Below are 70,435 nucleotides of genomic sequence, written 5' to 3'. Positions count from 1 at the left end.
AATCAATTAATCATTTTATACAAAAATCCACTGAAAATTTAAGGCTTTAATAATAAACTTATAATAATTAAGTGAGTATTTATAAAGTAAGACATTTGTTGGTAATAATAAATAATAATTATAATAATAATAATAATAATAATAATAATAATAATAATAATAATAATCTTCGGGGATAAAATTAATAGAAATTCTCAGTCCCATTGATCAAAATATAATAAAAAAACATTTGCTTCTTTCTCAATACAAATGATTAAAGAATTATCAATGACCCGTGTCAGAGATGCATTATCAATTTATGATGATACAGTATTATTTCTTGACCAGAGATAATTTTACAAATCGTATTTCCATGAATTACAATCGGCTTAAGTGCGCTTATTGTATATGAATTCTTACATGTGAACACGTGTTGTGTATAAGCGGGGTCGGCTCAAAAATGCAGACTTGGTTCTCGTATGCGGCAGCTATTTTGCCAGTATCGGTACTGCAGTCCAGGCAGCTAATCCTTATATAATTATGCACTGCTCCAGGAATTATTTGGACCCGCTCGAAATTGCTGGCGAGAATTACTATATTACATCCAGCCGCATAAGCCTTGGGAGCAAAGACACATTGTTACTAAACTGTCCTCGCTATGAAAATCTTTCAAATAAATATAAGAGCCATAATAATCGACAAGATTGTCTTGGAACGTACTATATAAAATCATTAAAACTATACTTAAGCTAACAACTACAATGTTGTAAAGTTGTGATAGGGCTCTTTATTAAGAGTGTCAATTGATACTTTGAAACGTTCTCGCCTCATTCAGACAATAATTCGCTATTGCCACATCCAGAGCTTATAATGTTTATATATTACTTCGGGCTAAAGGGAAAAACGAAAGAATGTAACGCGAAATTGCAAGGTGAAAGTTCGTTAAAACACGGTGGCGAGGAGGCGGTAAATAGGTATCCCCGAGGCATCATAACACGTCAACGAGTTCCACTCGTGAATTGATTGACAGCACGTCGACAAATAGGCGCGATGAAAAAAGTTCTTTTAATCAGCTGACTCGAACGAAGAGCTAGGCGAGCCAAGTCTCTTCGTCCTCGTCCATCAAAGCGACCCACGCTAATCTCCGTCTCGCTTCTCCTCTTGCGCGCGTTCTCCACCTCGACGCACAATATCGACTATTCGTTCTCCGCAGGAAAAGCTCTCCACCCTCTCTCGCTCACTCCCTATCTCTCTCTCTCTCTCTCTCTCTCACTCTCTCTCTCTCTCTCTCTCTCTCTCCCGTAATCGCGCTTGCGAGATATTTCCTGGTGCCGCGTCAGCTCCATCGATTATCAGCGAGCGGCAGCATACGCGGGTACAGGAGGCCCAGGGTGGGACTCCGCTGGGACTGATAACTCACGGTAAAGGATATCCCCTCGACAGAGCCGACGGCGTAGCAGCGGTCGCCTGCGTTGCAAGCTCCGCTCAGTATTTGATGGCAGTTCATGATAATCCTCCAGCCACGGCCGATTAAAGCATCTTAGGCTCCGAACGTCGGGGCTGCTGGGCCTCGAGAGGCTTGCTACTCTTCTCAAAGGGCGCCCGGGCTCGGTTCGCGATCAACGCCCGAACGACGAGTATCCACCTCAAGATCGCCAAAAGGTTGACGTGACACGGTAATCTAGCAGTAGAGCGGCGGCCATCTTGGAAAATATGGAACGGCTACGGGCTCTGTGCGCCTGCGCCGATTACGCACCGCCTTGCGCCGCAGCCGTGGCCTCGTGCCCGCGACTTTACAAATCTTCCTCCTTTGCCTCCTTTGCACGATTTTACGACGACCCACCTTATCGGCCCGTATCCCTCCCGCCCTGTCGCTCCACCGCTGTCGACGCCGCCGCCGCCGCCACAACAACAACAACAACTAACACTACCGCTACCACCACCACCACCACCACCACCACCACCACCACCACCACCACCACCACCACCGCCGCCACTACCACCCGCTAATGCACCGAACGTTGCGAGCATACGCGCTTCCACGCATTAATAATAATAACCACGACAAAAATAAAAAAAAAACAATAATAAATAATAATAATAATAATAATAATAATAATAACAATAACAATAATAATAGACGAGCGTAGGAGGTAAGATTAGCCCAGGCCAGATCTTTGTGATTCGATTGAGCGCAACCAGTCGCTTTACTGACGCTCGTTTATTCTCGCCAGCTCTTACCATCTGCTCCTTTCACAATTTCCATCCTTTCTTCTTATCTCTAGAGCATCATCGCAAATTAAATGGTTTAGCTTTTCGCTGCTGTTTCGTGGCTGACTTTCGTTAGCCGTGGCAGCCCGTCCCAAGCAGTAAAATCGAGACTATCGAGGCATTAATAATCTTTTAATGCCGTTCTTTTAACATACGAGTTTCCTTTCGCGCGAAAATCTAATTACGGATAAGCTTCCAATCAATTATTGTTTATGGCACTTGTGGTCTCTGTTTGCAATAATATTCGACTCGAATATTTGCCATTTTTATTTTAATGCTGGAAATTTTATTCGCCTATTGTAGGATCACTACAATTAAGTATTTACACGAGACTTAAATAAGTATAGCCGAGTGATACATATTTCCCATCGACATTGTGTACAAAAGCGTAAATGAGCCTAAGATCGTATCAATTGTATTAACATACATACACACATACGTACATAAGTACATACGCGCATATATATATATATATATATATATATATATATATATGTTATTTGAATTATACCAGGAAATAGGAATTGTACATTGAGGACATCAAAATTGAAAATCGACTATTAATTGACTAATGATATCATACATTTTTGTGAGTCAGATACAAAATTAAATATCAGCGGTAAACATGCCACAATATTAATTAATGAAAAGTATGACATATTAATTATTTATATACGATATTAGTATTTTTTGCTTTCTTTCTTTCTTTCTTTCTTTCTTTCTTCTTTTTCCAATGCATTTCGTTTATTAATCGAAAAACATTACGTACAAGCTTTGTGTTAGATAACGATAACACAATTACTCCGATAATTGACAGAGCATTGCAACACCTCGCACTATCCAATGTGTCGAAGGCTTTTCAGTCGGCAATTTCACAGAAATAACAAAATTCGTCGAATGTCCCGTGGTAGAAAGAGTACCTCGTCTTTCGCTTGTCTTATATAGCGGACAGATGTAGCAAAGGCGTTCTACAACATTATCTTTCTTTTTTGGAATTAACCAGATCTAGAATAAAAACATTTGATTTTCAATGATTCGATAATATTGTAATGTATGCATTTTTCCAATGTAATTTTTAAATTTCATGTATTTCAAGTATTTTTCTTTCTCTCTCCTTCATTTTTACTCATTATATTATATTTGCGTACAAGGATTTTATCAGAAAATTTACATTGCGCTTATCAGTGAGCAGTTTGATCTGAACCAACATTGTAAACGTGAAAATATAGTTGAGTAAATATAGTTGGACCTCAAACGGTAGCTGAATAAATCTAGATTTTATTATCTAGTATTTTTTTTTTTTTTTTTTTTTTTTTTTTTTTTTTTTTAATATGACTGGAAGTTCAAGATCATAGGAAAATTTACACTTTTTATCTCGAAAATATAAAAATATTTCTTTATTCAAGGAGAACATTTTCTTATTAAACTTATGCCCATAAATTCATATAAATTTCTTATTTGATTAGTGCGACACAATGTGATTTAAATACAAAAGGAGTAGATTTTTAAATTATTATGATATCATAATTTAGACTGATAAATTCTCTATATTATCCCTTCTCTCTATTATCTATATTAAAATAGTTGAGAAATATTGTTTCTCCTATTGGCTATGAAGAATATTTTATTGTTGTTATTATTATTATTAATTATTTTTCTTTAAAAAAAAAAAAAAAAAAAAAAAAAAAATTCTTTTTTAACATAATTCTGCATAAATATCGTAGTAACTAATTTTACATCACAAAGTGTAATCGTTAAAAGTGTAATCTATTGCTGGATTACTGAAAAGAATATTACATAAGTCGAGAACAAGTAAGCTACTTGATAATACATTGAAATTTATTTCATTGCCAAATTAATGGTTAGAGATTATTATAAATATTCTTTTATGCATTAATGGCCAAATCATAATTAAAGGCTAAACGTCTTAAAATCTCAATACATTGTGTAATTATTGTTAATTAAAACATCGTAATAAATATGTAAATGTGTTAAGAGATAAACAAGCGTTTTTTTTTTTTTTTTTGAAAAGTATTTTAGCCAATTGTGAGTATTATTTGATATATTCAATAATGTATATGGTCAAATTATAAAATGGTTTAAGTTGGTAGAAGGACATTTTCTTTCTACTATAAAGACTTACGTAGGGCATTTCGTTAAACAAAATTTTCGGATAACTTTCTTCAATGATCATTTTCTTTTTATCAAATCGAGCTCCGTCTAAAAAGAGTCCGTAAACATAAACACCATCCTCCGGTGGTTGAGTAAAATTACTTTCCTTCATCACTTTAAAATCATAAACTAATAGGTCAATGGGTATCTGATACTTTCTTGCGTAATTTTGTTGAATACCCGTTAGAAAAGCCTGAGTGAAATAAAATCCTGATAGCCAAAATGTAGGAGGAGGGCCATTATCATACCATAACTAAAATTGAAAGATTTCATAATTCGTGATTTTACCTTTGTTAGAGTACAATATTTTCGATAAACGGCACTTGCTCCAAATGGACTTACTTGTAAAAATTTTAGGCGATTCAAGAAATCATTGACATAGCTATCAAGTGGCTTAAGAGATGGATATGAATTTTGCTTCCAAAGATCAGGAATTTTCCCTATCAGTAGTGCATAAAATACTTGCTCAAGTTCAAAAGACATTACAATGATACCTAAAAATTATTAATTACAGAGTTATTAAAAATAAAAAAAAAAAATAAAAAAAAAAACAAACAAAAAAAAATAAGCAAAAAATGTATGAAATTGTTTACTAATGATTAGCATTATTTACAACGACGATTATTTTATGGCGCAATAAAGATAATTCAGGGGAACGAATACGAATTATACAGATATATCTATATATATATATATATATATATATATTTAGAATCATTTATTACATGATTTATTTATATATAAAATTTCAAGTTCTCGACACATACCCTTTATAGCTCTTCGAACGTTTACGAGACTATTACGAATGCAATTAAGAAGTTTATTGTATCTACCCATTTCTTGAACCAATACTGTATTCATACTTTGATTGTACGACGTAGGATATTTTTCTATTGCATTTTGTAAATTATAATTTTCAGGCAATTTGGATAAAATACCGGAGGCTATTTTGTATGCGATTTCATCATCCGAATCGCCGCCTGCGTCGGTGCGAGATTTTTCCTACACATACAATGGTTATATGAGCATTCGCGCGTAATAAAAATATCTTCTATTATTAAGAAAATAGGCAAATGCGTAGTCTATCGAGTGGGAAAGCAAAAAAAAAAAAAAAAAATAAATAAATAAATGAATAAATAAATAAATAAAATAAATAAATGAATAAATAAATGAAAAAGAGAACAAAGAACGCGAAACAAGATAGTTGCAGTGCATTAAGGAAATCTTACAGTAATTGATAAATTAACATTAAGCAGAAGACGATTGGTATATTAATAGAGCGGTTAAAAAATAAATCAAACTTTATTTTTAAAATCTGTCGGCTTTATTACCCATATGTCCTGATGAACGTCGTGGAGGCAGAAAATGAAATATCAATTGTACAAAATTAATTATAAATAAATTGCTTAATTTTCGTATGCGTTTAATTATCGATTAAAGTAAAGTGTGTATTAATCTACAATGCTTACCAGACGGTCCTGCTTTCAATCATTAGCAATTAAAAGATAAATAGTATGATAATAATTAGTATGATAAATTATTTTAAGGTATTTATTTGTAAATTTCAAAGGATAAATGTTATGTATCGTACTTGAGTTAGTAATAGCGATGAAAAGAGTTGATCGGTTTCTTGATTATCTTTAACGATGTTCGCATTATCATGAAGTCCGAAAACACTAGGTTCCGTAATTATGGGGAATTTCTTCGTGTACGTTACGTATGCGTCGTACTCCTTGAAGCTAGGACTATAATAAATATCGCTGGTCAAGTCAAAATAATACTTGTCTTGTGACAGAAGCTCCCTGCAAAATAACTTCTCAAATTAGAATTTGTTTATTATTATAATCGTATGAAATTAATTGTCGCAAATGATATAAGGCATTACATATTGAGTCGAATTGCATTATTATCTTTAAATTATTATACTTGGGATATATCATTAAATAAATTATATAATCAATGAAATCGGTAAAATTGTACACGCACCTGCAGTAGAATATTTGAAGAATGGCGATGAGTGTTCGACGATCCCAGTCATCGGTAACCCTACCACCATAATTACACTCCCCTGTCAAATAAATCAAAGCATCGTATTGAACGTCATTGTACTGATCCAAAAACGTGTGAAGTTGTAGTACGCTTATTCGCAAATCCGTCTCGTTAAATTCGTATGGGGTATTCCATCCAATGGGCCCGAATTTACGTCTTTCTTGAATCGAAGCATGGAAGAAGCAGAGGGCGTACAAAAATTTCTTGAAGATATCGGTCTGATTGCACGATTCGAAGAATTCCAAATCATTTATTGGATCGCTCATGTAGGACTTGATAATGTTGGCGCGCAAACCTTTTGGCGGCTCGTTCGTTATCTTTATCGCGTTCTGAAGGACCGCAACGGGGAAGTGATCGACCGGATAGCTGGTCAACCAAAGACGAAAGTCCGGATGAATGGTATCGGGCATTAAGCCCTCGCAGACTTTCTCCAGGGTGCCCATCCAGCTTTTAGCCAGATGGCAATTTTGAAGAATGATCCAATAACCATCTTTCACGCCGTCGCTTATCATTTGCATGGCGATCGGTCCCTGACCTAAATAACGAGTAAAATCAACGAGGCCGTACATTATACGACTGTCGAGTAACAGACAGAGAGAGATAGATAGAGATATATATATAGAGAGAGAGAATTTTAAATAGACACATGTCACCTTGACCAAGAGACAGGGAGAATAATTTATTTGATCCGAAACCCTGGTCTTCGGCAAATTTCAGCAAAAGTTGCATTGGATCAGCACCGGGAGTCAATATGAATATAAGCGGTATCGAGCAATTTGAATCTGCGTATGACGATACTAAATCAAAGGGAGGCGCTTCCACGTACTCTGCTCCGAGTTCAGCTGTTAAATAAGCGAACAATTATTCATTTATGTAATTTTTCGCACAATGCTCACGATGCCCACGATGCTACCTATTACAACGTACATTCGACAAAAATGTGCACTGCCGGTATCACTCGATCGGGCCGAAGACACCTTAAGACTAAAATTCTTTCGAATGGCGTTAAGGCTTGGAATGGCTCTGGGAATTGTTCATGTTGCGGCTCCTTGGAATCATAAACAATTTTCCAGTCGTGGCCATCGTTCACGAATGAACTTTTTATACCCTAAAATCATAAACTGTGCATTATCATTCGCATGGGCTTTGTCTCAACGCTCGTAAAAAGTCCAATTTAACACCGATGCATGCAATAAAAAAGCAAATAATGTCACTTTTATAACGGATTATGAGTATTACGATAGAAACCTTAAACTCCAGAATATCATCGAGCCTACAGACTTCTTTCCAAGCTTGCAGGGGTAACCAGATATGTGGATTTGGATACGGATCGTTGAGACTAATGCCACCCGTCAAAATAAACATCCATTGTCTGTTGGACAATTTGCCTTCGCTTTTTAATAGATTGATCGTTAGTAATAACGAGAAGAGGAACTTATCCTTCTCAAAAAGAGATCTGCATATATTTTTATATAGAGAGCGAGTGAAATATTTCTTGAGATCGTTTATACGAATGTCCACTTCCTCCACTTGTTCCGTATTATCGATGGCCAATTTGAAAAGATTGACAAACCAATTTAACGAATACTGATACATTGGATCGATATTTGCTAAGTCGGCTATAATTGAAATAAATAAGTAAATAAATTTTAAGGTAATTATTGATATTTGTTTTTTTTTTGTTTTTTTGTTTTTTTGTTTTCTTTTTTTTTAATTTTTAATTTTTAATCGCAAATTCGTACTCGTGGTGAAGAAGAGAACGGTGCTATACACAGCAATTGGCGAATATTTCAATCTCGTCGAATCGATGGTTTTTTCAGTTACTTCGGCTACCGTTTGTTTCAATTGAATTTCATTACTTAAGGTCTTTGAGGAGCTTAAAACTCTAATGGCTTCCTCATCCTCGAGTAAATCTCCCTCGGATGCCGAAAGAAGTGCTAAAATTTTATCCTCTGTATCTTTCAGAAGTCTGTAAGCAATTTACAATGGAAAAGCGTCATTGATTTGTCGTTACATTAATTCGGCTAATACGCATCTAAAAATATCCTACAAGCGATTACTTTTTATTTGCAGCCCCCTGAATAATCAAAGAATTTTTTTCAGCCTCTAAGTCTGGCCTTTCCTTAGCCACGACGATACCTAACAATTGATCCTCCAACCCATTCGATGTAATCATAAAATTGATCAAAGTTATTTTTACGACAATTTCTGGCAAATAATGTGGATTTCTTAATTTTGTCGTTATGTATAATCTAGAACAGTAATTATCACATATTATAATAAAAAAATATCGACAATTAATATTAATACACACCAAGGACAACGCATTATATAGATTCGTTATTTAAAAAATGTGCATAAATAACAATGGGAATATTAATATGTAAGCATTGATTGTATCATAAAATAAGTAATATTTTAATAAGAACAAACTATTAAAGCCGAAATATCAAGATACATTTGGAGAGAGAGAGAGAGAGAGAGAGAGAGAGAGAGATTGAAAATAATTTTCAAGTGCATGAATTAGTTTTAGCGATTGTAAAAACTTGATATTCCGGATCAAAGACTTGATATTTCTTAGAATCAGCCAACGAGGCAGCAAGTTCATATACCTGAATTCGTCACTATACTCGATCACCGCATCGCCGAGTTTTATACATAAAGTACCGCCTTGTTTGAAAATTTGCTTCATTAATATAGGCTCTAGCATAGCGTCGAGCTCTTCTTCGATATTTTCGAGTAGAACAGGTTGGCCAAATTGTATTGCATTTTCCAAGATTCGCGAATAGTCATTCTGACTTAATCTAATAATACTTAAATTATTCTCTTTTTCCATATTTTTAATCCATTTATTTGCCTGACTTTGTGGATCAATCATTAATGGCCAACGTCTTGTATTTCTGCGATGAATTTCAAACGCGAATTCATAAGATTAAGATAAACAACAGCAGCAATAGCGACGAATATAAATAACATTAGCACATACTTAACAATTATACCATTATCCACTGAAAACGAGTCAGTGGGTAAGCCAAAGATATGCCAAGATCTTATTAAAACAGGTATGCCTAAAATGTCTCTAAGTAGAAAATCTTTTGTGCAAATAATGTTGAGGCTCGTACAAAATTCTACCCAATCCTCGATTTGTTTATTTCTAAACAAAGTCGTAAATGGACCCAAATAGGCAATTACTCCAGATGCTATCATTATATCTCCCGTTAATCGATCGTATCTAGAAAAAAAAAAAAACCATACATTTCACAAAGTTGGTTATAGTTAGAATTATTATTTAATCAAAGTTCAGTTCGTCAAACCAGCTTATCAGCTCATAATTTATGTAAAATTTTGTGGCTCATAAGAACGAGCGTTGCGATGGATCGGGATCGGGATCTTATATAATTATTAATCTCCAATGAGATAATAATCGAGTGCATTGCTTACCTCTCGCCTAGTTCTTTGGCATTTAAAGACCAACGCGCATATTCGCCCCCCAAGCCACCGATCAATTCTTCCGCGCGTTTTAATTTTTCCTCACAGTCCGATACATTAACCATCATCTTCTGATAGTCTGTTTTTTTCGATTGCAAATTGTCTTTTAGTGTGGCTAGTTTCATCTACGATTCGATATTCCAAGGATTACGTTAAATTTCAAATTAATCAAAATTCATCATTCGAGGAAGATTTTTTGTAATTGTCTGTACAACTGATCATGGCTTACCTGAACTTCGCGTAGCTGTTCGCGCTTAATGTTTAATTTAGCCAGAGCCTTATCGTACACAGTTTGGGCCTCGGCCAGTGCTTTCTTTTTTGGTGCGACGACTTTCGTTACTTTATCGTAATCCGATATGGCATAAACCCACTTGCATAAACCCTCGCAAGCGGTCGAGGCACTTTTTATTTTATTCGGATCGAAGTTTACGTTTGTCAAGTAATCCTTGCGAATTTTTTCAATCACTTGTTCCGGTATATTATCTTTATCGTAATTCACTAAGGTATCCAAAAATTTAACGTCACTCAAAACTTTCAACGAGACCTTCCAATAATCCTCCGCAATCCTACCGCTAGGCTGCATTATTCTTTCGGCTTTCAAGTCCTGCGAAATATTACAATAGCATCATCCTTTATATTTTCCTATGTACTTGGCTCTATATTATCAAGCTATTCATAATTCACGCCAATTAGCCGTCTATTAAATAATAATCATTGAACATCACAGCCAAGATATTATAATCACATCGCTAACATTTCAAATACCGTCAAATCATATTGAAATTAAATGAAACAACAAAACAACAACAACAAAAATATAACATTTGTTTTGCCAATATTTAATATAGTTTGGTTATATTACTTTTAAAATGCAAATGCTCTCCATCACGAGTTTTACACCAGCGGGAGGATTTTTCATTGCTTTCACCACAGCAATATCTGCCATTGTGAGGGTATTTAAAGCGCTTTGCGCCTCCAATAATATTGGCATGGCTTCAGCAAGATTAGCATCGCACTCCGCCTTTATTGCTGATGCTTTGGCCGCGACTTTCTATGAAAAAGAAAAACCAAATCTGTCTTCATATCGTATGTAAATTGTAGATATTAGTTGCTTAAATGTATGATAAAGGATTATTAATTATTGGTGATTATCTATGTGAACGATTGAAAAAAATATTTCACTAAACAAGAAAATCGTAATATGTATCTTACGTAGAACATATCGTATTATAGTAAATAGTATCGTAATTCATATGTATATAGTTTTTTTTTTCTTATATATATATATATATATATATATATATATATATATATATATATATTAGATATAATGAATATACTTGCCAACGCAGCTTCCTCGTCAATTTTGACGACTTTTTCGACTTCAGCAACGTCGTTACTTTCTTTTTCAATATGATCAACAATTTTCTGCACATCGTCAGCGGCGGTTACTAAAAGAGGTTGCAAACGTTTTAATGTCTCTTGCATGTCTACAACATCTTGTTGAGTTTCATCCAATCGACAGAGCCCACCTTCGTATCGTGTTTTGCTCAACAATATTTCACTTTAGAGGAACGACAACGAGATTAATATTAAAATTATTCGAAACACCATTGAATGCTAATTATTAATTTGCAAAGTAAATTGTTAGCCAATATTTACCTTCTTTTTATAGCCAAGAGATTTTTAAATGTACTGATTAATTCTAAGTATGATGTTGGTGTAACGTATGTGTGTCTTCCGAGACGATCGAAAAACTCTTTGCTGAGAGATTGCGTTGCAACGTGAAAATATTGGCACATGTCAACGCAAGCTGTAAACTCCAAACTTGTCAGCCGAATTTCACTAAGAAACTTCATTGCTACAGCCGATAGAGCATCTGCTGGCCAAGGCTAAGCAATTATTTTTATTCAATTTAGAAAGCCTATTTAGGACTCTATATATTTATGTATAAAGTATTACACATACAACTTATTGCGGTAAAACTAATAAATAATTACCTGCATCCAATCGATAGTGCAACAGTTAACGAGCGCCGGGAATTTTCTAATTCTATTTCTTAAAGAGTCGCCGATAGGTGACATTGATATTACAATATGTAGCTGATCGCGAGCTATCTGAATGAATAAATTAAAAAGTGCGACGGGACTACCATCGGTTTGTAACGATTTATCACGTTGACGATCGAATTGTCGCATTCTCTCGCAAATTTCCGCTTTCTCCTCGTTAGAAAAGAGATTTGGCACCTGTGAAAACAAATCTTTCATCGATAACGATAAAAAAAGCCTTCCGATGATCAAAGTAAAGCAAAGCAAAACAAAAGTAAAACAAAAAACAATAAAGAAAAATAGTTGCGTGCCTCTCCTGTATTTAGCATATTATTTATATCTTCAAGAAAGCTTTCTTCCTTGATTTGCGAGTCTGTGAATAAAAATGTCGAATGACACTCGGTCGCCGTGGTTTTTATCTGAATTTTCTTAATATCCTCGTGCCAGTCATATTGCCCATATGTTTTAGTAAGTTCGATCTGATAAATCTCATAATCGCAGATGTGCGAGGCCAATCGCGTAAGCGACTGACGTCCGGAGCCACCAACTCCGATTACAAGCGCGTGACTTCTCGGCTGATTAATAATGCGAGCGATTTTAGAGAGATGCTCAATGGCAAAGCCAAACAGCACGAGATTCATTGGCTTCTTCGTCATGGAGTTATACTCGTTCAGATAATTCTCAACTATGCTGCGCAATAATTCCAAGTCCTTAACTTCCTGATAGAGTGGCTGGTCAGCTTTGGGATTGCCAAAATGACAATAAAGCAGATTTCTTAATTCCATTTCACCAACCTACGTACGAATCACCATTATTATTTTCCCTCATATTATTATCGACCTATTATTATCGGCAAGTATCAAGTACAATAATTACGTACTGCTGTATCTTTATCGGCTTTCAGTTCAGAAAATAATGTATCTAAATTAGCGTCCATTTTCTCTGCCAATGTAAGTCGCAGTTGCTGAACAAGCCAATTGATATCATTTTGATCAACCAATCTGTCGCCAAAAACTCGAAGTACCTCATGAGTCCAGAGCTTTTTCATACTGTCGAGGGTGGGCATCGATTCCGGAACTGACAAGAGTACACCCTGAAACAATTTCAACGATTAATTAACATCTTTTCGTCATCGACAAATTATACACAATGTCCGACAAATTACCTGGATTAGTCTTGAAAAATCCCGGAGATTAAATAAGTAGTGCGATTTAGTTGGCGTCGGTAATAAATACATCAGACTCCTCTTATATATATCCAATGTTGCTAATACTATTTGATCGATACATGGATCAAATTCTTTACTAAAGCCTCTAAATAGCAAATTAAAAATAATGTCATTGATTTACTACAATGATTAAATGCAACTAAATGAAAGTATATTACCTTGTGTCAAGATGCCAGAGAACAATTTTGCTGAATATAGCGATCATAACCTCATCAGAAAAGTTGGAAATCGTCGTAACGAAGAAGTGACGTTTAAATCGCGGCGTGATGTCCTTACCACCATTTATAGGAGGACTCATTGCACACATTAACTGAAGCTCGATCAATTTAATTGCTGTGCCATCCTTTCTATCATACCTATTGGAAAATAATCAACAATATATTAAATCGACGATACAACAATTTTGATAAATTAAACTTGTCGGGGAAAATCTTTATTCGAACGGAAGAGTGTGATGATACCATTGGGATTGGTCGAGCAATTGCCTCAGCAGCTCAATGGATGGCTGAGCACCGTACTCCTCCTTCGTCGGCATCGACACATCGTCAACGAAAATTACCCAACGCTTACCCACGGGTGGCCCATACACACCTTTTCTTCTTTTATCCAATTTGCTCACTATAAGATCTTGAATTTGATTGGCCGACGTTTGTGCGGAAAAGTTGATGAATAGTGGCTTATAAATGGACAAGTCGTTTTTCTTTAAAAGAAAGTTTATCGCATAAAAGGATTTCCCAGTGCCCGTTGGCCCAACAAAAAGTACTGGTTTTTGATGTTGAACCAATAGCTGAAATAGCGCCGTATATCGTATAGTTTCCACCGTCGGCACGATTATTTGATTAACGGGAATATCTCTTGAAATCGGAGGCGCATTCATCAATTCGTCCGACCAAAGTTTCCACCTGCCTTTCCCCTATTACACATTTAAATATCCTTAAAGATAATTCGTATAAATATATATATATATATAATTTTTTTTTTTTTTTGCTTTTTTGTTTTGTTTTGTTTTTTTTTTTTTTTTAATTCTATTTCATATGGAGAAGATAAATGTGAAAACCTCTTTGATAAATCTATAGTCAAAAACCAAGCCGCCTTTTGGAATCACAAATATGTATGGTTTCTTGGGTGGTAAGACTGGCTCTGGCAATTGCAAGTCCCTTGCCAGTGACTTTGGAAATTCTTTTTCCAAAAGTCCACGGAAAAGAAGACTGAATTTCTCCCTATCCGACGATATTAATGTACCTCCCATTGCCCAGATACACGAGAAAAAAAAAGATCCCTATAAATAATAATAGGCTTGTATAATACAAGTAATAACATTAATATCGATATTACAGTGTTTTCATTGTTTTGTTTTTTTTAGAAAATTATTAATTGTATGCGACAATTTACTTCAACTTGTGCTCTTAGATCTAAATCACTTGGAGGTGTTATATTCTCGGCTCTATAGTCATCGAGGAAACAATCCATTAAATAAGTGATTGATTGTACGAGATTAGTGTCAGGCATTGGGCACATTTCCTAGATAAATACATCCTAGATAAATAAATGTGTGTGTGTGAAATTTTTTATTTGCAAATAAATTTTTTTTTATACCGTAACGCCCAATCTTCTCAATAGATAAAAGAGTGGCTTGCAAAATCTTAAAAATAGTGATTCGTAAATGAATTTCTTAAACCAATCGTTTAATAGCGAAGGAATCGTTCCAATCCACGACTTTAAATAAGGCGTCCAACCCAAACTGGACGGCTCCATATAAATCATACCTACAATAAGGTTAAACATTAGAGATTATTTATAATACTGATTATTCGTCCTAATAATACATAGCAAGTAACAAGACATAATTATCGAAGTGAGGAATTAATAATGTTAATATGTTAACAACAACCGCATCGTGACACAGTGGCTGGAGATGCCACTTCCAAATCCATTGGCTCGAAAATTAAATTTGTCGTTGGTGCTAGCTGAATGATTTCTCCACTCATTAAGCACAATTTTTTATTATCATCGAGTACAGTATTCATATTTTCAATCCATATCGCATCGATTGGCCCGTCAAATATAAGCCATTTTCGATTGTTATTCGTAGACGTAGCAAAAGCACGATAGCTAATGGCTAAAATACCATCTTGCCACTCGTGAGATACAGGATCAAATTGCCCATACAATTGTCCAATCGTTATCGATTTAGGATTGATTATCGTTATTTCTACCTTGCGCTCATCAATTAAATTCTATAACAGTAAAAGTGCAAGCATAATTTTTTATAATTTTTTTATTTATTTTTTTTTTTTTTACTTCAATCGCCGATTAATGCATAACATAAAATGGAAAACGAAACGAATGAAACGAACGAAACAAGACGATAATCTATCAAGTTAATTCGATAATCAGCCATTATAATTTGTATCGTTGATGAATTTCTTAATTAAATATGCAGTTTAAAAAAGTTACATACTCTCTCTTCGCACAATTCAAGAGCTGCCGCTAGAATTCTATAAGCCGTAGATTTTCCTCCAAAGGGAAGACCGACGATCATAAATCCATGTCGAACTATCATCATTTCGTAAATCTGTTGGATTTTAAATAGAAATTCGGGTACGCATTGAATATTTACACGCCTACATGCTTCGGCAATACATGCATTCAAATCCGTATAATCGGGCTCGGGTAAAACAACACTGGGAAATAGATCCGACATTATTCCCTGTAATATTGTTTGTAATATTAATTATTATATGTATGTGTGCGTGTGTGTGTGTGTGTGTGTGTGTGTGTGTGTGTGTGTGTGTGTGTGTGATCGGCGTATAATTACATTGAATAGTGGGATGTCTGGATTCAAGAATTTCGGTAAATTAACATCCCGAATACTACGTAGCATTAAAATATCCTCGTTTTCATCGGGATATTTTAATTTCAAATTACCAGCTGCTGTTAGAACAGACTTAACGGCTCTCATACCATAATCATAATGGCACTGAGTTGATAATTGTTCCGAACACAAGCGATATGTCGTAACAATTTTCACGGACAATGGTTGGGCATTATGGAAGCCAAAGGAGTACAAAGTGTTTTCAGCGATGAGACCATAATTTGGTACCTATTTATCGAATCGAGTAACATAATGGTTAAACGTGTCGTAAAATATATTATTATTATTATTATTATTATTATTATTATTATTATTATTATAATTATAAAAGTTATTTATTACCATCATGGCTACTGAGCGAAACAATGCCTTCAAGTTATCTGGCAGTTCCGATCTACCAGCGTATCCCGGATTCATAGTAATAAATATAGCGCATGCCGGATTTACATTTAACGTCGTTCCTTCGAAAATCAATGTATCTTGCTTCGCACTTATTGCCCTCTGAATTGTTAAAATTTGTTGAGCTACCACTGAAAGTACCTCTAAATCGATACGGTTAAACTCATCAAAACAGGCCCAGGCTCCAGATGCTGCGAGTCCCTATTATTATTATTTTTTTAATATATATATATATATATATATATATATATATATATATATATATATATTTTTTTTTTTTTTTATTAAAATCATAGTTCTAATGATATTTTTAAAAACTATATAATTAAAAAAATATCTGATGTAGATTAATTTAAATAAAACTTTTTTTTTTCTTCACTTCCTTAACTCTATACTCTACTAATTTACAAAAATAATATCAAATTTTATGTACAATTATTTACTTTGAAGAATTTTCCAAGAGCAATGTAATCCAATCCATCGGAGCAATTGAATACAACGCACTGTTTGGCAACTGCTTTCGCCAAATCTTTTGTGGTTTCAGTTTTTCCGGTTCCTGCCGGACCTTCCGGTGCACCACCAAGATTTAAACACAGTGCTCCAAAAAGTGTTCGATAACATCTATCCGTTAATGGCGTTATAACGAGCCGACCGGTATTTCCCAAATATTCGTAACCGTAATGAAGCGAAGCATTTATCATCATCGTAATTAAATTTTTATCCTACAATAATGTAGCCTAATAATTTCATCGGTAAAAAGGAATCTATTAAGAATTTTATTATTATTAAGAATATTTACCATCCAGTAGTATCTCAATTGGCTGATCCATTTAAAGTCAGAAGCGTTGTTAACATCACTATTGCACAATTCAATTAATACGTCTCTCGCGTGCACATCCAAAGTTACTAAAGCTTCTGCAAGATATTTTAATTATTACATGAGATGAGCATTTTCTTAAAAGCATATTTTTTATAGGTTTTTTATCTTTATTTTAGACGTAATATTTCGTTGACAATAAATTTACGATAAAGCATTTATAAAAAATTATGCAATTCATCAGCAAATTTCTTAACCGAGTCTTTAATAGAAGATAATATTTTATTATTATGCTTAAGCACGAAGAGATTGTAAAAAATCTTAATTTTGACGATATAATATGTAATATTATAAGTAAAATGTAATGGAATTAATGTAATAAAATTACGAAGAAAAAAAATTAATTAATAGGAAGAATTTCATTTACCAAGAGTCGTACGGTTTTGCTTCGATAATTTGCCTCGCACAAGTTTTACAATTTCTCCCAATTCGTCGATACAACGTTGAACATAGTTCTTCAGACTAACTGGTGCTTTAGGCATTGCATTTATCACATCGGAGGTCCAATAGAGTTGTGAAATACATAAAATAGTCTGACCCGGCCAATCCAAGACCCAATCTTTCCTCAGTTTTTTTACATACGCGTTCTTTGCATGAATAACCTAAAATGAAATACTTTAAGCCTACATATCTCCTTCAATCTAATATTTAATACTTATAGATTTAATGTATGTGCACGAGTCTATTAATTATTTTAATGTAATTTTCTATTTTTTAATAGTTTTATTTTCTATTTTTTAATTTTTTGATATGATTTGATTTGATAATATTTGAAGCTTCCGTACGCAAACAATGCTACATTTGTAAAATATATTTGTTAAAGATAAGGGAATTTCTACTGAAAAAGTTAATATATGTTTCAAATAATTTTGAAGCGCTTATATAAAATATCAATATACGAATAAATATAAAATTAATTAGAAATATACCTGAGCTCGAACACTTTTTTTCATGTATTTCTCTAATTCCACTAGCCATTTCTCTACTTGACCTTTGGCAGCTACAGTATCGATAAGATTTTCTAAAATAACTTCTTCACCCTCGGATGAGATCATGGTGGTAACTTTCAAATCTTCGGTAAAGATTAATCTTGCTATGCCTTCGAAACATTTTTTCAAATGTGGCTGCACCCTGTTTAATTGTTAGAATAAAATTGTTATACAATATCGATGCCTAATACGTTGACAATGAGGGTAATAAACTTACCGAGTTGGATCCTTAGTTTCCGAAAGAATTTCTAATAATTCATCATTAGACAGAAAGAAAAATCTTGGAAAATAAAGTCGTTTCTTTTCCAAATATTCATTGAGACCCTTTTGAATTAATTCCAACAGATTTGTTGATTTTTTCAGCCTTTCGAGCATCTTATCGATTTCAATAACAACCATCACATCGGGATTTTCTTCTACGTTTAACATTATATCTCTCCATATCTACATTAATAAAATATTATTTCAAAAAAAAAAATTTTTTAAAAAAAAAAAAAAAAAATACATATATATATATATATATATATATATATATATATATATAAATAAACTTTGTAAAACATTAAGGGTTGTCAAGTCACATATTACCTAAAATACCGTGAATGTGAGAATTAATAATCATGAAATTAAAAAAAAAAGGAATAATATGTTTAAAATATAATGAAGAAAGTAAGAGCCGAACAATTATTACAAACTTTATCGACTGCGCTGAATCTTCGCCCTTCCTCCGGCATTTGTTGTTGAATATCCGGGGACGAAAATATTGGTTCGAGATACATCCAAGTTGCTTGTACTTTCAACCAATAGTCGATGATATCTTGAAGTAAAAGCAATTTTACTTCCCATTCCCTAAAATGAATGAATTCCCAAAAGTTTTATAAAAATATTTTCAAATATTTATAATTACGACTGTCGGACTCACAATGTTTCCTTTTCAAATGCTTTAATATAAATTGAGTTCTTCATTGTTTGAGTTTTAGTGACGTGATCGTCCAATTGCAATTGAATGTCATCTATTCCGGAAAAAATAAATGTTCCCGTGTCTCGATAAATACTCACAATAAACTGAATGCCAATCCATTCTTCGCGCATCTTTATAAGTGCTTTCTCCAAATTGTTCTCCTTTGTTGCTGCTTCCGATATACTTTCAAATTTAGGGACATAATCGTCAAGCCCAAAATCTATAATCTATCGAAAAAAAAAAAGAAAAAAAAAATCATATGTTCACATTATCAATGCTCATATTGATATTCTTATTAATCCATAGCTTTTTGTTTTTTTTTTTGTTTTTTTTTTGTTTTTTTCTGTTTTTTTTTTTTTTGTTTACAGTTCAATCACAAATAAAATATATAAATTGCAAAGATTAGCGTCAGTAACAGGCACGTTCAGTTCAAGTAAAGTCTAAGATAATGGAGCTTTATATTTTTGAAATCGGTACCTTGGATAGCGTCGTATGAATATCGACTTTAATTGGAAAACCGACAATTTCAGAAATTAGTTCCCAATGTCGAGTCTTCATTCCTGGATTACCTAACGTCATAATAACGGGCATGTGTTCTCTGAATTCCTCAATGGTTGTACTCACAATCTCTGATAATTTTCGAAGCGCCGGCACATTGAAGCTTTTCGACAATTTATATATAGAACGAATTGCCGTGCCAGAGTCATTTTCTATGTCATCTGGATCGTAACTACCAACCATTGAATTCATCCATTTCGAATAGTTGGACAGAAATTCACAGGCAATGTCGTAAAATTTTTTATACGGCGTTAAATTATCGGCAATCTAAGATAGGAAGCATTTTAATATGATTTGAAATGACAATTGAATGTGCCGACATACGGCCGATTTAATTATTATGTCAAAATGTCGAATCCTTACAGTATCGAACCATTTTTTCATTTATTTTACTAATCGAATATTTATTTAGCATACGCATTCGCTTTATTGCTGGTAAAGATGAACTTTTCATAAAATTTATAATAAATACGAATACTATTATTTGTATAAATGCACAAGTATATTTGATTAAGATTGTTCAGCGATTATCGTCATATTATAACTTCATTAAATTTTAAATCAAATTATAATTACAGAGAGACTTAAAAATAAGTTAAAAACAATAATTGAAGGCCACTTTATGCTATTGAAATAACAATTATTTCATTACCTTCTTTCGTAAAGGATACTGTGACAATTCCCAGCCAAATATTTCTTCCTCTTTATTAAAATTATCTATAGCTTCCAGTGCATTAATCAAACGATTATTTAATCTGTCTGCTTTTTTCTTATAACGAAAGATTTCATCGATGTTATCCCACCACTGCATTTCATCGCCCTGTTTTTTATATAATTTTAGGTCCTCGTGAAATTCTTCTATCCGCAATTTAAGAGAATATTGGAATTCTCCGATTTTACCGGCGACAATTGCAAGATGCTCTTGAAAAATTGAGGACATTCGATGATACCTAAGAATATATTTTATTTCAACTTACTTATTAGAAAATAAAACGATAATGTTTTTGCAAAGAAACATCGGACGATGATGATTTTACCATTGAAAAGCTGAATTATTTGTTTTGATTTCGATCGATGACATGGGCATGTAACGAGATGCAAATAAAATGTACTTCAAAATTTTTCTCAATTTTTCTTCCAAATGTTTTACCATTTTAGTCTTGGCATTTTTAACAAAAATAAAAAGCTCCATTAATTCCATGGTATTAGAAGGAGTACTTATCGCCGTATTAGTTATATTCTGATACTCTTCTACAATTCTGTAAAAATCTCCAAATTATTATATAATTTACTTAATTATGAATATACCTGTACATATATATATATATATATATATATATATATATACAGATAAATAAAGAGAAAAATAGGCTATACAATATTATCATATTGTTTAAGCATAAATTTGATAATTGATATAAAATTCATTAGGAAATTTGAAAATTTTGATGTTGCTCAAAGTGAGTTTCAATTCTAGTCAATAATAATTTCAATTTTCTCAATTTGAATGACATTTTTCTTAACATAAAAGAAACTCAACAAATTACTAAAGCTTCCAATAATGTACTGATTACATTATATTAAAGCATAGCTTATTGCAGTTTTGATTCATTAATTTATAGACAGATAATTAATTTATACCTACGCTTTTACTTTCAGCTGATAATCCGAAATCACTTTATTCACTAGCATAGTTTTACAATTGTTGGCATATTGCGATATGAAGTCGATTAAATCTTTCTTGCTTATTTCAAATCGATCAAAAAACGTTGTCTGCTCGGAAACCAATAGAATCTCTCGAGAAAGATCATAGTATTTATCGATTAGATCTTCGTACTCTTCGAGTGTATGATCATCATTTAGAAACGCTTGAATGAAATTGAATTCCTCCATATTAATAAGATTCAAGTACTTGTTAAAATCTTGGATAAAAAATTCCGTTTCCTTCTTATATTGTTCAATAAATTCAATAATTTTTGAAGAATGGAGATTTATAAGATTCTCTGAAATGTATGGCTATTGCGAAGTTTGCGTTATATTATTTGACTTACTAAAACACTTATATAATGTAATTGATTACATTACCTTTAAATACGTATGATTATAATGTTTAGTTTTTGGTATTAATTCAACATCAACGCGTTTAAATGTATTTACAGACTCGTGAAGTAAATTTAAGAGATTTAGAAATATATTGCTAAACAAATTAAATGATGGCTCAAAGGATATAATGTTATTTTTTGGAACCATTTTTATATAAAAATTGCATGTATTTTCCTATTAAAGAGAATGTTATATACGATTAGCTGGAGAACATTTTCAGATAAAAAAAAAAAATCCAACATTATTTCGTCAATCTTTTCCTATAAATATTTATTACCCTATTATTCAATAAACAATCCATATAGGTGTCCATTGATTTTAAACAAAGGCAACGTAATTGATCTTCCATCATTATTGCCAGGCATTTGAATAATTTCTTAACATACAGTTTATTTTTTTCAATCGGTATAGTGCCTTTCTTTATAGCCTGAGAATATTGTTAAAAAATATACGTATTTAATAACTTTAATAACCATAACGACAAATCACAATGCGGCTAAACAACTTCTTACTTTTTGGAATATATTGGTAATTTTTGAAAGCCATTTTTTTTTTAGAAGGGCTTTTACATCGTTTATCATCTGTATAACTCGATTATTAAATATATTGAGTTCATATGATTGACTGTTGTTTAGCAAGATTTGCTTGTCAATTAGATTTATTGTACTGTAAATAATTGTTAATAATTTGCTGAAGAATTTGATGTTAAATTATTATAATCGTCAATTTAATTGATTATGTTTTACCTAAATTCACGAAACCAAACGTCCAGTGCCTTTCGAATACAAGGATGGTACAACTTTAGGATCTCTTTAAGTTTCCGTTGTATTTTTCGAAAATTCTTTAGTCTTTCACACTTTAGAGAACTTAAATTAACGTCGATTTTCTGCGAAATATGTGATTTATAAACAAATAGTTTACATTTTCAGTTTACCTGCATAAATAAAAGTAAAATTAAAATTTAACTAAATGTATAGCTAAAATTGAGTAACCTGTTTTTCACAATTATCGTCATTGTCATGGGATTCAAAAACAAAATGCACTATTGCAGTCTTAATACTCAAAATATAACATTCTTTAATTTCCTTAATAATTTCCTTTGTTGCTTTTGGATATTTTTCTTTCCATTTCTGTGGTACCAATGCCAATATACCATTTAAATCATGGTTTCCTATGGGCAAAATATGTTCGCTCCCTATAGATTGCGTAATGTATTCGAATTTCAAATATTCTATATCTTCTCCACTCATATTATCATTATATTTTTTCATCAAATTATCATGGTTCCTTGTGACAGCATCGATCAATTTTTTTCGAAACTCCCTTCTCTTTTGTTTTAGTGATGTATAACAATTAATTTTAAAAATCCTTTCTTTTTCCTTTTGTATTTTCATGCTTTTGCTCTTATTTGCTCTATTATATTTTAATCATCAAATACAAATAATTATTTTATAATAAACAAACGACAGTCGCATATTATAGTTACTAACACATGCTACGTTTAAATAATGCCGTATTCTTAATGCACAATCATTTGCTCAGAATAATTAAATATATATGTATATATGTATTATGTGCATATATACATATGTAATGTATATTTTTAGAAATTGTGCATGTAAAAATGTAAAAATGAGTCCTGTTTTTAATAAATGTTAGGTTAGAATATGAAGAAGAATGCGGCCAAGTGCGTTCGTTAACTACAATATATTAAGCTATAAAATATATGAACTTTAGTTTAGTATGTAATATAAATGATAAAACCTTGGTATTTTCTCCCTAGATAATAAATTAAAAACTTGTTCCGGTACATTGAACATTAAAAATTCAGCAATAATATTATTGATTTCTTCATTGAATTTACTTTTATGGCATTCAAATTTTTTTAATTTATGAATATTTGTTTCGTGCAATTTTCGAAATTCACTTATACTTGAATTCATGATTATCCACACGATTTTTTATTAAAATTCATAAACATGTGTTACTCGTAGTACCTTGAATATTATACGTATGCGTTCTTGAAGATAATGATTTGTTTCCATAGTAACATTATCCAAAAAACCGTTCAGTTATTCTATCAGAATTTTAATTTGATTTGATATCTTTACATTAAACTTAACTATTATGAATTAACGGATAATACTATTTCTATAAATAAAATATTCAATCATCATTTCCCTTGCGATGTTTTTCTTGCAGGTTTAGTAAGTATAATTGTCAATATTTAAAACAATATTCTATCCCTACAATCGCCTAACTTTTTTTAATTGTTTTAGATTTAATTTTTTTTTAGAAAGGATATTATTTAATTGCAATTTTATCCTTATCATTAGTGATGCTTTATTTAATTATTGTCGTACAAAATTTCGACAACTTTTTGAAACTTTTATTTTTATAACAGTACTGAAATTATAAAAAATAATTAAAAACGTATTTAAATCAAAACGTTTAAACGAAATTATCTTTAAACAATGTAAATTCTTACTACATTAAAGAAACGAGTAGAGATTAATGATAAAGAATCTAATCTAACATATCAGCGTTGAAATTGTTAGTTAAATAAAGTTTGAAAAATTTTTAATCACAACATTTTTTAAATATACATTCAATTTCTTATTGCAATATATTTTATTAATATTTTGCAATACTTTGCAATTCATCGAATAATCTATGTATACAATATAATAGTGACTTGATCGTATTAAAATATTTATTCAGATATACACAAATAATATAGATTTACTTGCATCAAGAAAATAATGTTTTCGCTAATGAATGCAAATCATTGACATTATTATATAATTCATATATAATCATTGAAATCTTAAAATTATCACTAGAATAATCTTTATATATATAAATTCGAATAAACGATATTCAAATGAAAATTTAGTAAGAAAAAGCAAGTAGAATTTAAAAGGTATGGAAAATTTAAACAACATATACAATAAAAGATTTTTTAAATTGTTTTTTAAATATATTTAGATTTACACTGTACAATTATTTATATGATTATTATGATATAATATACACATATTTTATGCGAAACGATACATCTATTTTAGGTTTATTAGTATTAAGTAACAAAATATTAATTTTTAATTAATACTTTATATGTATTATATCAGTGATTGTCGCTCAAATTATAGATTCTTTTTTCTCTTTTCATCTCTTTACACATACATATACATTATAGCCTAATAATATTGAACATAAAATTATAATTTAGTTTTTGATTATCATTGTTAAATCAAGGCCTTAAAAATGTGAATTATTGCAATAATTAATTATATTTTGTCAAATGAACGAGCGTAAAAACATATAGGAAATCTTTGGTTAAGTATTTACGAACATATTACTTTCAGTTAACATTCATGTATCTTCATAGCATAAAATGTAAATTCTCAGGTACACTGACTTGACGTAAAAATAATTTCTGTAAAAAGTCATAAAGAAGCGTAATAGGTTTAAATAATAGTCAAATGTCCTCAAAGTTTCATATAAATTCAATTCAATACTTAATCATAAATACGTTACAGCATTTGCAATGTGGACAAGAAGGGACAAGTTTATTCATTCATTTTCCGCCAACTTATCAATAGTATAGATTACAAACATCATCAAATTAAGTCGCATGTACATATTATATTTATAATGAATTATAGCACTGTCCCTCTGTGCATAAATGTATTTACATTTTACTCATACGAGAATAAGTCCTTAAATGTATATAATCCCGAAGTGAATTAAATTTCACAGAATTAATTTAAAGTATTTATATACACGTTTATGCGCGTGCTTATACGTATGCTTATGCGTGTACTTATGCGTGTGCGTGTGTATTCTTAACATCCATTTGATGCATTTTATTTAACTTTATAACAGAAGTTTTACGACATAATGGAAAACCTAATAATGAAATATTAAAAGATATAATTTACAGTAAAGAATAATTGATGATGTGTGTATGCACGTGTTAGGTTTGGTTTTTTACATTCTTGCGTGCACCCGCAGTAAACACGCCTGTCTGACTGTATATAAAGCAGATAGGTATACGGCCTTTATAACAGTTTCTTGCAAATAATCGATACTCGTACTTGGATGCTATTAAGTACTCTAATGACGTAATCAAATATACCTTAGGGATATATGAAATATAATAATATCACTATCTTTTTATCGTTAATTGCGTGCCTTCTATTAGCTATTCGTTTATGATTTTTTTTTTTTTTTTTTTTTTTTTTTTTTTTTTTTTTTTTTTTTATATTCCCTTTAAATAATTACATTAATTGCGTTTAGAATGAGCCATTTAATCAATTTTGTCAGGAATCGAGATATATTTTACAAGACGTATTGGTTTTTTATCCGTTTATTACTTTTATTAAAACAACAACAACAACAACAACAAACAAACAAACAAAAAAACAAAAAACAAAAAAACAAAAAACAAAAAAACAAAAAACAAAAAAACAAAAAACAAAAAAACAAAAAACAAAAAAAAACAAAAACAAAAAAGTGAAAAAACATAACATTTACCTGCCTTATATTGCTCTCGGAATCGTATAATCGCTGAATTATTATATTACGTTTCTTTATTAATTTATTAATTAGAATACATATACTAAAAAATCTTATTCATATAAGATGTTCGTAATGGACAAATTATATAAAGGGTCTCGGTAATATTACGATAAGATTTATGTTTAAAGGGAATTCTTTACCATTCATAAAGTCATTAGTTTAGTCCATTTTGTACAGTAACTTTCACGATACGTCACGTCAGTCGCAACGGCATCGACACTTTTTCCAATTGCCAATCCGAGAAATATGATGCTTTGTAGCATAAAAATGTTTTAAAATACTAGAGCGTGTAACATCAAGTCATCATAAAGAACGAGAAAGGGAACAGAAGAGTATCGAGGTAGTATAGCGTGGACATCATCCCTTCGTCGTCAAGCAAGACAGTCCAAGTAGGTAGTCGTTCGGCTAGAATATCTCGTCAACAGTCGGGGCTAAGTGCTGCGTAAGTGGGGCAGGGGGGATGATTAACCCTTGGTAGAAATTTTTCAGCTCCGGGGGTAGTTAAGGTCTTGTGAAGCGATACCGGAATGGTTGAGCCCAGGCGAGTAATTCTAAGGGAAGAAATGCATTTTTTTTTTCTATGAAACTATCGATTTATTTGGTAAGCCAGTGCCTATACTCAAATCTTCATAGATCTCTCGATATTATTCATTGTGGTACATCCGTTATTTCTTAAGTACATTTGTCATTCGATAAATTAAATAATTCACATATATTATAGAGATAATTAACCAATGTTCAGGTTTAAAATATTGTAATACTAAAACTTTCAGTGCAGTGCAATGCTTTTAATAAAAATATATTATATAAGAAAGATGACATGTTTGTATTTGAGTATAGGAACCCTTAATCATTAACCATCAATTCTCTACACAACTACATATTAATAAGATTATTAAAAGAAACCAATACATTTTACTAAAAATTCTGAATACAAGCAGAGTTATTCAAATAGCGTATTGTAAAGTTTATCAATTATTTCATTATCTATCCATCTATCTATCTTTTGTACAATACTCATTTATTCATTCATACGTTCTTCATTCAATTGTATCTAATTTATCAAGAGGGAATTAAATAATTTATGAAACATACACATACACGTCTTATAGCTAAAACAACACGATCTATCTATTATTTCAATTATCAATTAATTATTAAACAATTAATTCATAGTTTTATATCAATTAATTACTAAACAATTAATTTATAGTTTTATATCATTCTACTTGTATATCGTGCACAATTATTATGATTTACCATAAACGAAATTCATTCGTACTAGTTCATATTGAAATCTATTATGGTTAATGATATCAAGCGTGATAATTCAATTGTGAAGAAAAAATGGATCGAATGTGCTTCCATTTGTAACATGAAATTTGTGAGAACAGCAAGTACAACAATATGCGGTTATGCGTTGTTTTGGCCTACAAAAGATAATGCTTACTTCTCATTTTTATAACATGAATGCCGTTTTTTTTTTCTTCTTCTTTTTTTCTTTTTCTTTTTTTTTTTAATATGCTTATGCAGTGCATTAAAATATTTTTGATCGAAAGAGCGTTGATGTATCGGGAGAATTATTTCTTACGAAAAAATATAATAATAAATAAAGTAGGAAATGGACGCCGTTACGTATATTGTTTATGCATTTAAAGCTCTTTAAGCGCCACTAGTTCTAGTTAAAATTCTTCACACAATGATAAAGTATCTACATTTTCCAATACATCGTCTTGACTTTTAATTGGCAAATTTGTCGTGTTTTGTATTGTTTTGTTGTTATTATCTTGCTCTGAGTCTATAGTGAGATTGTGACGATGACTATGATGATTATGATGATGGATGTGGCGGATAGATCATTCCCACAAAGCTTAAAAATTCTGGCCTCGCATTCACTCTAAGATTTACCATTGTTGTTGAAACAGGGAAAAACGGCGTTCCATACGCGATTGCAGAAGCCGCGCGCTCGATTATTCCAACCGGCAATCGTTTCCGCACCTTTGAACTTGTTACCTGCATAGCGTTAAATTTATACATCATTTATTTATTTATTAATAATTTTGACTGGAAGTTTGAGGAGAAATAACGTCATTTATATTTATCTGCATTAATGAGATATTTCAAATGGCACAACAAGTTGATTGATGAGATTTTTCATTAATGTTGCTTTAATGGAGTATATATGAGATAATAATATATCTAACGCCAACGTACCTTCTCCATGAGCATTAGCATTCTGAAATGAAAGAAGAGGAGGCGAGTTAGATAAAGTGTAATGTAAGGAATAGACGCGGCAGTTAGTCAAAATTTGAAAGTGCATGGTAGGGAAAATGTCGAGATGCTGATTTGAAACTCACTTGCTCGGCCCTTTTAGTAGCCTCGAACGTAGCCGTTTCAATGACTTCGGTTACGAACTTATTGGTCTCCTTCATGAGCTCTTCGTCCTTCTTGAATGCAGCCACGCGCTCCTCCAGGCTTTCACCGCTGTTGGCAAACGTCTTATCGCAATCAGCCGCTGATGGCGAGGAGAACGTCAATTTCATTCGCACGCTCATCTTCGAGGATTGTTAGCCGTCGTCGGCTCCTATTCCATATCGAGTAACCTTCGATGTCCTGAACTTGTGTCGCACGAGGCCGAGGCTAAAAATAATTCGATAATGTCGAAATTACGTCCTCAATCGCAGCCCCGTTTCTTAAACATTAACAGGCTCGAGCAATTACGCACACGCTCGTCGTAGGCTCGCACAGTGTCGGACAGATCGACAGACAGACAGACAGACAGACAGACAGAGAGAGAGAGAGAGAGAGAGAGAGAGAGACAAAGATGAGCAGGTGCGTGTAGCTAATTGGCACGATTGTCGACGAGTGTCCTTCTCATCATCACTCTCAGCGATTCAAAGAAATCGTTCGAACGAACCGCGTGCTTGATCCTTTCCATTCGGCAAACGTCGCACTTTTCCGTGTCGCCGCCCGCGGCGTCGAGAAAGCCCGAGATGAGATATTTGGATTGGACTCGCGTGAATAGTAAGTAGGCCAATTGGCCGCGTCGCTTCCAATCGGCCGCGTGTCGACACTCTCGCGCACTCGACGAGAACTCGGGGCGTCAGTGCGCCGAGTAGCTCAGGTTCCGAGGTTGAGGTGAAGAAGAAGGAGGAGATAAAGAGGAGGAGAAATAGGAAGAGAAGGTCTCAAATCGTCGTCGTCGTCGTCGTCGTCGTCGTCGTCGTAGTCGTCGTTATCGATAACGCTATCACCACCTGTAGCTGTCGCACACCCCCGCTCCGAATATCAGCGTGTCGCGCTCCTCGGCTGCGCCACCCCGTTGCAACTCATCCTCGGGAACGAGAGGACGAGAGAACGCCTCCTCGTGTCGGGCTCTCGGTTAATGATCGCGTCTGGCCTGGCTCGTCCCTGACTACTAGCTCCGGGGTGGGGTTGGGGGGCTGGCTGGCTGGATCCCCGCTGCTTTTCTCCCTCCGGATAATTGCGCGCATGCGCGCAAGTATACGTACGCACCAGAGCCCTGCGAGATCCAAAGCGGCACCCTCCAAGCGCCCCACCACGAAACCTTCTCCTTCGCTGTGACCCGCGGATTCTTTCGGCCGTGGTCTCGAGGAAGAGCCTCCTCAAGCTCGAGCGGCGGTCGGCCCTTCCATTTCATCACGCCAACTTCATAAACGAATAGCTTTATCTCGCAATGGCACGTACGCGATCCTTTTATTTCACTCGCGAACCGACGAGTGCGCCATTAATTATCGAATCGATTATTTTACGCCTCGACGGTGCATCGAGCGGCAATGTCGTCTAGTATAATGAACGGCTTTGTGCGTGCACGTCGCCGCGGCTCATCGACACCTCAAATTATTGCATCCGGATATTTGCAAGGGACGCCTGTAATAAAAGCCAGTTGGCCGTTCAAGTACGGTTAATGGGGGGGGGGGAGGAGGAGAGACTGGGGACGGTAAACGCGGGGCAACGTATAAATGCCTTCGTCGACGATTAAGCAAGACATCGCGCGACATATATGCGAGGCTATTAAGAGAGCCATTACGACAGCGGGATAAGTCGAGAAGCAGCTCGTTAAAGTAAATTAAATATTTATCGGATCGGTGCATAAGGTAGGTAGGTACTTACTGGCTTGGGCGGAGACCGAGCTTTCTAAAATTAAACAAAACGTAATCTCGACTGGGGGGCGAAACCATGCTCCCCACCGTGGCGCGAGGCATCTTTTCTGGCAGCGTACCTCACCAAGGAAAACAAACACAAAGCACAAAGAGGCCGAAAGAGCCAGTCGCGATAAAACTTTGTCAAAGAGGATGGAGTACACGTGCTCTAAATGGCCTTTGACCCGAGCCTCTCTAATCCGGTCCTCCTGGCCCCTCTGCCTCGCGAACCCTTCGCACCTGACCCGAGCATCGACCCGAGCGACCGGCCGTTCCACGTAATGTGCGTCCTTAGCCCTCTGGCTGTTCTCGAATCGCGCGATCCCCTCCTACTTATCCGATGGATACGTCAATGATTGTCGATGGTTGGCACTCCATAGCGCCCGGCACTTTATCCGCTTTTTCATTCTGCTCCCGTTGATCAACGTATGCGCCATATCCCCGGTCCGCTAAATCCGCGCTCGGCAACTGCCAAGAGATGATTTGTTAGAAGCAACGGTGGGAAAAATCTGCTTCCCCGTGTAAATATGAATAATAAATCCGAACGGGACAGATTCATTATTTACTCCTATGGCTATTGTTAAAAGGGGTGTGGGTGCGCGATGTAATTTAGAATTGTGTTTATGAAAATTTCATTGCGACGCGATATTCAATTGAGCTCGTTCATTGTATGGAGATACGAAGGGATGAAATTTTACGAATATTTCAACATTCGTAATTGTATGCAATAAATAATGCTCGTAACGGTACGCTATAAAATTTTTAACGCATTACGTCTATGACAAATACTCGAGACATTTCCCAACACGAATAAGATATTTCATTCGTGGCAACAATAATTTCAAGGTGATAATACACCTTAAGCATAAAGATACACATAGCAATTGTTATTGATTTCTTGAACAAATAATAGTCAAATAGAAATATGTTTATTAATAATTTTACACAATGATCTTTAGAAGAATTCTTATGTATAATCATATTTGTAAGCTTAGAGATGAAGAGAAAATATCGAAATTGTCGTAGCGGGCAATAGTGTCAGATTTTTTATTTGTCAGTCGCAAAATTACAACGACACATATGTGAATTGTCAAATTTTAATTATAAATTATGAATGCATTGATTATAATGTTGTAAGCCATAAGAATGTGGTAAGGATAAACTTGTGGCTACAAAGCTACGAATCTAATATTAAAGCCAACTACAACAAATCATTAATGATATTATTTATAAATATCAATGTCACTCAACGATAGGTAATCCATTTAGGTTTGAAAATAATTTTATTTCAATTGAAAACATACATAATTAAGGAAATATCTTTATAAAAGATTCTTTTGTGTTTTTTTTTATTTATTTATTTATTTGTTTGTTTGTTTTTTTTTTTTTTGTTTTTTTGTTTTTTATTTTATATTTTTTTTATAGAAAATTAAAAAAATGTTTCATTAATTGAATCGAAACACACTGTTATGTAATATTGTAATGAAATTACGTATCAATAATTATTTGCTTAAAAATTGAAATAGCTTCATTGACTCACGACAGGCGGCATCAATGAAACAATTAATGCCAATGACGAAATTATTTCTTAATGTCATATACCATTGTATCATTATAATTTACCATAATTTTTTTAATTCAAAATCATTTTTCATAAAAATACGATTGAGTAAATATTAAGCATGGAACGTGATTTTAAATGCATTTGTACATAAATATGTAAGATTTGTATGAATTAATGTTTTTAATGTTAATGTGTATTTGCATTAACGTTTCTATGACTTAATTACATGAAGGTCATTCAGCATTTTTAAACATTAAATAACCCCATCGTTTGCAAATCTCACTTTCAAATTGCTCATTTAAAAACGGTATTTCTAACACAGAAACTAATCAACTATGAATGAGTGAATTATTTTATAATTAAAGTCTTTATACTTCCCACGCAAATAGCATTATGTACAAAATGAGCTTGGAGAATACACGAATACGAAAAGGCCACAAATTTATTATAAGAAAATTTCGTTTTATTGTAAAAGCATCTTTCTATCGCATATTCCATTTTTAAAAGATTATTATGAAAAATGTTTTCTTCTTATATTTTTTTTTTTTTTTTTTTTTTTTAATATTAAAAATTTTCTTATATCGAATCTGAAATATTAAATATCTTCTTTCTTAACTATTTGAAATATCTTTGCATCTGCTTTATTCAAGTTCAACAATTCAACAGTATAGGATAAGATAAGGAAAAAAAAAGTTTTTAATATTACTATTTATTTCAATTAACTGTGAAAATTATTTAAAGTTTATGCTTCATAAGTTAAATATTTTTGTAGAGTGAATTATTTTATTAATAAAATCAACCAAACAAACAAACAAACAAACAAACAAACAAAAAGTACAGAAAAAAAGAAATTTAATGTTCCTTTGTAACGAATGTTTAATAACAAAATTTTGTTATTTGTTAATTTGTTATTAGCTATAAGCTCTCTATACTTGTTAATTAATAAAGCAACAAAGCATATCAAACTTTTATCGGTGTCCGATAGATTTGCTATTACAAATAAAACTGACAAATTACAGGATACTCGAAAGGATGAAATTATAGAAAAAGCAGACTTCTACAGGCTAATAAACCCATTTGACAGATAACAATACGTGCAACGTTAAAGATAGTGTGGTTGGTTGAAAATGCTTGGCTTGTTTTTCGCAAGCAAGTTTCTAAACTTAGATTAGTTGAAAGAAGTGGCCTAACATCGTATAGGAGAAGTGCGAGGCCATCGATCGATATTTCGAACAAATTAGCAAGCGCTCGGCTGCTAATAAAGTCACATTGATTTTTCGCCGCATTGCAGTTTCTCATTCTCTCTCTCTCTCTCTCTCTCTCTCTCTCTCTCTCTCTACTCTTTTAATTTTTTTGTTTTGTTATTGTAGCTCGTTCTTACTTTCATTTCTTATTGGATATAAATATTTATTCACTACGAAATATGAATAGCGCAAATGAAATAAAATAATTACTTGGTACTTATCGATTACTCGCATCTCTTGGTTCATGCATTCGAACTGCAAACGTATTTTTTTTTTTTTTTTTTTTTTTTTTTTTTTTTTTTTTTTTTTTTTTTTTTTTTTTTTTTTTTTTTTTTTTTTATTTTGTTTCAAAATCTTTTACGTATATTATACATATACACGTATATCAATGGAAGAAATAGATTTTCTTGTATCGTATATTTTAGGAATACATTTTTATGCAATGATTAAACATAAATTTCAATCACTGTAATGCTGTAATTATGTAAAAAAACAAACAAACAAAAAACAAAAAAAAAACAAAAAAAAAACAAAAAACAATGCGTAAATTTATTGAAACATCATGCATTAAAATTAATTTTCACTTCTTTATAAAATTTCGAATGCGTGTATATATATATATATATATATATATATATATATATATATATATTAGTAATTTTATGCAAATCATGTTAATCTATAAATATTAACTGTTGTGCTGGCTTCTACTATAATCTCAATTAAATATAATCTAATATAATCTAAATAAATTCTACTATAACTTTGGGTATAAGTTATACGTTATGGTATTTTTATAATTTGGGGAAAAAAAAAATAGGATGCAATTCATTCATTTTGCGTACAACATTTATTTTTTGATAATACATTTTGTTATAAGTGCAGCATTACTGAAAATTCGAACATTAAATGACTAGAAGAAGTTCGTTAAGATATATTATTTTTCGAAATTTTAAAATAAATTCAAGCACTAAGAAGGAGAAGAAGAAGAAGAAGAAGAAAAAGAAGAATATTGTTACCTAATTGAGCTCGATACATTAATTCAGCTTCAATAATAAACTACTATTGATATAAAAAGTACATGATGAAATTTATTATCGTTTGTCTAAATAGCAATTGCGCTGTTAAAGAATTTTGTTGCATGTACAATATATAAGCGCACTTCACTTGATAAACCTCTTTCGGCAAGATTGTGACTTATAATTGTTAATTAATGTAAGATGACTGTGAGAGGCGCTTAAATTCTCTTATCATGTAGTCATTCATCGTTCGATGTAGGTGATATGGGCAGCGAAACATCGGATTACTGAAATAGATTTAGAAAGCTGATAAAACAACTGAAATCGATCATCTCTTCTTGCGTGACCTTTTTTTCTTCCTCGATAATTTGCGCTCATAATAAGCCCGCCAGGTTCGCTGTATTATGCGAGCTGCGCGATTCTTCTCGAAATTGGCCATACGTTGGGCGAATGCTTGCATCATCGCAAACTCGCGTTCTTTTTTCAATTTCATGAATAAAGTGTTTTGCTCGTCGCATTCGTTCTACAACAATTATTACCGTCATTATGCCATTTTACGTATCCTAATCACATATTTATCACCATATCCCGCGACTTTTTCAACTTCAATGTACATTAGGTTTTTTCATTTTATCCTTAAATTCTTTTAATCCTTAATTAAATTAACATACATGCATTTAGAGTCAAATTAAACTAAAGTATATTTACTTTTAAGCTGTTGTAATGATTGCTCGTTGCAGATAATTGCATTTCTAGAGTCTCCTTCAGCTCATTCAATTTGCTCAAATCGCGATCGTAAACATCTCGTGCCACTAAACATTTCCTCTCTGCTTCTTTACTGTACACACAAAAGAAGCAATAAATCATTCGGATTCGATTAGCACTCAAATATTCATTTATTGTTAAATTCTTATTGTTACGATATTTCTGCAATGCATGAACATCGTGACAAAATTTCATATTAACGCTGAGATACACATCCGTGAATAATTATTCTCTGTGGAATTCCAGCTTTGCCAAACTAATATGTATAATTTACCAGTATTCTCGTAGTATATCTTCTTGTTCTACATTGACCTGCATTAATTTTTCCAGCACTGCTTCATGGGCCTCCAATTGATTATTAAGATTGTTTTCCTTCTCGACAATATCGTCTCTCAGCCTACGCAGTCTCGTCTTATAAGAATTCCTATGAATGACAATATCGATAATGATCAAATGGATATTGAAATTGAATTAATTTATCTTACATTTCGCGGTCAAGTTCCTCGTTGCGTTTATTTTTTATTTCTTCGATGACTAGTTTCAATTTAATTAATTCATCCTGGGATTCCTTAACCATATCGTGGAATTTTAATGTTTCATCATTAAAATCGCTTTCAAGCTCTAAAAGAATTATAATGAATAATTCTCTCTATTATCAAAGTGATTATTTTGTTTTATAATCGAAAGTATTCAATTACTTTGAATTACTCCATGCGTAGTTGTAACTAGAGCTTTAGCATTACGTAATTCAGCTTTATACGCCCGCAATTGCGTTGGCGTCATTCGCATTTTCCATTCAACGATTTGTTCGAAATACTCGATATGTTCAATAATCGTATTGACGTTTGATGGGATTTTATCAAGATTATCATTTATTATTGGTATTATTTTATCCGCGTACTTACTCAAGTGCTTAAATACAAAACAAAAATTATAGTTGGAATAATCAAATTATCTTGGGACCAGATCACATATTATCGATAGTGATTTAAAATTTACCGATAAAATCCTTGCCAATTGCAATTTAATCTTTAAATATGTACTATCAAATTGTGCAACTTGTGACTGCTCTCGCTTTGCCACTAATAGACAACAATTTTTAAACAATACTGTCTTATAAATATAACATAATTATAATAATAATAATGAGCATAATAATTTTTAATTTTAGTAACGGGAGATAAATATAAAATAATTTTTTAAAACTAATTTTTTACAAAAAAATATATTAATAATAATAATAATAATAATAAATAAATAAATAAATAAATCGAAGATCCACCTTTTGAAGACCATTCCTCGATAATGAGATACTCTAGTTTCCAATTTTCACTACTGGATAACGTATAAAGACAATCGAGTTCTTTTAAATTATCTTCCACTATATTTTTCCATTTTTCATGACTTACAAAATATGGTAGACATATCTAAAAAAATAAATAAAAACGAATGAATATAAGGAATTATAGGAGGAATAATAAATGTTTCGCCTCTAATAAAAACAATCACGTAAGTACAAGCTAAAGTTATTTACCGCAATTTTTAATTTTCGAGACATTTGCTCGATTATTCTTAGTAATCGATTGATAGCTTCTTCACGTACGTCCATTTCGTGTTTGGAAACTTCTAATTTATGTAGTAATTTAACATTTACATATACGCAAGACGCCGAATAAAATTACAAGATCTTACGTAGGCGACAGATGTAAGAAGATTGGCATTCTTAAAGATTCTTATATATGACCTTCTCTTATGATTTCAATTACAACGATATTTATTTTAGTTAGTGTGTATTACACTGGCCAACGATGTTTATGTTTCTCAATTTTCTATCTTAATAATTATTCAGTAATTCATTCAGTAATAATTGATACTCAAACTTAAAATTCCAACTGTTAATCCCTCAACTTACAATAACATTAATAAAGTCTTTATTTCATAATTAATAAGGTAATTTAATTTTTATGAATACTATTGTAATAATTACTTACGCAATGAAAGCCCATTTTAATAATGACAATAATGCATTAAAAAATCATATTTGGCGCCTAATAATTTTCCAGTTTTATATATTTGTAAATGTATCTACATATACCTGGTATACACTTGTTGTTCCAAAAGGAAAATATCATGTACTTAAATAAGAAAATCTATTCGATACGGTTAATGTTTTGTTTTATCGAAGCCGAGCGTTTATTATTGAAGTTGTTTATGTGATTCCTCAATGTATTTCACTCATCTCGTTGCTAGACAACCTGGCAACCTAAGTTGTCACAAAAGTAAACTATGTGCAGATTCTAACCTATATGATTGACAATAATAAAGTATGACATAAATTGAATGGAAATATTGATAATTTATTGGTTTATTATGCAATAAAGATGAGTGGTGCTACAGAATTACAAGCAACACATAAGACTGAGCAATTGCAAGATGATACGATAGAAAATGTTGACGTTGCCGAAGCAGATTCTACCCAAGCTTATCAAATTCGTCCAAAGTTAGAAGAAAAGTAAGCTAACATTCCACTCTCTATAATATACCTCTATAAATGTGTGAATATACAGATATATACAGATATTTATTATATATGTTTAATTTCAATGGAAATTAATTTCTTAGATTCAAGCCCTTAAGTGCTAAAGAAGTCATTCATAATGTTCTGTTTGATCATCTATCGACAAAAGAATACAACAAGCACGAAGCACAAAAATGGTCAAAAGAAATTGCTGATATCATTAGAGATAAAATTAAAAGTAAGCATTACATTACATAAATGTAATAATAGCATACAGAGAAATGTATCACGCGTCGTTTATTCATAAATTTATTTATAGAATTAGACTTTAAGAAGTACAAATATATAATAAATGTCGTTCTTGGGACAAGAAATGGAGCTGGCATGAAAATGGGTACACGTTGCATTTGGGATGCAGAAGCCGACAGTTACGCACACGATAGCTTTACAAATGTAAGGACTATCTCACTATATCTCACATACCATTATGTATTAAAAAAAAATAATTCTCCTATACTAATAAAGTGTGTGTAATTGCAGGATACGATATTTTGTGTCGCAGCAGTCTATGCCGTTTATCATTATTAATTTATAATTGTAGAAATTGTTGACCAAGGATTGTTAAATTGTAAATAATAAGAGAAACGATATGTAATGTAAGTGTTCTAATAGTTCTGTATTTATTGTAATTTTATAATAATGTACATTGTTTAATAATCTTAGATAAGATAACGATTTTCATTGTGCCTCAAATTCATATTATTATTATTATTCATATCATCATCATTATTATTATTATTATTATTATTATTATTATTATTATTATTATTATTATTATTATTATTATTATTATTATTAATATTACTACTACTAATAGTATAGTTATTGTCAATATAATATAGCACCACAATTAATGATTGTTTTGATCTTCTTTCTATTATTAATTTAAAATTATTATTATTAATTATCTTGTTACAAAGTCATGGTACAACCTGAATGTTCAAATATTAGATATATAATGGCTTCGTTATAAATAATTGTTATTAAAATAATAACGCTAAGGGTTTATTAAATCGACATTTATTGTAAATGAAAAAGCAAATTAATAAGATAAGTGGATTACGACTAACATTTAAAAATTCATAAAAACTACATGGCTATATAATGTTTATGGACAAACGGATAGTTGAGATAGACGTTCGATTAGAATGACAATGTAAAAGCGTTTTCCGATGATCGAAGTACAACGGATCTCCGTATAAATAAAGATATTAATTTTACATAATGACACAAGGTAAGGCACAACACAGTGGCAAGCATACTGGCACAACAGCTTTTTTCGTTTTCACTTTCTCTTCGCTTTTCGCCGATGCTCCGTACTCCCAAGCGGCTCGCTCCTTGGCCCAGCCACCCTGACATAACAAACAACCATAATCATCACATAAAAATATTGAATAGAGTACCTTAAGCTTAAAAAGTCATATTTTATATCTTATCACTCACGCTGGCCTTGGACATGGCACCCATGGCCTCCTCCTTCTTCGAGAATTCTGCGGAACCGGGCGGATAGTAAACCGGGGGTCCGGCGACATTTTTGCTTTTGACAACGGGTACCGTTTGAGGGACGAAATCGACCTCTTTCTTTGGAGTACTCTCCTTCGTCTTACGGTCTCTCTTATCAACGACCTCCACGACTTCCTGCAACAGGACATATATCACATACATTGAGTTAGGATGTCGATCGAACGTAGGGAAACACGTGAATTTTGTTGGAATTAGCGCTGACGAGCGTATGTCGAGGTAAAAAGTCGTGTTACCTCGGAATCGGAGAAGGAAGCCATGAGATCCTCGATACGCTTGGGTGGCTGCTGTCTCGGGCTCGCCGGTCTCTCGCTAGTGGGGAAGGGCTTAGGTAGTAGGGACTGTTGCTCGTCGTACTTGTAGATGTGAGTGGTGCTGCTGCTGTGATGGGAGGACTCGTTGCCTGGATAGTAGACAGGCTTGGGTGGCCTGCTGCCGGAGAAGTGCTCCTCGTACTGTTTGATGGTCGTGCGGGTGCCCTCGATAACTGGCGGTGGTGGTGCCGGCTCGCTCTGATAGACGATCCTCTGGCTGCGCTCGGTCCTGCTGCTGTGCGTCTGATCCGGATAGTCGGCCGGCGAAGGCACGCGGTTTACTGGGATGTTCGTCTGCTGGAGGTACCTCTCGTTACGGCTCGTCGTCGTCGTCGTCGTCGTCGTCACGGGGGGTGGAGGCGAGGGTGCACGGTAGCCCCGACGCTCCATGTACACCTTCTCCTCTCGATGCACGCGGCTCGTCGTCGGGGGCGGTGTCGCCGACACGTAGTCGCGGATGCCGCTTTTCTGCTCCTCGACCTGAGTCGAATCAGACAGTGAAAATGCGTGGGTGTTGGAGCAAGGTTGCGCAGTTAATTAGAAAGTACTTACATGATAAGTGACGGTCTTCTCGGGCTCCCGCGGTAGAGTGTAGCTTACGGACTTGTCGACGTTCACGTTTTTCGTGAGGGTGCTGCTAGTGGATGGGAGGTAGGTTTCGGGTGCCCCTGGCAACTCGTACGTGTAGGTCTTGATGGTGGTGGTGACCTTGGTGTTGGGACCCGGAGCGAGATTCGCAGGGATTGGAGCCGATGCGGGAATGTACTCGACGTTCGTTAATTCCTCGGTTTCGTCGGTACGAACGGTTTTTATGTTTTTCCTTGGTGACACTGGGCTTGGCTCTGTATGAAAACCTAAGAGGTTTTGTAACGTTATCGATTATCGCCATTAAATCGACAAATTAAAATTAGTTATTAGCTTACTCGTTTCTTTGATATATTTGAAATCTCTTTCGGTTGATCTTGTCTCGGTCGTTGGGATTATTGTGGGAATTGTTTTTGTCGAAACGTCGGCCTTATAAATCTAAAATTAAAGAAACGACGGACGTTAAATTACGATACTATTTTTTTTAATTATACACGCGCGCGCGCGCACGAGAGAGAGAGAGAGAGAGAGAGAGAGAGAGAGAAAGTAAACAAACAAGAGCGAACGCACGCACGCACGCAAAACAAATGCAAAATAAACTTACAATTTCCTTTCCAGATTTTGCAAAGTCCGGACTGTCGCGAACGGTTTTTGTCGATGAATCGGATTTTTCAAAAGTTCTTTCACAAAAATTATCACTGTTGATAAAATATATTGTTTATTATAAGATTACTGTGAGGCTTATTATTATTATTATTGTTATTATTATTATTATTATTATTATTATTATTATTATTATTATTATTATTATTATTATTATTATTAGGATTTATGATACAATTTTGTTCAAATAAATATAAATATATATTTTTTTTAGTTGAAGTCTTTTGATTGCACTAAGTTTTGAAATATTAAAATTTTGTTGTTCGTATTGTACAATCATTCGGAGGTAAAAGGATAACCTTTATTGATATAAATACCAGAGTATCCTATAAATTTGAGTAGAGTTTGTTTTCATTTCAATTTATAAATAGAATTGAATTTCTAACTGATCTTAAAGATTATTAAATTCCGAATAATAAATAAAGTTCGTTTAGTTTGTTTAAAAGCCATTTCTTACGAATGTTTATACACACTATTTACGACTATGCTTACATAGCCGAAAATACAAAAAAAATATGTATTTATATTTTCAAGTGAACGTAAATTTTTATCAAATCTAAAAAAACATTAACAAATCTGAGCTTCGTGAAAATTTACAATTAATTTATTGTTTTAAAGCATTATTTTGCGAAGAAAATCAAATATTGCGCTAAGCTTCAAGAGCAAATTATAAATACAATCGGTCGAATACCTTACTTAACTTCGTATTATATTTTATTATTTACAAAGCTACATTTGTAGTTTTGTTTTATTTTAAAACACAGTCAATCTTTGTGAAGCATATGCATCTGAATATATTCAAGTAATCACAGAAACAATAAAATTAATCTTCGATAGATATCTTCACGAACAATTTAAAAAAAAAAACCTGATTTCTTTATTTGGCAATCTGTCAAAAAGAAGAACAAATTCTTGACTTTCATTGAAAAATTAAATCAATTACGAATGTAATTCTGAATTTTAACGTTTAGCTAATTACTGCAATGCAACTTACGAATGTTATTGTCGATTGATCGAGATGTTAAATTATTTGCTATTGACATTAAATTAAATAGTAAAATTATTTGATTTATAGAATTAGCAGACTGATATTTGCAGCTCAAATTAAATAGATATTACTATTATGCAAATAAACTTTTAATTGCCAACTAAAATCTTCTTGGATTATTTATTCGAAATTGTTAAAATTGCAAAATCATCGCAAATTAAATGTTTGTAATATCCGATTCCGACTAACGCCTACGACAAAAGTCTTCTTATATTTCATAATATTTAAGCATAAAAATTAAAAACTTGCTATATTTATATTACAATTTCAAAGTAAACGAACATAGCATATCATTCACTGCGAAGCTAAAAGTTAAGCTAAAATATTCGAACAGCCGAAACTCATTTACTTTGCTTATTACTCATAAAATCATAAAATTCTCAAAGACTCATATTTATAGCTGTGAGGCTGCAACTTATTTAAAAACTTTTCCCGCGTTTGTGAAAAATAACTTGAAGAGTCCATTGCTTCATATTATATATTGTGTTCATATTGATATATATATAAAACTACTTTTTGATAAAGTCTCAAAGGATTTGTAAATGTTCGTTGTAGTTAGCGGAAGGTACAGTGAATATAAATGTGTACTCACACGATGGACGTGTCGTTCTTGCTTAGCTTGTCCGTCTTCATCCATGATTCTAAAATACAGAGGGGGCAAGAGAGAGGGATAGAGAGAGAGGGAGAGAGAGAGAGAGAGAGAGAGAGAGAGAGAGAGAGAGAGAGAGAAAATATATATAATGATTAAATAAAAAATTTAAACAGATATAATATAGTAATAGAATAGTCGAAAAACGGCCGGGAACAAACAGAAGTCGCGCCGATATATAACGGATGCTGGATATCATCAAGGTCGCGAGCGATTTGCGGTCCGTAAAAGGAGCGCCGCTTACGGGCGAACAACGAGCGGTCAAACGAGCGGAGTTAACTAACGATCATGCAAACGAGTGCGACATCGAATTCACCCCCCCACTCCGCCCCCGACTCGTCCCCCAAGGCATTTGCTCATACGTACCGAGATCCTTTCCTTCCTGCTTCTTGTCGTAGTGATAGGAGATTTGCTTGTAGGCGACGGTCTTGCTCTGGCCTGGTTGCACCTGAAAATACCGACGGACAAAAGTGTGAGAAGGCTGTCGGTCTTTCTGCGTGTTAGGGACATGTGGGATCGGTATAAGCGGAGCCAAGGTTCTTCAGCCAAAGGACGTTTACGCGTGTAATAAGAAAAGTGACGGATGCTTTACGCGCGCTTCGAGTATTCGTTACATTGATATGTCCTTGAGTATGAGGCATTGAAGGCAAGGAGCAAGGTGAAATGTTTATTTCTCTCCGTTGTCTTCAAGACCTTCGTAAAAGTGGTTGTGAATTTAAGATGATTCAATATTACTCCCATGCTTCCCCCCAACCAGTCTGCTCGTTAAATGATGACAATTTTCTCGCAAAGCTTTCTCGCTCGGAGACAGTGGGCTTGAATACCAAGGATATGCCAAGCACGAAGGACCGCACTCAAAATACCTCATTCTCTCGACTCGACGGAATAGATGTTAAATTCGAAGTTTTCGTTATTAGATTTATAACGCGCCATAACCGTAATTTAATAATTTAATTTAATTTAATTTTTAACCATAACCATTAACCATAACCATGTCGATTCTAGAGGAAGAAGAAGCGGTGATGGTGATTATTCATATAATTATTGAAACGATTTTAGGATGTAAAAATATAATTTAAGGATGTAAAAAAAAAAGAAGAAGAAAAATCTATAAATTAAATCCCACGTAATTAGAAATAAGCATTTTTGTTATATATATATATATATATATATATATATATATCCGTATCGATCCAATACAAAATTCTTATAAAATTATAAAATCGACAAGGACAATCATACCAATTTTGCACTCTAAATAAGCAATTATTCGTCATTCTTTCATTTGCTTTATTTCAATCCAATGATTATTAATTGTTAAAAATAAATTTAACTCGAATTTATTACACGAGTATTTCTATTAAAAAATCACAATGATACAATTAATATGAGAATGAAAATTTTTATAATACGCGCTTGGCAAAATTTGTCTCTATATGCGTGAAATATGCGTTTGACGCCTCGAAACTTCTCGTTAAATGCGAACGATGCAAATTTTGCTTCGCATGTATTAAATTGAACTTTGATGCATCGTCCAGTTTGGAACTGGAAAGCTATTCAAAGTTTTAATAATAATTAAAAATAGATGGACAATTGGTTTCCGGCGTGAAAGTCACAACTGCTTAATCGATAATGCTCAACAAACATCATTCACGCTATTCACGTTCAATGACGTTCTCTATCCTTAATCATTCACTCGAGCACATTATAATAAACATACAATCGACCGGCACGCCAATGAACGCCATGAACAATCGTTAATTTCAATTTTCACTCGCATATCCCAAAGCTCCCATCTAACTATCCATTTAAATGAAATGTCATTAGCGCGCTTCGGCGACAGGCCGCTCGACAAATAAGTGACCGACGTGTTATTCTTATGGCAATGTAGCACCCGGCATCTCTATCGTATATCACAAAGAAAAAACAGAAGAAAAAAAAATAGAAGAAAAAACAACGCCCGCGAAATAACGACAAGCAATCCTAACTTTTATCTTCCCTCGCGCCATTGATGAAAGCGATCGGCCGCGCGTCCCGAAAATCCACTTGTGTCGTCCTGTGGGGGTCCGCTACGGCAATAACGTAAAATCGAATTGCATACGTAGCCGAGGAGACGAGCGAGACTGAGACTGGACTGCTATTGGAAATCGAGACTGGCGCAATGAGTCAAATGATGCGTTAGCGTGGGTGTCGTACGCGAGGAAAACCGTGGGAGAGACACACTACGCTCTCGCGGCCTTATAGGGCCGAGCCGAACAAAGTCGTCACGAGGCTGTTTCGTTTCGTTTCTTATAATTCCTATTTTTTTTTTTCTGTTTTTTTTTCTGTTTTTTTTTTCTGTTTTTTTTCTGTTTTTTTTCTGTTTTTTTTTTTCTGTTTTTGTTTTTCGTGATGAATTTGAATACGTGGCGGCGAATCGAGGGCGCCCCGATCGAACAGAAAACCATTACTCGATGCTCGGCGCTCAAGGGATGCGCAATAAGCTTAATGCTCGGTTATGAGCTCAGTTGACGTTGGCTGATCGTTCGTTACACTGGGATGGTTGCATTATTCGATCGACGTTGCACGATGATTTTACCATCGATTTCATTAGATAGGCTCTCCTATTCGCATTACATAATGTGTTTTAATTATTTTGTTTTATGCGAGGCGTTTCGATGCGGAAGCGACGCGTCTTGATCTGCATAACGATTAAGCTAGTTATCACCGAAACGTATTATTAGGGTGTAGGCTCAGCGCGATAAGGTGGAGGGGATTATCGATTGTCTTGCTATACGACTTGGATATAACAATAAGGCATTTGCAACAAAGTTAAATAAACTACCGACAAAATGAGCTGCTATTCTCATATTATTGCAATTGCAAGCTATTTTAACAATCGGCAACTTGCAGCATATTTCCATGCAAATTCGCTTTAAAGCTCGTGCTATTTCGAATTCCAAGTCAATTTTGCCACAAATTAATAAGCAAATTGCTAGGTATTATTGCATGATTTATTTAATGATGACGGGGAGTCGGAGTGCGCTACATTATCTGTACGAGCGGGAAACATGTAAATAAAATTCTTCAAAAGCGAAAAATATTTAAATATAAACAGCCGATTATCTTCCGCTCGGCTACTAATGCATAAGCGTCATTTTATTTCATTAGCTAATTATGCAATGGATTATTATTGTACACTTCCTACATAATTGCATCACGCTCCGCGGGAAGAGAGCATAGCGTTTATCTTTAAATTTGACGTAAATGTTTTTTCTAATTATCGAAGAACTTTAGTCAGCTAGTTTGTAAAGCCACGACCGATGCTCGTCACACACACACACACACACACACACACACACACACACACACACACTGTCACTCTTGTTTTTATTTTATTTTATTTTTTTTGTCTTTGTTTTGTCTTGATCTTGAATATCTATCGAGACAATCGGCAGTCTTACACTGTCCCATCACCAACTACAAACATTCATAATAATACAATAAAATGTGTCTTCCATTCCGACGGCACTCCTCCCAATAAATCCTTCGAAATAAGAATACAATAAAAATCACTTTAAGTGTCCTAATCGCAAATCAATGCTAAATATTCGAGTCGATTCGCGTGTATTTAATGACGCCAGCCGAATACCAAGCGAGCAGACTCCTCTCTCTCTCTCTCTCTCTCTCTCTCTCTCTCTCTCTCTCTGTGTATTAACGCAATCATTATTCGTAGCGCATTAACCACGTACAAATGTCAAAGTGAGAAAAGTCGTTTAAGAAGCAAGTCGAATATTTTTGGCGAATCCTACCTCGAGCGCTCGATAATAATTGCCTGTAGGGGCTTTTACATATTCCCTTGGCTCTTGTTGCGTCGCGATCGTCGCGAGCACAAGCAAACGTAAAGTCGGTTGGTAAACTTACGTCCTGAAGTTCAGCGTCGAGCATTTCAAGACCAGGAATCCCGGAAGGTGTGCCAGCTGGTCCGGTACTCACGTACTTCTCCAACGTTCTCGTCCGGCCTAGCGACTGCGAGGGAGATATTGACCTCATGGGGGATCTCCTGTTAAAATAAGTTTCGTTATCCCCGCGTCATTTTCAATGTTCAATGACGAATGATCGCGAGCTTTGTGTCTTTATTAAAAGATCGGCACTCTTATCACAGTTGAATTTAATCTTAATGAGCCGAAGCTTATGGTACTCAGTAATTAATATAATAGCATAGGCATAAGATTTTAATCGCGGAGCGTTCGTCTCGATTATATCGAATGGTAAAAAAACCCATCGTAATAAGCTTCTTATGCGATTCAATGCTGCCCGCTCGATGCTACTAAATTAGCAGCCGATGATGATTTATTGTCTGTTAGAGCACGTTAAAACGAGATTTGTGAAAATCTTGTCGTTATCGCGTCCGTTCGGCATACATTATCCAAGTAGTTGTTAAGAAGGGACAGTTAAGGGACGTGTTGTGTGCGCGATCGTTAGACAGGATTATCATGAGAACGTCTACCTGCTCGTTGTTTCGATGATCCTCGTGGAATTATGTTGCGGTGTGCTCGCATTGTTATTCGAGATGCTTGTTTGCAGATCATCCAAAAGTGCATCTAAAAAACATCACCTCGCATTATCGAAACTATTGGTCATTTTGAAAATGAATCGTTAAGCGTCCGTGAGTTCGTATAGTAAGGCTGAACAAGCGTTGAGGATATCGCGACTTTGACCGTCTTTGTCACGACTCTTTACTCTAAATTATGATACTTTTCATACTCACTCATTATCCTGAAAAAAAAATGTATCAGCTCTTGAGCCTATATTATTGTAATACCTTTAATACCGGCTTCAAACAATTAATTAGTGTAAGCGACCGTTGCATCAAATGTAAAACACATACTTCAAGAGGGGAAAAGTATGCGTAAAAATTTTACTGCACGAATGCGCGTCAGTGAATATTTATATTTTCTGTGTATTGAGATGGCGGGCATAAGCAACGCAAGCTTCAACGTTATATTTTAATGAAAATTCGTCGACACGAGTGTTTGAGCCAACACAGTGCAAACAATGCGCAAGCGCTGCATAAAATCGGGAGATAAAGTAATTAACGCGAGTGATACATCGTACGAAAATAAGTCTCGCAAAAGGCTCGTCCAGTTTCGGTAAAAGGCGAAAAGTCGGCTGGTGAAGTTGCATTACCTAAATTGTTATCGAGGTTACTGGCCGAGGTTGACGAGTACGAGTGGCTCGTGGCTTTTCGACTTATTGCGCCGCTCGCCATGCTTCAATGCGCTGTAACAAGAAACAATCTCATCACCGTCGACGCCAGAGGAAAGATGTCGAGGGAGAGAAAGAGAGGCTGCGCTACGTATTTATTAGGCTAATTAAGCGCACATTCGGCAACCCTCCCCATATTCGCTTAAATATCAGAAACTGCGATTCGCAAGGCCAGGACAACGACTCGGGGACCTTTGCAATCCAAGTTCTCATTACGTATAAGCGACTTCATTATTTTTATTTGTACACGTACAATTTATACGTATACGCACGCACCAATAAATGCACAAATGCATCTATATGTCTATGTACCTCTGCGTGCGTGCGTGTGCGTGCGTGCGTGTGCGTGCGTGCGTGTGCGTGTGTATATATATATATATATATATATATATATATATATAAATGAACCAACTATTTTGAGATATTTGGTAGGAAAAACTGGAATTTCGCAAGGGAGTGGAAAATAAATATGCGTCATTTCGACTTTTGTGTGGCGAGTCCGTTTCAGAAGAGAGAAAATAGAATTCTAAACATTAATGAAAATTTGCCGTTGAAACTTGAACTACCTGCTAACTTTCGTAACCTTTTCATTTATTAGAGCTCGACCGGTGAATTTTATCTTGTACGTTCTTTAGGCTCTTTGCCTCTTTGCCTCTTTGCCTGCAATTACCATTATTATTATTAACAAACAGCGTCTCTTAGTGTCGAGCTATTCGCCGGAAAATGATTTAATACTTGAAATAAAGGAAATTAAATACAGCTGTGCCTCGTTAGATTCCAAGAAAACGGAAAATTGCGCCACGAGTCCGCGATATTTACGCAATAGAGTTTTGAAGGCATGATTATTCTTATAAAATTAATAAAATTGTTGTGAGTGAAAGTAAACGCATGCACGCGCGTATTTAATGACTAAATTCTGCTATAGTTCCCATGATAGACGAGCAATCGACATTGCAATTCTAACGCGGAAATTTATTTTATTCTCCGACCGCTCGTCACATTAGCGTTAGACAGTCTTGCCGTCGCACTCCAACAATAAATTTACAATAAATTTAATATATTATTTAATTGCAACTCGTCTGCTCGGACAAATGAATAATTTGACGTAAAAATTAGCAAATCGTTATTCTCGACTTAGCATACTCGTGAGAATGCATTGAGGTAACGCTCATGTTAATATCAAGATAATTCACAATGCCGAATAATTAATGTAGGAAATGGTCATAGCGACTTTCCCGGAGCGGAGATTTCCCGAGCATAAATCACGAGCGACTGCTCGGAATGAAGGAAGTATTTCGCAAGGAAGGTAACGTCATGTTAGCCAAGTTCATCGCCACCGCCAGCCAGGATGTTACGTTGACTCCCAAGGGAGGTGGCTGTTTGGCGGCGAGGACGGGAGTAGCGGACGAGCGTGAAAATGCATTTCCGTCTCCCCTCGGAAAATGTTACAAGGTCGAGCGGAGAGGCCCGTGCGCTCGTCGCCGAATTGGCCGAGTTCCTCGGGATTACGAGTTCCGCGGCGACCTGACAGACTGCCATCGCCGTAGTAGCCGCTGCCGTCGGCGCTATTTTCGGCATCGCAGAGCCGGGAGCCAAGCGCCGTCCGATGCGCACATTATCAGCCAGACTCTTTTTCATCCAAGTCGCAAATTTCCTCGGCTCGGCAAATCGCATCGGGCAACAAACGGCAAAAGATCGACAAATTGATAGATTTATAGTTAAACGGATAGCTGCATAGCTGTATAGATAGATAGATAGATCAAAGGATAAATAGATGTGTGTGTGTGTGTGTGTGTGTGTGTGCGTGCGCGCATAGAGAGAGAGAGAGAGAGACAGAAGTGTGTAACAGGATTGACGATACGATAGGAGAGGGAATGGTAAAGACGATGACGCTCGACGTGCACTCACATTAGTCGACGTGAAAGGGCCCACTATAGTCACACCGATAACACCGATAAACAAAGGCACGAGCCGGACACACTGCGTCGAGGGCCTTGGCACATCGGCCGCTGGGAGCGATGAGGGGCCGAGTCTCGACGGCCGGTATACCCGCGAGAGACTAAAGCCGCGACTCCCGCCGCCGAACGTTCAAAGGTTTCTCGTCTATCCACTCCCTCTCTCTCTCTCTCTCGCGCGCGCGAGCGCGCGCATACACGTCCCCCTACCCCTCCCTCGCGCTCTTACCTCCGCGCGTGGCACTCACCCACGCACGATCACGAATCTCACTCGCGCGTCAGCCTACTCTCGTTGGCGTCTATTTATTACGCACGTCGGGGGACCAAGGTAAGAGAAAGAAAGAGATGAGACAGAGAGAGAGAGAGAGAGAGTGCGAGTGATGCCCCTATCCTATTTCATCCTCGAGCTCCGGCCGATCGACAATGATGAGCCTCGATAAGAGGCTCGCAACTCGTCCTAATCATGCTATACGCGTGCCTCCTGCTGATCCTCGGGTCGCGAGTGAAATCCGCGACGCCGACGGGCCCGTCATTGACCAGGCCAAATTTGGACGTCGCGGGCACAAAAAAGTCCGGGACGTTCGCTATACTCCTTTCCTCCCGTTTGCCTCGACGGATGAGTCTCGCCCTTCCTTCTCGTGCTCCAGGCGCGCCGTATTTTCATTCGCGGATGCCGGTCAAGGACGCGGCCCCATAAATACGAGGCCCCCGCGCGCTTTTTGACTCACGCCTCTTTTATTGACAACTCTTCCCTTTTCTTTCTTCTTTTCTCTTTTTCGCTACCGCTTACAACTAAATCGTGCCTTTACGCGATGTGGGTGACGCGCGCCGACAATCCGGCGAAGGTGGTGGTGACGGAGGTGGCGGAGGTGGCGAAGGAGGAGTAGTAGGAGTAAATGGGGAGGAGGATGAGGATGAGGAGGAGGAGGTGAAGGAGGAGGAGAATGTTCTATAACAGTCGAGCCGTCGTCACCATTGCCAAGTCAAAGATTTGCTGATCCGCTCGGTGCGCCGATGTGTGCTCACACTATTTTTCTCTCTACTTCGTCCAACCTAATTGACGAGGCAGTTTTTTCCACGAATAGTTGGTCCGTCAGTAAGAGTCAGTGGGATGTAAATCGTGGAATCTGGGATTAATGTGGCAAATAAATCTTTTATTAAATTTTTTTCTCTCTCTTCTTAACGAATAACTCTCTTCTCTTATTTTTATTTTTAACACATAAACATACTCGCATATATAACTTAGGCATGTATACGTATACACATACACATGTAGGATGTGAAGTTCTGTATCGGGCAACTCGCGTTCGTTGAGAAAGTTATAAGAGCTATTTCGTTTTAAAACAACAATAACTTTGAAAAATGTAATTAATACAGAGCGGTGTATTTGTACAATGTTTAACTGCTTTTAATCGCATTAATAAATCAACTGCGTCGTTTGTCTATTAACGAAACAATAATACACACTCATTATGGAATTCGTAATAATGTGGAGACTATCGGGAAAAGTTGTAGTAGCCGTTACCCTCCCCAGGAACTCTTGAAGAACGAATAAAATTTCACATAAAAAAAAAGGGAAAAGAAAAAGAAAAAGACGATACACGTACAATACATATACATATTTATAAACAAAAACTAATTCAAACAATTAATAACATCGGTAATACGTACGGGCAATAATTAACGTGCATAATACTGATTCGAAATAACATTGGTGAACAATATGAAGCGGAAATAATATGAGATCATCGTTATGAGCTTATTACGATCCGTAAGACGGATGGCGCAAACAGTTTATTCTCATTCGCCAATCGGCTGGACTGAATGTCTAGATATTCTCTATAAAGAGAGAATTGACACAATCCTTTCTCGCAAAATGCATAGGCACTAGCCGTAGCCGAGCTTCTCTCATAATTCTCAGCGATTAATTGTTGCGTGCGCGACGAAAATGTACGTCCAGTTGCATGCAAGTCGAACTTTTACGGAAAACTTTATTTTCATTACCATTATGATCGACGAGACAACACAATTCACAACGCTATTAAAAATAATTGAAATGAAATAGCAATGTCGTGGCACTTTTATTTGAACGAAATAAAACTGGAAGAGAAATATCCGAACAATGATAATAATAATTATTTGACTCTTCATTTAAAAATTTAAAATATTAATTAATTAATCGATGAAATACTGAAAAGCTCGAAACTACAGACTATACCTGTTACGCACAAATTATTAACATCATTAGCAGCTATTCGTTATGATAAATAATTTCTTTTCCTCTTTTTTTTCGTTGTTGTTGCTTTATTTTGGTTTGTCTTTTAAATGATAATTACTTCCTCGAATAAATACAGTTCGTAGAATTCGTAGGAGCTATGACAATTTTTCTCATTAAATTCGAATGATTTAATTCCGTAAATACGGTGACTAGCGGCATAAGTGCAACGCGGACATACATTATTTTCTCCTTTAGCCATGCAAGCTCTCTACCCCGAGACTTTAATCACTACTCTTTATCATCGGGCTATCATTATTATCTATTTGTCTCTGCTCTGGATGTCCGATGCTCGGGTCTGATTCACTTGGGTCTCGGTACCGAGACCAAAGAAAGCATTATCCACCGTCCCAGCGATAATATCTTCCTTACGGCATCTCCCGTTAAAGCCGATCATCGCTTACTTCGTTCAGTAATCTCGAATTAACATAACCGACTGAAATGATATACATCGATGCTTAGAAGCTATTATTAAGCTTAAAAGCTATTAGTGTAGGAGAGAAGAGCTCGATTAAAATCAGCGCCTCTCTCCGAGTGTCTTTGGCTCGACGTAGCCGAAGGTGCGTGCGAGGTCCCAAAGCCTTCCTAGCTAAAAGAAAATTAAAAGTAAAAGAGGAAAAGAAAAAATAACAAATAAAATATGAAAAAGAATAAAAGAAGAAGAAAAAAAGACGTTGAAAAGCAGCGTTAATAGTTAGCGGCCGAAATGCTGAACTGGTGGACTAGTGGGTGCGGCTCGTCTCACGGGCGTCTACTTGCTCACTTGGAAGTGGGCGAGGGCGAGGGCAGGGCCAGGGAAGCCGGTAAGCTCGTGCTCGTATTGACGGTGCAGTCGAGCTTGCGGGCTTCGTGCTCGAGCAGGACCGCGTCGACCGACGGCTCCTGGCATACGGTGCGCAACGAATCGCCCAAAGCTCGCCGGATCTGCTGCATTTCCCGGCCTGTCCGTGAACTCCTGCAAGCACAGATGGTCAAACGGGAACGAGAAACGTACCAACAAAGCCAAACACTTACCGTAGAACGTACAGTTGGCGGCGCTTAATCTCCTGATTCAGCTGCTCCCTTAACGAGTGGATCTGGGAATGGAGAGACGATGCTTGAGAGAAATTATGCTTGAGAGAGGCACGCAAGCGACTATCAATCATTTTTTCACACTTTCATTTCGAATACGTAGAGAGTGTTAGGATTGGTTGGCAAGTCTCTGGTAAAGTATCGAGGCATCGATCGAAAGTCCCGATGACGTTTAATTGAATCCCGCGCGCCTACGCTCATTACGAGAATTTAATAATAATGGCAAACTACAATGTAGAGGTAGATGGTGGAGCCCGTACGTTTTTTTTTTCTTTCGATTTTTTCTCTTTCTTTCTTTTTTTTTCTTTTTTCTTCCATTTTTTTTTTGTTTTTTTTTTGTTTTTGTTTTTTTTTGTTTTTGTTTTGTTAATGAACCGTCACCACGAATGCGCTTTAAAAGTATCAAGGGCACATTGACGTATGTATCGTGTCGCGGCTTACCGCGTTCTAGCGTCGACAGCAGAACATTATCCAAAAATATTATCCTCCTCGAATGATCTATTTCTGTCGGATCGAATTAATAAAAAGTAAAAAAGGAACGTTGCCGAGCTTAGTAACGTGTCACGATGATCCTGCACCTTAAATATCTTAAGTGCCGCTAAATGGCAAATCCGACATTAAGACTCGAGGAGTGGGATCGTTCATTTTAAAGTTTGGCGTTCCATTCGACAAGGCGCCGAGAAAAACTGGACGTCGATCTCAAGTGATATTTATGCGGCCGTCTGGATGAATTAGCGAATGGATTCGCACATTCCGAGACAGCAAGATATTCGCACAGTCCGTTAATGTATGGGGATAATAATTAAGAACTCGCCCTGTTTCCCCTCGAGCGGAGGAACGGACGAAGAGAATCGATCGGGCAAGAGACTGTGAAAGTCTCGAATGACAGGCGAAATGAAGAGAGATTTGGGAGATGAAGCCCTTACCTGACTCTCGAGACGTATGACTTGTTGCCGGTGGCTCTGCTCCCTGGCCTCGAGTAGCTTCTCCGCCTGGAGCTGCGCAGCCCGGTACCGCTCGACCTCCGAGCCCCGTTCGCGCGCCAGGTCGAGGACCGAGGCCGAGTGCGAATGGACGACGACTTGGGATTTTAGTCTCGCTATTTCCCCCTCCCTGTCCGCTATCAGGCACTCCAGTCTCCGTATCTTCAGCCGCAGTTCCCGGTTCTCCTGCTCAAGTTGCTCCGGGCCGTAGCTGGAACCCAGTAGCTCGGCGTGGGCCTTCTCCTGGCGCTCGTAGCTCTTGCTGCGCATTCCAGTGGAGCGGGCGGACGATAGCTGTCGCTCGAGGCTGCGCTTTTCACTTTCCATGGACTTCACCTGAATGAACATTGCCCCATGGGGGAGTGAATGTCGAACCGTTCATTGCCGTTGCAGGGACGGAGACGCGGGCGCGCAACCACCTCCAATCCCCGTCCTCACCTTGTCGTTGAGCGCATCGACCTTGCCCTTGAGCTCGCTACGCTCGCGCTGCGTCGCCTGTAGCTGACGTAGTAATTGCTCATCCTCCCTACCAGCGCTACTCCCGGATTCCCGGGGCCAGCTGGACAAGCGCAGCTGGGCCTCGAGGCCCGAGCGCAGCACCTCGCTGTTGGCTACATCGTTCTGTAGCCGCGTGTTTTGGTCGCTCAGCAGCTGATTCGCGTGACGCAGCTCGTTGAGGCTCTGCTGCAGGTTCTCCAGCCGCTCTGAGGCGACCCGTCGCTCGCTGTCCAGGCCCGAGACCTGCTTCTGCAGCTGCGGGGATTCGAGGAGATGGGACGGTCGGTCGATTAGTAGATCATTGGATTATTGTTTACGAGGACACGATCACTAGCTGGATAACAGCGTAGCGACACGTGTTATCATTCGTCCGATTGATGAAATTTTTGAATATGAAAACCGAAACGTCACTTTCTGGATAGTGAAATAAAATGATAAAAATGTCGAGGATCGATTGAAATTTTCATCCGTGCAGTTTTAAGATTTACTATTTTTTTCTTCTTCTTTTTTTCTTTTTTTTTTCTTTCCATTCCGAGTCGTTCGAAATTTCAGGTTATTTTTTGCATAAGCTCGTGGAGGAAGAGATGCGGAATAAAAATGAGAATAAGTTGTAGCAGCAGAGGCCGAGGGCAATAGAACGTGACATTGTGGAACTTTTTTTTTCCTACCGCATAATAATAATACATACAGATTTAAATTGTAAACACGGAATACATTAACATAAATTTTTAAATCTTTCTTTTAATATGTAAGTTTTTTTTTTCTGTTAGTTATTATTATTATTTTTTGTTGTCGTTTTTTTTTTTTTTTTTTTTTTTTTTTTTTTTGGTTTTTTTTTTTTTTTTTTTTTTTTTTCATATTGAGATACGCGGCATAGATCGGCGGATGTAAATAGATCGCTTCACTCGAGGACCGACGGTTTTGTGCAAAAAATTGCCAATAGATGCGAAGTATATAAATGCTTATGTATGCTCGAGAGAAAACGTCGTAGTTACGTTGAAAATAGTAAATGATTCATTTATCCGATAAACACGGCTACTAACGATTAAAATGACATGATGTTTCGCTTAATTTTTCATCAAACTTGTATCGTTTCTTGCCTACTTTATACACTATTTACACTGCCGATAATTCTATTCATTGTATATAGGTGTGCTTGCGTGTGCGCGTGCGCGTAAAGTTAAAAGAAGGAAGCCAAGAAAATTTAGAAATTGCATATACGAGTATGGATGAAAATTATGAAAAATCTGGTAGTGCAGAATATGAAACTGTATAATAATCATAATGAGAACAAAAAGAAAAACAAAAACAAAAACCAAAACAAAGATAAAAAAAATAAAAAAACCTGTCTTATTTTATCGGCATCGTTTTGAGAATGTGCGTTAACTTCTATAAGACTTCTGTGCATGTGATTAATCTCAGCTTTCATTTCGCTTTCTGTCATTGATGCTTTTTCAAGCGAATGATTCATCTGCTCGACTGTGCTCTTGAGGGAACTGCATCGCTCTTCCAAACTAGTTATTGTTCGCGCTTGTACATCACAACGCTCTTGCTGCTTCTGCAATAAACGTAATGCATTAATTAACGCTGGATGTAAGAGTCTTTGAATGACTGTGTATTAGATGAGATGCAATGATACTTGTATGCTGGCTTCTTTTTCCTGAATGATCATTTGCAAACGCTGTAAATCACCTTCGAGGGACATTCGATGCACTTCCATTTGCGTCGCTCGATTTTCAGATTTGCTCAAATCTTCCTTTATCATTCGCTTATCACCCTCGAGCTTATTAACCGTCTGCCTCATCTTATCCAACTTATCCTAAATCCAATTAAACATTAAACCGCACATTACATCGTTATTATTATTTATATCAATATAATGAATAATTAATGTAATAAGTGTTGTCTACGATAATAGCTGGACGTACTTCGTATTGAATTTTTTCTTCAGCACCATTGCTAATCGCCATTTCAAGATAAATGACTTTTTCTCTAAACCGATCGGCTTCGTCCGTTTTATCTTGCAACTTGTCTGTCTGCCAATATGATAAAAGACGCCATTAAAGTACACGCAAACGATTATCATCGAGCTTTATGTAATTATTATCTACCTGTCCTTGTAAGAGAGTTTGTTTATGCATTAATTTCGATTCAAGGGCGTTCTTCTCGTCTTGCAAATTTCTTATATTAACCTGTAAGCTATTGAGCTTAATGTCAATCTTATTCTGATTTTCTTGCGCCTCAATTATTTGATTTTTCATACTGCCGAGCTCCGTTCTATAATCATCCTAAAAGAGTACGGAAATATTTATCATATTAGTGTACGCTCGTATTGATGCTGAATTATCGCAAACTTTAACGTTCATTCCTTACCCGTTCACGTTCGATTTGTGCGACTTGCTGCATCAGAGCTTTAACGCCTCTCCGCACGGCCTCTGGATCAACATCCAAGATGACTTCGCGATTTCCATCCGAATGCTCTTGCACTAATATAAAGATGTGCGCGATAAGCAGAATAGGGGGTAAAGTGAATTTTTGTAATGTTGACGATTAATATTATTAAAGGGATTCGCTTAATATCTCGCCGCGTTAGATTTGTTGTTAAAGAAAAAAATTTTTTTTTTTTATTCATATATACTCATTTAATGAAAGCTTTCGCTTTGAGTGCGAACAGTAAATTTATCTTAAATGACATTATTCTTCAAGAACATCGTACCAAGTAGTAAGCTTATTCTTTGAGATTATCGACCACGTTGTAAGGCAATTGAACGACAATGGATTAGGGGCAGGGGGGAGGGGATTGTTGTTGTTGTTGCTGTTGTTGTTGTTGTGATATAAAAAATAATCAGTGCACGATAACGGTTTATCGGCCCACTCCTATAAAGTATTAGTCATTATAAAAGTAATTTTCAAAAATTTGGGCAGCGGCAAGAAAGTGAAAGCGGAGCGTAACGCGTAATGTGTGGAGGAGCAAAGTGCTCTTACTTCGTACGGGACTGTATCTCCTTATGGGGCTTGAGAGCTTAAACGGCATGCTGACGCTGCCGTCCAACTGTATGCCGGCGATGCGCCTCAGGATGAGGACGACACTGCTGAGCTTTTGCTCGATCTCCTTCTTCTGAGCCTCCATCTGCGACAGTTGAGTGTCGAGAGCGCGGACGCGGCCCTCGGATCCACCCAAGCGTGCCTTCAGCTCCTGGAGCTGCTGAGTCGCGTCGGCCAGGCAGACCTCCAGGTTATGCTTCTGATCCTCGAGCTTCCTCTCCCGGCAGCGTCCGTCCTCGAGACGCGCGACCAACTCCTGCTCCCGACCCCGGGATCTCTCGTCCTCCTCGTCGGTGCGCGAGCGTAGCTTACCGAGCTCTTGGCGCGTCAACTCCAAGTGATTCTCGAGCTCCACCACCTGCCCGACAAATACACGCATTTTTCCTTTGTACCTGCAGTTCGTTTAGCCCCTGACATTTGCCGTTAAAAATAAATAATCATTGTCAGAGTCGTATACGCTGACCTGTACGATCTTATGGCAAATAGTCAGGGACTTCGCGGGATACATTTAAAATGTAAAAGTTAACGAAGTGAGAGGGGCCTGTAATTAAGAAGGATGTTTGTAAATTATTTGGTCAGTCGGATAATTTGTATGAATTGCAAGTACTTGTTTCTTCGCTTGATGCAATTGTAATTGGGCTCGCTCGCGCTCTTCTATTTCGTTAATTAGTCTTGCTTGGAGCTCCTTCTCGGTATTTTGCACTTGCGAATTGACGTTATGGGATTTTTCCAAGTCTTCTTGTATTAAACGGAATTGCTGTTGGAGCTGCAATAATTCGCGCTCCGTTTCGCGTAGATTATTTTGCAGACGATTTCGATCAGCTTCTAGCGTAGTTTTCCCGTCCTCCAATCCTAAATTAGACAATAAACATATGTTTTTGGCATATTTTACAAATGGATTAGAGATTTCCTTAACCGAAAGTGCATCTTTCTCATTATTCCTCAAATTTCCTTTAGGCACTTGTATTTAATGGATAATAAGTGCGACAATTCATGTTGCGCGAGTTTTGGTTAAACTGCATTAGTTTATCATTTATTTACCGGAAATTTTTTGATATATTTCCTCTAATGTGCGAGCCTGCTCCCTTTTATCCCCTTCCACTTGCTTTATTCGCTCTCTCAACTCTTTATTACTGCAGTTGTACTTGTCCTTTTCATAATTTGAGTCAGCCAATTGACGGCGTAGGTCGACAAGTTCTTTTCGAGAACTTTCAATCGTAATGTCGGCTAAAAGTATCGTCGGTATTTCAAATATTTATAATTGATTATTAACGCTATAATTATTATTATCGTAATAACGATGAGGAAAATTACCTTCTTTAAGTTTTCGAATAGTTTCTTGAAGCTGATTGTGAAGCTCGTCTACTTTATCCTCCGACATGTGAAGTTGCACCTGCAGCTCTTCAATTTCTTTTAAAGCATTTTCCCTTTCGTTTCTGACCTCCTCCATTTTTAATTCGAGCTTCAATTTATCTTCGTCTCCTTTGAGCTTTGTTTCATCTAATTTGCCTTTTATTCGATTCAATTCGTCACGTAATTTATTCAAACTGTTACGATCTTGCTCGGCGTGAGTTGCAGCCTCTCTTCGAGCTCTATCCAAACATCCTTTCTCTCCTTCTAATTCTCGATAAACGTTTTCTAATTTTTCCATTAAAACTTGTTGATCTTGATGGGCTGTAAGAAATATTTTATTCACATATTTATAAACATTGTTTTTCTATTGTTTAAAAAAAAAAAAAAAAAAAAAAAAAAAAAAAAAAAAAAAAAAAAAAAAAAAACCCTAAATTATACATGTAGAAATATTAAATAGATATTAATTTACCGATTAACAAAGCTTGTTGTTTATCATTTTCAGCTCTCAAAAGAATTTCCTCGTGTTGTTGACATAAGCTTTCTAGATGATGTTGTAATTCCTCGATTCTTTGCTGCAATTGATTTATTTCATTGTCTTTTTCATTTCCTAGTTGAAACAAACTTTGTTGCAATTTTTTCTCCAATGTAATTTTTATGTTTTCCTAAAGATAATACAATACTTAATTAATAAGACGTTAAACTCCGTCGAATGTAATAATACTAAAGTGACAAATAGAATCGCGTTTCTTCCTAATAAATTTGCTTATGTATACTTTAATGCATATCGATACTTAAATTTGCGGATACTTAAATAAACATTTGTTAATTTAATAATTTAATTTGTTATTCATTATCGTATATGCGAGCAAATTCGTTAACAATTATTGCGCAATTAGAAAGTGCTATATTACACGGTATAACGTGTGCTTTTGGAAAAATCATACTTTTTCATCGTTTAATTTTTTCATTGCATCGTCGTTCTGCTTCTTCATGTTGGTTAATACGGACTGAAACTCGGCTTCCTGCTTTTCACTAAATTGCGATAAACTTTGTTTGATGTCTCGAGAATGTTTTTCACTATTTTCCAGTTCTTGTGCCAAGCGATGAGCTTGATTCTTCAAGCCTTCCTGTTTTATCAATAAATCCTGCTTCTCCGCTTCCAATTGAACTTTCTTCGCGTGAATCGTCTCCAAATTACTTTGTGTATCGAAGAGGATAGCTTCGAGTGTCTCTTTCTCGCTGCGCATCGACACGAGGACTTCCTGCAGTCTTTGAACTTCCTTCTCGCCGGTTTCCAATAGAACCTAAACAATATTAAGATACTATAATGATGAATATTCGCGATTCGCCTAGGACACGAATAATGAAATTCGAAAATCGACGTTATCTCGTCAAATTCAAACTTATCTTTACCTGCTTCTCCTCGTTGTCCTTAACGAGATCCTCCAGATTTCTATTGATTCTCGCATTCATGTCACCGGCTTGCTCGAAACGCTGTTTCAACCTCATTAGCTCCTCATTAAGCGTTTCCTTTTTCCTTGCCAAAATCGACAGCTGATTACTCAGATCTCCCCTCTCCCGGCCTAACTGTGACAGCTCCATCTCCACCTTCTCCTTTTCGATCTCTAGGAACTTCATTTTCTCGTGAATGGTTACTTTCTCGGACTCGAGATCCAGTCTTATTTGCTCGGCTTGTAAAATTTCTTTCTTCAACGAGCTGAGATCCGCCTGCTGATCGGCGCACTGACTCAACAGCTGACTCTTCTCGTCGTTAATTTTTTTCAACTCCTCTTGTAGCCTCGCGATGTCTTGCTCGTGCCCCGAGCCAACCGCTTGTTGTTTCGCAAGTATCTCTTGCAAATCCGATTTATCCAGGAGCATTCGCTCAAGCTCTATCTCCAAGTCACCCTTGCCCTTCTCCACCTGGCCCAAATACCTTTCACACTCGAGTTTCTGCTGCTCGAGCACGTCTTTAGCCAAATACGCTTTGCTCAGTTCCTCGCGTAAGCTCAACACTTCCTCTCGATGCTTACTCGAACGATCTTCCTCCGCTCGTAAATTGCTTTCCTGTAGCTCGGACTCCCTATTCAGCCGGTCCAACTCGCTCTGCAAATAAGATTTCTCATCCTCAAGATTACGACAGAGTTTCTCCAACTTCCCGTTAAGCTTCTCGATCCTGTCATATTCCCCGCTCAAGTTCTCTATCGCGCCGGCATACTCTACTCGACTCTTATCTAAATTAACTTTCTCACTCCGAATACTATCCAAAGCTTTCTGCAGCATGTCTTTCTCTTGCGATAATTGCGAAATCTGCGCTCTCAAATTATCCAATTGAACGATGAGTTCTGCATTTTTCTCATCCGACAGCACTGCACGTTCCTCTAAATTTTCCGACTGTTTGCGACAGAGTCCCAGCTGCTCCTTGCTCGTCGACAGCTTCACCTACGCTCATCACCCAAAGTATCGTTGTAGTTTTAGGGTTCTTTTTTTTTTTTTATTTTTTTTTTTTTTTTTTTTTTTTTTATTTTTTTTTTATTTATTTTTTTATTTGTTTTTTGTTTTTTGTTATTTTTTTTATTTTTTTTTTTTTTGTAATGAAAATATATATAGCTCGAGCATGTCTCGCAACTCGTGATAATGCAAAAATAATCAGGCCTTTCATTATATTTGGCATTACTTTGTACTGCTTTATACTGCTTAATGATACGCGGATCATACGTGTCGCAATAAGTGTCGACCATGCGAGCATCTTAAGCGCAACAGCATTAAGCCTTAATGAACCAAACGCTGGAAATAGGTAGAAATGATGGGGCACCTGGAGCTCGTGTATGGTCAGTTGATACTTGTGAAGAGATGCCTGGACGGCGCTTATAGTGCTCTCGGCGAAGGCTGGCATCGCGTTGCTGCGCGTCGACCTCTTGAGGCCACACGGAATTATCGTAGCACTCGGGGACAGATGTACGTGGGGTGTCGTCTGGCCATTGCCGCTATCTGTCTCGCGCATCTCCGCATCCTGAATGACGGCATGAGCGATGTCGCGGAGAGCCGACTGCAGGATCTCCATGTCCTCCTGGACGCGTAGCCTCTGACTCGCGCTGCTCTCGGCCTCGGCGCACTTGTCCTCCAAAGCCTGGACCTAATGGCAAATTTGACGTGTCTCGCGTAAGAGGAACTCGCGTAAGAGGAACTCGCGTAAGAGGAACTCGCGTATAGGGGACAGTAGCCTCGTGACTATAAATAAGCCCTACGGAATATGAATATCGAACCTCTCGGGCGAGCTGCTGAATGCGCTGCTCCTTGTTACGGATGTCAGCCTTGGCGGCCTCGAAGCCCTCCTTTATGGACTGCAGCTCGGCCTCGTTGATCGGCTGGACGCGATTAGCCTGCTGGGAGGGAAGCATCGACGACGCCGCCTGTAATTTAAGGAAGAAGCTCGTGCTACTGCAGGCGGTGAGGGTGTCGTTGGCTACGCCGTTCATCTCGCCGCGGAGCTTCGTGAGGTCGCGCTCAGTAGCGAACTTCATCTCGGAGAAGAGCCGCTTAACCGAGACGACGTCGCGCCAGAGATTCAGCAGCCGATTGTGCTCGGAGCTATAGTACTCATTGAAGGCCATCTCTTCCTCCTTCCACTCCTCTTCCTTGGCTGACATCTCCTCGCGCAACGAGTCCCACTCGCTGCTCAGCTTTTGCAGGTCATTCGTCAGAGCTTCGTTCGACTGATGCGACTCCTCCAGCTGCTCCTTAAGACTTACGTTCAACTGGAGCAGCTTCTCGCATCTGCGCAAATGTTCAGGCGAAAGAGGGTCGTGAAGGTTCCTTACTTATACATCCAAGCGAAAAAGCCACTTTATTATTCTTTATTCTGTACACGTCTTTTGGATAATTATAATTTAATTTATGCTGCTTTTGAATCAACCCATCGGTCATTCGCAATGTCACGTTATTTAATGAGTAAAAAGTATTGCATGTCTCTTTAATTAGAACATTATTATAAATAATATTAGGATCGAATTTTTATTAATTGTCACTCGATATGATTTAACTTTAGCAAATAAATGTATTCAAAGACGATCAAGATTTTTAATTTCAATCGAAAGTATACAAAAAATAAGGCATATGTATATATATATAATAACAATAGTGCTCGAGTATTAGGTAAATTGGACTTGGCTAACATGGAAGTAATATAAAATTCAATTCGAGTATTAGATGTCGATGAAATAAAATACCTGTTCCTTTCTTCGTTAAGCTTCTTGAGTGCGGTATCTAGATCGCTTATTTGCTCTTCTCGCATTTCGCGCATAGTTTTCTGCGCCGCTTGTAATATTAGCTGGCTAGGAAGAGAACTGGTTAAAAGATGATCTTCGTCGGCTGGGAGAGATTCGACCATTTGATTTTCGAGTTCCAAACATCTTTGTTTGTATTGGAGTACCTGCATGGAAGAACAATACGACTTGTATGGTAAACACAACTATTAAATAGCACGCGTCTGACAAATTTTTATGAATATGTGTGCATATAATGCTCTTTTGCTCTATGAACGTAAAGCAATTAACACATTTAACATCATGAAAATAAAAACAACGCGTATTATAATTCCTTTGCAATTCAAGAGTAGGAAACATTTTTTAAACTTAAATTGCTTCGATTCAATTATAAAATATTTATTTCGAGAAAGCCGTTAATATTTCAAAAAACAAAACAAAAAAAAACTAATTATTCGTCTATTGTTCTTTTTTTTTTTTTTTTTAAAGTTAACTCGTACGATTTCAATAGAAATGTTTAAAAAAAAAAACAGCTATAAATATTCTCAAAATAAATCCTTTAAAATCTACCTACTTGCTTGAATGTTATTTTTCATAATGATATTTTCAAATGGCGTGTAGTCCTAGCTTGTAATAAAAAAATATTATTGAAGGAATATTATTTCAAATTTTTACATTTATTCACGCAAAAATATGATAAAAAAAAAAATTCAACATACTTACTGCGAGTGTGTGTAAAAATTATCATTAATAAAATTAAAATAATTGCAAATATATTATCATTAAATTATTTAGTATATTAATATAGGATTACGCTTGATAAATATCGAATCGATCTCTTATTTTTATTATAAAATCCTGAAGTCATAAAATTGCAGTCCTGCGAATAATAGCTAACAATTTTTATTTTTCATCACTGAGCACATTTTCTTACAGTATAATTATTTAAAAACTTATTTGTCGTTGCTAAACTCTTGTATTATATTCTGCTCGGTTGCATGTCATGAGTAATAATAGAAGAGCAAAAAAATCATTAAGAGAGAGAGAGAGAGAGAGAGAGAGAGAGAGAGAGAGAGAGAAGATATTACTTTGGCCTGCAAACGGGAAACGAGTGCCGCTTGATGCTGCTGTGCTTGTCGATAAGTGTCTAGTCGTCGTTTATAACATGCTGCTTCTTCTTCCAAACGATGACGCAATTCATAATTTTGCTTCATTAAAGTATCCGAACTAAACTTTTCGTCCGCTTCCTCGTCTCCATTTTCATCCGAGTCCCTTCGACTTGTATCCATTTTACTGGTCTTAATTTTGCTTGAAAACTGCAATTGAACAATCCAATAATTTGAATGAAATACGATCAAGCGCGATAAAGAGCTCTTATTCGCAACTTTATTTATATTCTAACGTGTAATTTTTTTTTTTTTTTTTTTTTTTTTTTTTTTTTTTTTTTCAAGCTTTTCTTTTAATAATAATTACTGTAAATGTTACTTGTTACTTCTGGTGAAAGAGTCACCGAAGTACACTAGCATTTCAATTTGTAAACAAAGTCTACAATCGAATTAACGGCAGCCCAATACAATATTTAATACTTTTCCATTAACGTAAATTAAACAATATTATATTTATAAATACCTCCTTTGGTTTTGCTGGTCCTTTGGCGGTTGCTGGTCTGCGCCTATTCATTTGTTCCCTTAAAGTGAGCGAGGCGATCTTTGGTTGTTTCTAAGACAACATTTTTTTTTTAAGATTAATTCAATAATATGCATACAAGCATTACGATATAAAAAATATTCTTTAAAATATCGTATATTTTTAATTCAGCTAATGCAACTCTTATAAGTAAAATATACAAATATCTTAAACGTGTAATGCATAATTTCATGAAAATTCCTTAAAAAATTCCAGAAAACATTGTCAAAAAAAAAAAAAAAATAAAAAGAAGAAAAAAAGAAGGATCCTTTCAACAAAGAGAATAAAATCAAAATGAAATCAAAAATAAAAACAAACAAACAAACAAACAAACAAACAAACAAAAAAAATTAAAATCCACTTTTTATATATTCTTTTAAGCTTTTAAGCTACGAAAAATGCTAGTAAAGTAAGTATTTTAACTTTTGTGTTTAGTTTCCGTCACTTTGATTATCTTCGTAAATGTCAATACGCAGATAATACGTATTGACGAACGTGAAGTTAAAGGCAGCAGTATATTTGAGAAGAATAACAACGGTCACTTACGCAAGGAAATGATGAAAGGTAATTAAAAAACAAACAACAACAACAAAAAAAAACAAAAAAAAAAACAGAAAAAAAGGTATATAATAAATAAAGGAAGATGCGAGGAAGGATGGGGTAGTCGTGACTGGCGGTGTATCGCGTGATTAAAAGCGCGTTTACGATGTCTCCCCTTCGAAATCGCTCGACTCTACCCATTCTTTTTCCAAGCAATAACCTTCTCGTACGTAGGTATATGAAATATGCTCTTTTATTACCGCTGGATATCATATCCGATGAGTAATAAATATAATTGGAGATAATGGAATTTCGAGCAATAGTAGGACATTGGTAAAATATGACGGACTTGCATGAGAACGAAGCGCATTCGACGGAGATTAAATGCTCGGATAATCGTTGTAAGATTATGGTAGAAATGATATTATGATGTTGAGGAGGAAAAATTATCGAATAAAAATGCTAAAAATTAATTAACAAGTCTGTCAATGTCACTTGTCGTCAATCGTCGCGACTCGAAGAATGTATCTTCGGAATATCGACAAAGGGGATTCGTCGGTCCTATTTGAAATCCCATTCGAATCATCGAATTAGCCCAACATGCCATATTCGTACTAATAATTACAATTTATTCAACTAATTGCAAAATTTTATTCATCATGATATGACAATGTCATTATAACGTGATTAATTCATAGACATTGATGATTGTACGATAAACCTTTGGCAATTGTTTGATGTCGATCTATCGATCATCAGCCTTGCATATCGAAAAATTTCACGGCCCAATGAAAAGAGCATTTGACAACATTTCCCAAGCGTGAAAGTACACGAAGCCCTTAACGACTAACCGAAATTTTAGACCAAATGCCTCCGCGCTAATTTCTAATTAACCTTAAGCGTCGGGGCGCACGGATTATGATAACGACGGGCTAGAATGCGCCAGGGCATCAACGAAACATAACGAATGATCGGCCGAAAAAGATCGTCTCGAGTGGTTGTGATGAGCGAGCGAATTGGTCGGTGAGGGAGGTAGGGTGGGAGGCGTCGGAAGGGAAAATCATCGATTAGATCGCAGCCGCTCGGCGGACTTACTTGGAGATATCTCGGGGAAAAGTAATGCCGACGGCTGCTATAGGAACACGCACGGTCGCCTTATTGGAGGATGAAAGAGAGCGGAAAAGAGCGCGGGAGTCAGGATAAGATGCGGGGGAAGGAGACAAGAGATGTAACTCTGCGGCCGACGGGTAGACACACCTGGTACCGAAAGGTACCAATCGATCGGGAGCGCAGCCCGAGCTTTCGACGTCCCAGGCAAGTTTGCCGAGCCCGGGATATAACCCGTACGCCCTGAATCCCACGCGCTCCCGTAGATGAGTCGAGATATAGACCTCCGCTCGCGATTAATTGATCCTAAGGTCGGCTAAATCTCTCATCTGTAATCGCGCTTCCCCATTCCCGGAGCTGATCTCCGATGCTCGTATCGAGTCCCCTTCAGCCCTTTTTACACTCGATTTATACTCTACGTCGTCTTCTCCACTCGTCTCTTTGCCGTTAATGCAGTCTCACGAAGAATACATAACTTGACATTCCATTGATTAATCCCTGCTCAAGTTGCACCACCAGTACCTTACAATTTCAAAATATTACGGCCATCTTCACAAATCCTCCAAGACCCATAATGTGCCGATAAAAATATTCTTCTCACCGTAACTCTGCCTTTAATCATAATACCGAATTTTATATTATTATTATCCTATCGTTTACTATTATTGATTGGAAGATCTTACCGAATGTCTCTATCGTACATTATATATATATATATATATATATATATATATATATATTCTTAAATTGACTGATTAGGGAAGCTTTGTAATTTGAAATACTCTGTATTGACGTGTTTTCATGAGCACGAGATAACGACTGTGAGATTAAGTTGTAAAACTTCCAGTGACTTTTAACCGCTTAAAAAGGCATGAAAGCTTACGATAACAACGATCTTCATCGGATTACAAAGATTTTCATTGAGAATTTATCTGGAACGGCACTATAGATCCAGCTTATACGTCAATTATAAAAGTCAATTCGTATCGACGACCCATGCAATTGCAATTGGACGTCGAGTTGGAATTAAGCATGGAAATTTTCCAAGTTTTCATTTATTAATTTGTTATTCGCGGTGAAATCGACCGAATGATTATTCTCTTAAATTGCCGTGGAGTTGGAAAAAAATTGATTAAAATATGGCGATATCGCGCATAGACTCGTTTCGGCTTAATGAAGTACGACTGGGGTAAGTAGCGAAGAGGAGAAAAGGAGCTTCAGCAAAGGGAAAATAAATGCGAGATCGCGGGGTTCGAGTTAGGCCGTACACGCCCCGATGGGATTCATCCGTTCCGTTTGCTTAAAGTACGTAACGATTGATAATCGCAACCAAAGTGGATTGTGAAATTGTTACGGTGAAAGGATGAGCGCGCGTAGGACGAGAAGTTCTCCACCCGCGATAATCCTCTTTACAAGTTAATTCGTCCCGTTTCGGCTAATTGACCTGGCGATGCCCGATAAACTGCTTCGAGCACGACAAGCGCGGCTCTTCCCAACTATTTATCTCCCATTTAAATTATTTGCATCGCTCGTTGCTCGCGATCAAAATCGCGCGATTAATTCCCCTAAATTGATGAATCGCAGTTAAATTTTTTTTTTATCGATTTTCCAATCCTGTTTATTATATCTGCCACGTTAAATTTAGATTTAGCCTGTTAAATAAATTATTTTTAAATCCTCTTGTTTTGAGGATGAAATTTTCTCCGATTTTCACGTGAAATGTTATGGAATTTTCTTAAAATACAAACCGCCAAACAAGTTATTGATCCAAATAACTTTTTCTTTCGCGACGTTATTTTCTGTTTTTTTTTGTTTGTTTTTTGTTTTGTTTGTTTCTTTAGGCTAGATTTCATCAATCTAATTTTAAATCTCAACCTTGAATAAACATCCAATCTCATTTCTAAAAAAAAAAAAAAAAAAAAAAAAAAAAAAAAAAAAAAAAAAAAAAATATATATATTTTCTTAAATCGATATTTATTAGACAGTGATTTTATAATACAAATATCGTAAAGTGTGCTATTTTCCGTAGCTCTTGCGTTTTGCGAAAGCCACGAGCAAATGGCAATTAAATTATCAACAAAAAATTCGACAATTGCCTTTTGGATAAGACGTTTATCATGAATTCGTTTTGTACACACAAACAAAGTAATTTAACCAACGAATAAACTTGACTCATTAATAGTTGAATAACGCTCATATCCATTGGACAAAACTGAAGCCTACGATCCTACTTCGAACGAGGAGTATAATAATTTAATAATTTAATAATTTAAGGAGAAACACACAGATATAAGCCTTTCTTCGATAACGACATATAATACTTCTTTAATCGCGGATTAATGTACTTTTATCCACACTTATTTATAATTTTTCCTCATTTTAATGTAAAGGCGCATTAAAATTAAAATTTTCATATCTTTTTCATACGTATCTATCAATAGTCAGTATAGCCAAGTGGCTTTATTAAACATTTTATTTAATATGTTATTTTTAATGTTATTTTTAATCTTCATGAGTACGGTTAGTTTCCCTTTTAAAGTGCATCGCAATATTTCATTTGATTTCAAGTAGTTTAAGAAAATTATACATTAGTATATTCAATAATAGCACATCATAAGAAATGTGATAAATTTTCTGACACTTACGAGCTGTACCAACGACTATTTCAAATATGCCTGGCTTAACATCTTACACCCAACGCCTTCTGATAATATTTCACCAACAAATTAATGTATATATATTTTTATGAAATTTAAACAATAATAAATGGAAAAAAAAATTTTCTTTTAATAATCAAGTAACGACAGCGACGACGACGGCGGCAAATAGAAAAATGGTTTTAAATCTAATTTTATGTATGTTTTTGTTGGATTAACGATTCACCGAAAGTTGAATCTACTTTTCGATACGACTCGTGGGGGATTTCTGTTAGCAGCAAATGGTAATTCTGGTCAACGACGGCAATGTTTATTTCATTACAACATGACAAGTATATGCCGATTAAAGTATACAAACGCTCTACTAAAACAAACAAAAACAAAAACAAACAAACATAAAACGAAACAAAAAAAAAAAATAAAGGGAAAAAAAGTATTCACTTAATTCTTAACAATCGATACTTCGAATCATGATTCGCATAAATCTACAACCGTAACTCAATCATTGTAGTCAATCGGATAGTCGCACTATTGGAATAAAAAAAAAAAAATTTAACGACTCGTTCAGTGCGATAAAAACGCCGACACACAACGCCGGCATGATAAACGAAATAACGGCACGTAAAGCGAGAACATACAATGTCAATAGCTACAGCCGAGCATCTACCGTTTAGCCGCAAAAGGTGTTTGCGAAACGTCAGCCGGACAAATTCGACGATCGTGGAGGCCAATGCTCGTCCACTCTGCCAAAGAAGTTAAACTATCGGATGCGTGTGCGTGGCAAAATGCCGTCATGTGCGCAGCACGGAGCACGTGTCGTCGTCCCGTCGGCCCCATCGGCCCCGACGATCCCCTGCAGCCCCGGACGCCCGCTACGCCCTTTATTGCCGAATGAAGGGGGAGCAGAAGGTGCCGGACTTATCGGGAGACTCGGGGGAACTTATCCGGCGTAAGGCCACGAGGTGACCTCGAGTCCGGTTGAAGCGATGAATCACCATCGCCGTGGCCGCTCGATACGCATGCCCGCCCACCCCCGCGGCCCCAAACGGCAGAGACTC

General features: G+C 35.7%; 7 protein-coding genes across 13 annotated transcripts in view; 1 reads left to right on the top strand and 6 right to left on the bottom strand.

Annotated features, from left to right (window-relative positions):
* Positions 1-1,775, bottom strand: part of Rbcn-3A (rabconnectin-3 alpha) — a 21,563-nt gene extending 19,788 nt beyond the window's left edge. The window contains exons 1-2 of the mRNA XM_011501816.1: positions 1,400-1,775; positions 400-597 (exon numbers count right to left, since the gene is read on the bottom strand). Of these exons, the coding sequence (XP_011500118.1) occupies positions 400-597; positions 1,400-1,486 (285 nt within the window). The 5' untranslated portion in view covers positions 1,487-1,775. The remainder of the gene's footprint in view (positions 1-399; positions 598-1,399) is intronic.
* A 1,182-nt stretch (positions 1,776-2,957) lies between these two features.
* LOC105364108 (dynein heavy chain 7, axonemal) lies at positions 2,958-20,998 on the bottom strand. The gene is made up of 39 exons (XM_011501971.1): positions 20,933-20,998; positions 20,548-20,845; positions 19,815-20,162; positions 19,299-19,564; positions 19,072-19,225; positions 18,594-18,820; positions 18,317-18,518; positions 17,755-17,989; positions 17,310-17,425; positions 16,954-17,232; positions 16,454-16,711; positions 16,055-16,339; positions 15,698-15,946; positions 15,128-15,473; positions 14,833-15,002; positions 13,698-14,149; positions 13,395-13,592; positions 13,174-13,312; positions 12,889-13,101; positions 12,320-12,802; positions 11,961-12,206; positions 11,623-11,852; positions 11,301-11,524; positions 10,823-11,007; positions 10,190-10,564; positions 9,913-10,085; positions 9,458-9,703; positions 9,084-9,371; positions 8,532-8,723; positions 8,214-8,440; positions 7,720-8,090; positions 7,399-7,579; positions 7,125-7,313; positions 6,409-7,006; positions 6,014-6,224; positions 5,190-5,424; positions 4,765-4,916; positions 4,394-4,675; positions 2,958-3,255 (listed from the first exon to the last, which is right to left on the bottom strand). The coding sequence occupies exons 1-39, from the start codon at positions 20,980-20,982 to the stop codon at positions 3,049-3,051; spliced, it is 9,780 nt and encodes a 3,259-aa protein (XP_011500273.1). The 5' UTR covers positions 20,983-20,998; the 3' UTR covers positions 2,958-3,048.
* Positions 20,999-26,754: 5,756 nt separating this feature from the next.
* LOC105363985 (uncharacterized) lies at positions 26,755-29,371 on the bottom strand. Of its 2 annotated transcripts, XM_011501815.1 has the most exons (5): positions 29,308-29,364; positions 28,940-29,222; positions 28,797-28,818; positions 28,491-28,595; positions 26,755-27,133 (listed from the first exon to the last, which is right to left on the bottom strand). In XM_011501815.1, exons 2-5 carry the CDS (start codon positions 29,135-29,137, stop codon positions 27,084-27,086), a joined length of 375 nt encoding a protein of 124 aa, XP_011500117.1. In that variant the 5' UTR covers positions 29,138-29,222; positions 29,308-29,364; the 3' UTR covers positions 26,755-27,083. The 2 variants fall into 2 exon arrangements, with proteins under 2 accessions (XP_011500117.1, XP_011500116.1); XM_011501814.1 differs by having other exon boundaries at positions 28,940-29,371.
* A 5,202-nt stretch (positions 29,372-34,573) lies between these two features.
* Positions 34,574-35,952, bottom strand: LOC105363984 (uncharacterized). Its single transcript, XM_011501813.1, has 4 exons — positions 35,823-35,952; positions 35,612-35,761; positions 35,281-35,410; positions 34,574-35,095 (listed from the first exon to the last, which is right to left on the bottom strand). Exons 1-4 carry the CDS (start codon positions 35,912-35,914, stop codon positions 34,901-34,903), a joined length of 567 nt encoding a protein of 188 aa, XP_011500115.1. The 5' UTR covers positions 35,915-35,952; the 3' UTR covers positions 34,574-34,900.
* Positions 35,953-37,197: 1,245 nt separating this feature from the next.
* LOC105363983 (tctex1 domain-containing protein 2) lies at positions 37,198-38,608 on the top strand. 3 transcript variants are annotated; one of them, XM_011501811.1, is made up of 5 exons: positions 37,198-37,287; positions 37,719-37,849; positions 37,960-38,093; positions 38,175-38,308; positions 38,396-38,608. In XM_011501811.1, the coding sequence occupies exons 2-5, from the start codon at positions 37,719-37,721 to the stop codon at positions 38,441-38,443; spliced, it is 447 nt and encodes a 148-aa protein (XP_011500113.1). In that variant the 5' UTR covers positions 37,198-37,287; the 3' UTR covers positions 38,444-38,608. The 3 variants fall into 3 exon arrangements, with proteins under 3 accessions (XP_011500113.1, XP_011500114.1, XP_011500112.1); XM_011501810.1 differs by lacking the exon at positions 37,198-37,287 and having other exon boundaries at positions 37,460-37,849; XM_011501812.1 differs by lacking the exons at positions 37,198-37,287; positions 38,396-38,608 and having other exon boundaries at positions 37,455-37,849; positions 38,227-38,294.
* A 425-nt stretch (positions 38,609-39,033) lies between these two features.
* LOC105363981 (proteoglycan 4) lies at positions 39,034-50,306 on the bottom strand. Of its 4 annotated transcripts, none has more exons than XM_011501808.1 (12): positions 50,288-50,306; positions 47,865-47,957; positions 47,185-47,278; positions 46,599-46,737; positions 43,062-43,143; positions 42,639-42,687; positions 40,940-41,033; positions 40,674-40,773; positions 40,303-40,604; positions 39,673-40,230; positions 39,359-39,553; positions 39,034-39,267 (listed from the first exon to the last, which is right to left on the bottom strand). In XM_011501808.1, the coding sequence occupies exons 2-12, from the start codon at positions 47,944-47,946 to the stop codon at positions 39,133-39,135; spliced, it is 1,830 nt and encodes a 609-aa protein (XP_011500110.1). In that variant the 5' UTR covers positions 47,947-47,957; positions 50,288-50,306; the 3' UTR covers positions 39,034-39,132. The 4 variants fall into 4 exon arrangements, with proteins under 4 accessions (XP_011500110.1, XP_011500109.1, XP_011500108.1 ...); XM_011501807.1 differs by lacking the exon at positions 50,288-50,306 and adding an exon at positions 50,127-50,145; XM_011501806.1 differs by lacking the exon at positions 50,288-50,306 and adding an exon at positions 49,851-50,013.
* A 2,535-nt stretch (positions 50,307-52,841) lies between these two features.
* Positions 52,842-65,094, bottom strand: Root (ciliary rootlet coiled-coil, rootletin). Its single transcript, XM_011501805.1, has 21 exons — positions 65,017-65,094; positions 64,476-64,703; positions 63,352-63,554; positions 62,389-62,899; positions 61,938-62,258; positions 60,536-61,564; positions 60,067-60,426; positions 59,592-59,784; positions 59,084-59,443; positions 58,811-58,996; positions 58,377-58,621; positions 57,710-58,127; positions 57,098-57,210; positions 56,836-57,012; positions 56,653-56,760; positions 56,364-56,543; positions 56,070-56,282; positions 54,665-54,979; positions 54,170-54,562; positions 53,187-53,248; positions 52,842-53,127 (listed from the first exon to the last, which is right to left on the bottom strand). Exons 1-21 carry the CDS (start codon positions 65,065-65,067, stop codon positions 52,932-52,934), a joined length of 5,862 nt encoding a protein of 1,953 aa, XP_011500107.1. The 5' UTR covers positions 65,068-65,094; the 3' UTR covers positions 52,842-52,931.
* Between the last annotated feature and the right edge of the window lie 5,341 nt (positions 65,095-70,435).

The sequence above is a fragment of the Ceratosolen solmsi genome, unplaced genomic scaffold (genome assembly GCF_000503995.2).
Source record: "Ceratosolen solmsi marchali unplaced genomic scaffold, CerSol_1.0 scaffold23, whole genome shotgun sequence".
NCBI lineage: Eukaryota > Metazoa > Arthropoda > Insecta > Hymenoptera > Agaonidae > Ceratosolen > Ceratosolen solmsi.
Note: the sequence above shows the minus strand (reverse complement) of the source record. Positions and strands in the feature narration are given on the sequence as shown.

Excerpts from the sequence above, each read along its gene's own strand:
- Root (XM_011501805.1), bottom strand. The coding sequence starts at position 65,067 with ATGAATAGGCGCAGACCAGCAACCGCCAAAGGACCAGCAAAACCAAAG. Across the intron at positions 62,259-62,388 it reads TTCAGCAGCTCGCCCGAGAG|GTCCAGGCTTTGGAGGACAA; the intron begins GTTCGATATTCA and ends ATTTGCCATTAG. Across the intron at positions 56,283-56,363 it reads AAAAAGAAGCCAGCATACAA|AAGCAGCAAGAGCGTTGTGA; the intron begins GTATCATTGCAT and ends CGTTTATTGCAG.
- LOC105363984 (XM_011501813.1), bottom strand. The coding sequence starts at position 35,914 with ATGGTTAAGGAATCCCAGGATGAATTAATTAAATTGAAACTAGTCATC. Across the intron at positions 35,762-35,822 it reads GAGGAACTTGACCGCGAAAT|GAATTCTTATAAGACGAGAC; the intron begins GTAAGATAAATT and ends TGTCATTCATAG. Across the intron at positions 35,096-35,280 it reads ATCATTACAACAGCTTAAAA|AACGAATGCGACGAGCAAAA; the intron begins GTAAATATACTT and ends TAATTGTTGTAG.
- LOC105363985 (XM_011501814.1), bottom strand. The coding sequence starts at position 29,137 with ATGAGCGTGCGAATGAAATTGACGTTCTCCTCGCCATCAGCGGCTGAT. Across the intron at positions 28,819-28,939 it reads CTACTAAAAGGGCCGAGCAA|AATGCTAATGCTCATGGAGA; the intron begins GTGAGTTTCAAA and ends CTTTCATTTCAG. Across the intron at positions 27,134-28,490 it reads TCCCTGTTTCAACAACAATG|AATTACTCGCCTGGGCTCAA; the intron begins GTAAATCTTAGA and ends TTCTTCCCTTAG.
- LOC105364108 (XM_011501971.1), bottom strand. The coding sequence starts at position 20,982 with ATGCCCATGTCATCGATCGAAATCAAAACAAATAATTCAGCTTTTCAA. Across the intron at positions 16,340-16,453 it reads TTCGCTCAGTAGCCATGATG|GTACCAAATTATGGTCTCAT; the intron begins GTAATAAATAAC and ends TTCGATAAATAG. Across the intron at positions 15,474-15,697 it reads TTGAATTGTGCGAAGAGAGA|AATTTAATTGATGAGCGCAA; the intron begins GTATGTAACTTT and ends TTACTGTTATAG.
- LOC105363983 (XM_011501811.1), top strand. The coding sequence starts at position 37,719 with ATGAGTGGTGCTACAGAATTACAAGCAACACATAAGACTGAGCAATTG. Across the intron at positions 38,094-38,174 it reads CATTAGAGATAAAATTAAAA|AATTAGACTTTAAGAAGTAC; the intron begins GTAAGCATTACA and ends ATTTATTTATAG. Across the intron at positions 38,309-38,395 it reads CACACGATAGCTTTACAAAT|GATACGATATTTTGTGTCGC; the intron begins GTAAGGACTATC and ends GTGTAATTGCAG.
- LOC105363981 (XM_011501808.1), bottom strand. The coding sequence starts at position 47,946 with ATGGCGAGCGGCGCAATAAGTCGAAAAGCCACGAGCCACTCGTACTCG. Across the intron at positions 41,034-42,638 it reads AAGAACGACACGTCCATCGT|TGATAATTTTTGTGAAAGAA; the intron begins GTGAGTACACAT and ends TTTTATCAACAG. Across the intron at positions 39,554-39,672 it reads CTTCCTTCTCCGATTCCGAG|GAAGTCGTGGAGGTCGTTGA; the intron begins GTAACACGACTT and ends GTCCTGTTGCAG.